We start from the raw sequence: 70,269 nt of genomic DNA, 5'->3' as shown, positions 1-70,269 counted from the left end.
GACCCTACCTGTTGGAGAAGATGAAACAGGAAAGCCTTATAAATATGATTGCCTAGCAAAAGATTTTGAGAATATAGAAACTCTGCCAGGCTGCTCTGGATCCTTTACCAGCAGCCCTGGCTGAGTGGAGAAGTCCGAGCTGAGCGCAGAGGTGCCAGTGGAACAGCCGTGCCCAGGAAGGCTCGGTGGGAAGGGTGATCCAGGAACCACAGGCCTGGCAGCCTGAGCTGCCACCGGGGAAGGCCTTGGAGCAGATCCTCCTGAGTGCCATCCCACGGCACGTGCAGGGAACCAGGGCGTCTGCTGGAGGGTGGGAAAACTCTGCAGAGGGACAGGGACAGCTGGGGGTCCTGGTGGGGTGTTGAGGGCTTCTGTGTGGGAGTTTGGGGGCGTTGGTGTTGGTGGGGTGTGGGAGAAGGAGTTGTCTGGAAGGTGAGAGGTCTAGGCTGGAATTTGAGTCAGTTTGAAGGCAGCATCTGTGGTTTGGCACAGCTTTGGTTATGGAGGGCAGAAAGAATATCTGTGACTCTTCCTGTTCATGGTCCTGATTCTCCTGCAGGGAACAAGAGGGGAGAGCTGTACTTTACTGGCCACTTAGATATCTGTACCAGGGGGAGGATTAGCCCTTTTGCCATCTACTTATTTGTTTGGGCTACTTTTGTAACACTGAGTGGACCTTCATTTCTTGAGAGCTTTTATTCCTTAAGAAAATTAGGATATTTTCACCCCTTCATAGAAAACTGTTTGCAAACCAAAGAATGGCCTTTTTTGCCTCTGTGTAGTCTTATGTTCTGTAAAGTGACTCTCAGTGGATGACATTAAGGCAAATGGGTTGCTGCTTTGAGACAGGAAGCAAAATTCCAACTCTTCACCTTCTCAGGCCATCCCAATGAATTTGGGAAGTTTGCAACTTTTTGGAACTACTTGAGTTGAGCAATGGGAAGTAAAGCTTTCCTGAATTGAGGATTCTTAAACCCCAGGTTCTTCTGTGCCTCCTCACGTCTGAGGTGTTTTTGTGCTGAAGGAAATGACTTCAATGAGAAAATAATTTCAGCATGGAGTGAGAGCTTCTGACAGAGACCAAGTGTTGCCAGCAGTTGCTCCAGGTGCTGCTGCCAACAGCCCCTGCAGGAAGGAGCACAGCCCCCAATGCACGTGGGCTTTGGCTCCCTCTGGCACAGAAGCCCCCCGGGGGCACAGGTCTCTGGGGCAGGAGATGGGCACCAGCGCTGCCAGGGCTCGGGGGGTGGCAGGTCTGCTTGGGCAGGGACTCTGCCACACCTGCTGATGTCAGCGCTGCCCGGGCCCCAGGGGTCAGAGCAGCATCATGCCCTGGCCCACACGTTCCTTGTCTGTGTCACACCCGTGGGTTTAGGATGGCCACCAGCTGGGACGTGTCCCAAGGAGGCCGTGCCAGCTTCTGTGGAAGGTCCTGTGCCCTTCCCAGCGCGGCTGCGTCGGCAGCCCTGGGGCTCCTTCTGCTGCCCTGAGCCCACAGAGCAGGGCAGCGTTTGCTGATGGTCTGAGCTGTTCCTAAAGACCCTGTTGGGCTGTCTTAGACACTTGGGGTGAGGGATTCCTTCCAATCTGGGCCACTTTGGCTGGGCTGGGGGCGGCCCCAGGGCAGGGGGCAGTGTGTGCAGGGGCCCTTTGTGACACGGTGCATCATGGTCACTGTGGCATGGAACGGGTGTCCAAGGACCCTTTGTGACACGTGGTGACACAGGAGCTGGCGGTGACAAGACCACGCCACAGTGCTCGGAGCACGCAACGGGACAGGACAGGACAGAGCGGTGCCGTGAGGAGCCCCCGCACAGCGCACTCGTTCCTGTCTGACCCGGAGCCTTTCCGAGGCGTTATTCCTGCAGCTGAGCTCGAGGCCAGACCACAGGACTTGGTGACCCGTGGCCTTCCCGAGGCTTCTCTTCTGCAGGTGCTCTCGAGGGCAGAGCGTGGGACTTGGTGCCCCAGAGGCATCTCCCATCTCTGCCACCAGTGCCCTCGAGGCCCGACCACAATCCTTGACAGGAGTCTCCTGTCCTTGTGGCAGGAGCCCTCAAGACCACAGTGCAGGACTTGCTGTCCTGTAGCCTTCCCGAGGCTTCTGTCTTGAAGGTGCCTTCCAGGCACGACTGCAGGACTTGCTGACTCGGAGCTTTTCCGAGGCATCTCTCCTGCAAGTAGCCACAAATCCAGTCACTAACATGGAGCAGAGACCCCTGAGAGTGCCCAAGGTGGCCTGGGGGGAAGAGGAGGAAGAAGGCCCTGGAGCTGCCCCAGCACAGCAAACCAAAGAGGTGGTGCCGTTTGAGCTGCCGCAGGAGGGTGAGTGGCAGAGCTGGGCCACAGGGTTGGTGCCTGCAGCCAGCTTGGCGCCATCCCATCCCATCCCATCCCATCCCATCCCATCCCATCCCATCCCATCCCATGCCCATGGACAGGACGGAAGAGGGGCCGGGCAGACACCCCGCAGGGGCCGTGCTCCATCCCCTGGGGCATCCCGGGGCTGTCCCTGCCTGGGGAGCGCAGGGCTGGGCTGTGTTCTCCGGCCTCTCCCGCAGCCCCTCAGCTCTGGCTGCGCTCGCTCTTTGCCAGGTGCAGCCCTGGAGCGCACACAAGAGCAGGACCCCGCCCGTGGCCTCTTCCGCAGAACAGCGCAGGTACCTGCAGCCATCCCCACCTGGGCTGGGCCTGCTGGCACCGCGCTTGGAGCATTCCCTGCAACATCCCTGGCTTCTTGCCCTTCTCCTACAGCTGGTTTGCAAATTGATCAAGAAAATTCGGGCAGAAGAGACCAGCACCACGGGCACTGGGCTCAGAGCATATTCGCACATCTTCAAAACCAAGACCAGTGCTGCCCTGCTGGATATGCTCGTAGAGGAGGGCTTTTCCAATCCAAAGCAAGTAAGCAGCCTGTGGCCAGGGTTTGATCCTCCCAGGAATTCCTTGGCCTCGCAAGCCATGCCTGCTGGTCACTGTAACTCTTTGAGGCCATGGCAGTGTGGTGGGAAGGGCAGCACTTCTCTGGAGAAGCTGGGGACATTCCTCCCTCTGGCAGCTTTCCAAATCTCCCTGTGCCTTCTCCAGGTGCCCGCCCTGGTCAGGTACATCCACCAGTGGCTCCTGGCCAATCAGTTTGCTGAGCACAGGCTGAACAGGACCCTGCTGGATCTCACCGAAGCACAGCCCGCTGACGTAGTCGTGACGCTCCTGCGTGTGGCCCCGTCCTGTGACAGGTATGGGGCCCACCTGCCCAGAGGGCTCAGCGCTCCCCAGCCCTTCAGCCTGTACAGCCTGGCCCTGGTGTCTGACCAACAGAGAGTTCCAGGGCCCTCTGGCTGCTCCCTTTGCCAGCCCCTGCACGTCAGCCCTCGAGCCTGCTGCCATGCTCCCTCGCTGCCCCTCAGCGGCCTGTCCCCACAGGGCTGGGCTGCCTGGGTGCTGCTGGCGAGTGGCAATGGGCAGAGGCAGAGCTGGCAGCCAGCTCAGGTCCCCACTGCTGCCCAGGCCACGGTGCTGTGTCTGAGACCCTCCTGAGACAGAGCTCTAACCCCACAGAGCTGCTTTCACCATGTGGAAGAGCATCATGTGCTCGCCCAGGACTGCGGAGCCGGCGCTGCTGATACTCCTGGATGTGCTGGGGAGCTGGCCCAAGCACAGCACGTGCACCTCGGATGGGGACAAAACGGGTGTCTTTGTCCTGGCTGTGAGTTTCTGTAACTGGCCTTTGCTGGCCCCAAGGCTGCCTCTCCAGCAGCTCTCCATCCTCCTTCCCCCACTGCATCTCCCTGCCTCAGGCGCTGGGCTGAAACCTGGCCCAGGGGCAGCTTCAGGCCCACCAGGCCCCGTGCTCCCCCTGCGTCTCTCCGGGCCTCTCCCTGCCACGCTCGGGCCCTGCCACACGGACACCTCGGCACTGAGCGCTGTCTCGGGGGGCTTTGTCCTTTGCAGGCAACCGTGGTGATGTGGAAGATCCTCCAGGTGCCCTGTGTCCCACATATGGTGACGGTGTATTTCCCCCGCCTCTTTGTGCATCTGCTCTCCCAAGTGTTCTTCAGCACTCTGGATATGCCAGAGGAGGTCGATGCCTTCTGGAAGGGATGCCAGGAGGAATACGGCCTTGCCACCAGCCCCAACAGGTGCTCCATCCCACTCCTCCTGTCCCTGCCACGTCCCTGGGCAGGAGCCAGTGCTGCCAGCGTGACCTGGGCTTTGCTGTGCACGCAGGTTTGCAGTGCGGACCCTGAAGTCCCTGCTCTGCCGAATGCAGCACGAGGATGTGGTGGTGGCAATGGAACGCAATTGTGGCTGGGACACGCTGCTGTGTGCTGACACCCACCACTATGCCGTGGCTCTGCTGGCCAGGTGAGACCCCCTTCTCCCCGCTGCCTCTGACATTTGTGCTCCGTGCCCAGGGAGCTCCACACAGTCCCCGAGGTCGAGGGCCAGAGGGCCTTGTCACCGAGGGATGGCCAAGCAGACTGGAAAAGGCTGGGAGAGGAGGCATTGCCCACCAGGAGCTGCCTCCCAAAGAGCCCAGGGCCCCTTGCAGGATGCTGGGGAAAGACCAGACCTCTGTGAGTCAGTCCTGGCAGAGGTTTGTCCCCCTGGCCCACAGTCTTGGTTCCTTTTTCTCCTGCCAGGGAGATGTGCTGTGTCTCCATCCCCTTGTGCTCCCGGATCGCTCGCTGCCTGCTCCGGCTGCTCAGCACACAGGAGCCACGCTGGGAGCTGCCCGCCCTGGCGTTCCTTGTGGAGGTGAGCCTGATGGCCAGCGCTGCCTGGCTGAGCTGCCTCCCAGCTCTCTGCCCTCTCGGAGCCGCAGCTGCCTGGGACGGTGCCCGCGCCCTGTGCTGCTGCCTGGGCCCAGCCCTGTGCGGCTCCGGGCTCCTGCCGGCCGGCTCCCTGTCACTGCCCTGTGCCTTTCAGGCCCTCGAGTTCCTGGACTTGAGTGAACGTGCTGCTAACAGAGTCCTGCAAATCTTGGCAAGGCAGCTGCAGAGCGAGTGCAGGGAGAGGCGTCGCCTGGCGCTCAGGGCCCTTCTCGAGCTCACTGAGGAGCCCTCAATGGTGAGAAGGGGGCAGCGGCTGAGGCTGAGCTGGGGAATGCAGTCGCTTGGGCTTGGCAGGGCTTTGGGTGCTGGGGCAGCTGCTCCCAGCTCTCCTGCCTCCCAGTTCAGCTGCCCTAGTGCTTCGGGACAGGCCTTTGGCCTCTGGGCCCTGTGGCAGCAGGATGACATTTCACAAACTTGTGTTCCGCACAGACCAAAAAAATGTGGAGCCTGACTGAAAGTCTTGTGGAGTTCCTGTGGGATGCAGATGGAGAGATAGTTTTCATGACAGTCATGCTACTCAGCTTTATCATCTTGGACAATGACATGCTGATGCCCGGCCCCATCACACTGCAGCTGCTTGAGGCGCTCCTGCCACTCTTTGACCATGTAAGGCTCACTGCCCCCAGCCACGGACACTGGGTGCTGCCCGGACACTTTGTGCCCTGTGGATTTGCAGGCCTGCGCCAAGCTGAGCCCCGTGCAGCCGCAATGCTGAGGTCTTTTTTCTTGCTTCCATACAGAACAACTGGCAGGTTCAGCTGATCTCCATACTGCTCTTCCGAACATTGGTGACTCTTCCACAGGAAAGGGAAAAAAAGGCCCTGAAGACACCCCTGCGCCAGAGCCTGCTGCCCCTGTTCTTCCACTGCCATGATGAGAATCGGCTTGTGGCACAGGTCAGGACTCGTGGGCTGCTGCTGTCCCCCTGGCAGGGGGCTCGGCTGCCTCCTGCCCTGGCGCCTGCCGGGCTGCAGCCTCCTCCAGGCCTTGGCACAGGGACGCGGGTCCTGTGCCCTGGGCTCTGGGGCCATCTCCGCGTCTCTGCTGCTCTCCAGGCTTCTCGGGAAACGCTGCTTTGTGTGGCCGAGTTCCTGAAGAGGAGGGATCTTGAAAGACTGCTGAAGAACCAGAAGCTGTGGAAGTTCAGCGAGTGCCTGGTAAGGACGGCCTGCAAGGCCCAGCCCCAGCCCGGAGAAGCCCCCTGAGCGCGGTGCTCAGAGTGCGGGGCGGGCAGCTGTGCCCCTGCCCGCTGCTGCACCCCGAGGCCGCGCGGGCTCTTCTCCAGGCTCCCGTGGGCCCGAGCCGGGGGCCGATGGAGCCCCGGCCCGGCGGGGCTGCGGGGCGGGCCGGCCCCGCGGCTCCCCGGGCAGCAGCCGGCCCTCTGCCCCCTGCCCTCGGGAGCCCGGCGCCGGCGGCTGCTGGCCGCGCCTCAGGGCTGTGCGGCCAGGGGAGGCCGGGGCTGGGCGCAGGCAGCGCCCGGCCCAGGGGCTGAGCCCGCGCCAACCCTTCCCTCCCGCCGCTCTCTGCAGCTGGCAGAGGACAGGAGCAGAGCGGCCGAGCACCTGCGCCGGGCCCTGCCCTACCTGCAGAGCCCACAGGAGCCCCTGCGAGCGGCGGCCATCAGGTTCATGGGTGAGCCACGAGCCCGGGCTCCCTCCCCGGCCCGCCGCAGCTCGGCCCCGGCCCCGCCTGCTGCCCCGGCAGCGCCAGCCGGGCCCGGCGCCGTGGAGCCGCGCCTGGCCTGGGCATTGCTGCTGCCGCCCTCTGGCAGCCGTGCCCTGGGGCGGCAGCGTGCGGCAAGGGCCGGGCTGAGCCCTGCCGGGCCAGCAGCCCGTGTGGCCACAGCGCCGGCAGCGCCGCTGGCAGGGAGCTGTGCCGCTGGCGCCGTGACAGGCTCTGTGTTCACAGGCATGGCCGCGCAGCACCTGAGGGGGAAGAAGGAAGAGCTCCGGCTCATCTGCAACGGTGAGTGAGGGCAGCGGGCTGGCAGCGGGGGCTGGCGGGGGAGCTGCAAGCCCTGCCCCGGCTGCGGAGGGCTCTGCTCCCTGTGCGGACGAGGGGCGGCGTGGGCAGAGCACACAGAGATTTCAGGGCCACCTGGGGGATTCGTGGCCAGCAGCTTCGGGCTGCTCCCGTTGGTCCCTGCTCCCTCCTGGCCATGGCTAGAGCCGGCTGGCATGGCCCTGGCAGGGGGCTCTCCTCGGCTCCCCGCAGATCCGGGATCTGACCATGGCTCTGTTCCTTTCTCTTTCAGCCCTTGAACAGCTGACAGAGGACACCAGCAGTGCCGTGTCAGACGTGGCACTTCAGACATTGTCTGTCCTCCAGGCCCTGCAGAGTGAGCGATATTCCGTCTTCCAGAGGGTGCAAGATGAGCTCCGCAGGGCATGGAGGACTCGGCCTCGTCTGTCGGGGCTCGGCTGGCTGCGCTGCTGGAGCTCTGCAGAGAGCTGATCCCAGAGGCTCTGTCTGCTGGGGCCACCTGAGCCAGCAGGAGTTTTCCATTTCTTTAAGATTGTTCTTTTCTTTTTTTTGTTTTTTCTTTAGTATATGAATATAGAGTGTGTTATAATACACAGACTGCCAGGAGCTTTCTTTTGCTACCCAGGGTCTGCAGGGCACAGGGGAAGAGGGGGCGAAGGGTGCCTGGGCTCAGCAAGCTGCCCAGGCGTGCAGTGTTGCAGGGAAAATGGCCAGAAGCCCCTTGGCCTCTGGTGGTTCTGCTGAAGCCTTTGTGCTGGTGACAGAGCGGCTGGGCAGGGGCCGGAGCTGCGGGGATCGCTGTGAGAGCGGTGCCTGGAGATGGCCACGAGCCCTGTGCCAGGCAGGAAGCGCCATCCGTGTCCTCCTGCCCGTGTGCTGCTGGCTGGTGGGTTTTCCTCTCCACTTGGAGAATCACAGAATGCCAGGACACTTTGTGTTGCAAAGTATCATAAAGATCATCCCGTTCCCACCACCCTGCTATGGACACAGGTGCTGTGCAGGCCCAGCTGTCACTAGAACTGGAAGAACACTTTTCCATGTTTACCTTTTCCTCTCCTGGATTTCAAGCTAACATGAAAAATTCAGATGGTTACAGCTGAATGGGGTAGCTCACAGGACTTGGAATAGGAGTCTCCAGTGGGCCACTGTATGTCCATTCAGCCTTTGTTAGACCATCCAGATGGAGCTCAGCCCTGTGCAGCCCAGGCACAGGCAGCAGGCTGCTCCATTTCAGCATCCCAAAGTCTTTGGGGCACTTCCACTGTGCACCCTGAGGCTCCTGAATCCATTCCTGAATTCCCAGTTAGTGCTGTGCAGGACATGAGAAGGCAGGAATCGCCTCTTTGGCTCATTCTTGGGTTTTCTGCTCCTGCCTAAAGTAATCATTAGGAGTATAAGCCCATGTAAAGGTACAGCTCAACACCAGGGTGTTTTTCTGTAGTGTTTAAAACTAAACCCATGTGTGACTGTTCAGAGACTCTGAAATCCAGGGTGAAAATGACAGTTTTGGTATTTAAGAATCCCAGAAATGTTGACATAGGATTTTTCTGGTCAAGGATTTGAATGCTAATTACTAATTTGAATTAATTTGAATGCTAATTAATGCAGAAATTACAAAAATGTTAAAAGTTGTTTTCATTGGCAACCCCTCTCAAATGCCATCAGCACACTTCCAAGGGACAGGGTTTGACACTGGGGACAGTCCTTGGCACTTAATGGCTTCAGATCTGGGAAAGAAATGTTTTGCCTGGCTTCACCCAGGAGTTCAGGTTTTCCCAGGGCTTTGATCGACTGGGCACTGCAGGTAGCTTTCACTAAATGCAAAAGGATGGAACAGCAGAACTTCTGGAGAAGGCACCCTAGGGATAGGGAGAAAACCTTGAAAATTATTAGCAGGCTCTGGAAAACTTAATTAAAAAATAAAAAAGAGATGTAGCCCTGTGACTTTTCAGGCACAATTCTTTGGGTCTATAGGAAATATTTGCCTTGCATGAGTTGCAATGTTGTGGCAATGACCCTGTAAGGTCTTTTCTTTCTGATGGGCACAGGAAGGCCTCTGGAACTTCAAATATTTGAAGTTTCAAAGGCTGAAAGCAATGAAGTGAGGCCTCTGAGATTCTGCTGCAGCCTGTGATGTTTCAGAATACCTGTCTGGGATGTGTTAATGTGGTTTTGTTTGCTTTAACCTGTGTTTTTTGTTGTTTCACTCTGAAAGTCTGTCTCCTGCAACACCAGTAGGAGTTGTGGAGGGTGAGGTTGTGTCTGTTGGACCTGAACTGCCAAGAGGATCAGACCCTGCATAGAATGACAGAATCATTTTAGTTCTTCTTGGGAAAGGTCTCCAAGACCTTTGAGTCCAACCTGTGCCTGATGCTCACTTTGTCATGAGTCCAGGGTACTGAGTGCCACATAGAAGTTTTCCTTGGACATCTCCTGGGATGGGGACTCCTCACTACCTTGGGCAGCTCATTCCAAGGCCTGAGCACCCTTTCCATGGAGAAATTCCTGCTGCTGTCCACCATGAGCCTCCCCTAGCCCAGCCTGAGGCTGTTCCTCTCCTCCTGTCCCTGTTCCCTGGAGCACAGCCTGATCCCTCTGGCTGTCCCCTCCTGTCAGGAGCTGTGCAGAGCCACAAGGGCCCCCCTGAGCCTCTTTTTCTCCAGGCTGAGCCTCTTCCAGCTCCCTCAGCCTCTCCTCATATGACTTAAATGTGTGGCAGAGGACAGTGTGTTGCTTAGGACAGTGTGTGAGCAGTTAGAGGAATTGGAATCTCAAAGGTTTCTTCTCCCTCCCAGGAGGTCAAGGGCTGGAGAATATTCAGCAGCCCACAAGCAGTGCCTGCATGGGCTGTTTGAATTTCTGCCAGTATCTCAGGGGACACACAGATGACTTAGGAAGAGAATCAAAGCTGAGACTGTTGTGTCTGTGAATTATGAATCGGGTCTCAAATCCTCTGTTAGTCTGAGCAAAATTTAGAAGCCTTTCTCCTACCTCTACCAGATGATGTCAACGTTAAGTCTTCTGCAGGTATGGTGAACTTACTCAGAGAATCATAGAACACCTTGGGTTGAAAGGGATCTGAAGGCCCATCTCCTTCTGATCTCCCCTAACATGAGCAGTGACACCTTCTGCTCTCCCAGGTGGCTCCAAGCCCCATCCAGCCTGCCCTGGAACACTTCCCAGGATGGAGCAGCCACAGCTTCTCTGGGCAACCTGTGCCAGGGCCTCACCACCCTCACAGGGACAAATTTCTTCCCAATATCCCATCTAATCCTGCTCTCTGGCAGTGGGAAGCCATTCCCTGTGTTCTGTTGGGCCATGCCCACGGTGAAGAACTTCTCAGGGACCTTTTGGTTTTGCTAATGGCACACCACAAAAGCTATGGGAAAACAGGAATGTACTGCTGTGAATTTACTTGGTTTTTCTTTTATCAGAAGGGACACTATTAATTTTCATCTGTGATCTGAATGTCCAGGAAACAAGAGATCAGAAATAGCTCCTCAGTGCCTGGAATGCTGTTTAGACTGTTTTCAGCATACAGACATGTGATGATGCGGGATGATTTACATTTTAAAGGAAAATACGTCTTGTAATTACCAAAATTTCACTCATAAAAAGAAATTGTTGTTCCAGTTGTCTGGGAACAGAATTGACTTGATTGCTGGGAGTGAAAGGAGTCTGAAAATAGTCATCTATGAGAGGCACTTTAATTTCCTCATTTCTTAACCAACGCCTGTTTGGTGGGTAGATTAAATCGGATACAACTCCCTCCCTCTGCAGCCCCAAGCTGCCTTGGCATCTGGAAATTGCTGGTGGCAGAGTCCAGGTTTAGTCCTGAAACTGCCAATTCTCCATCTCACCTTTCATCACTTCTCTGTGTGCCATGGCATCACTCTCCACCTGGTGCTTCCTAGCAGAGTCCTTTTCAGCAAGTGCTGGAAGCTGGGCACAAAGAGAACGTGGAGAAAGTCTCAGACCTCCCCAGAAACCCAGAACTCTAGTCCAAAAATGTAAAATTGGTTCCACTGATTAAATATACTGAAATCAGAGATTGGAGGAGCTGGAATAGCAAATATCTGTTGTCCAGATGCTGTAAAGCCAGGGCTCTGCAGAGGAACTCTGATTTCATGAAACAATTTTCAAGTCCCACTCAGCATCACTACCATCCTGCTGGCAGCATTTCTTAAGAGCTGCTCTAAGAGGACAGTCTTTAAACTCTGCGGTTGGCTCAATATTTAAATTTACTCTTGCACTGGCTACAGCACTGTGCCTCAGTGGTTGGGAAGGAATTTTACATATTCACCTTCTAGTGGTGTATTAACTGGTCCCAGCATACAAAATGCAAATGGTTGCCTTTTTAGGGATGAAGTGGAAAGCTAAATGTTATCCAGACCACTGTAGCAAGGTGAAAAACAACAAGGATCTTGGGCCTCTGAATGCCAAGGCCTTTCTGTTTGAGTGGTCTCATTCCACTGGGCAGACTTCCTTCCACAGTTTCTGAAACAGCAGCGCACAAAGAAGTGCAAACATCCATCCCAGAGCTGAGATGGGAGGCAGAACACATAATGCTACTGCCACCCAGGCACTTCTTTGGCAAGGAATGTGGGGAGAAAGAAAATCACTGAGAGGAAAACATTCCCTCATCTGTTACAACACTTATTTCTGACAAAAGGTGCATTGAGTTTGGAGCTCTCTGTCTCTAATTCCAAACCTTTCATAAGGAAGGGACTTGAGATATTGCTTTAAATGAGAAGGATGATTTTAAAAATCAAAACTCATTTCTTTGATTAGCATTCAGGTATCACAATACTTTAGTCAACTCTATGACCCATCTTCAATAGCAAAACAAAACCACTCCTTCTTCCAAATGACATTTGAGCCACAGAAAACATTGCAACACAGAAAAATAATATAAAAATATTAGAACATTGGATCAGCTCAAATGCAGACACTGGTGAATGAAAATTATTACAATTTATCAACATTTTTGTATCCTTTATAACAGTATGTACTTTATTTGACATTGCCTCTGACTGATTGTAGAGAAACCACGGCAGAAGCAGGTCAAAGAGCTCACCTGGAGAATTTCCCTTTACCTAAGGAAACCTAGTCTTGGTTCTGGCAGCAGGAAAGCTGGGCAGGGCACAAAAGGCTGTTCCTGAGAGTCTCCAGCTCACTTTAAACCCTTTGCATTGGGGTGCTCTGGCGTGACCACAGCCACAGCAGAACATTCCTGGCTACAGGTCTGGGTGTCCAATGTCAGACAACTCCCTTTTCTGACCCAGAGATGGGGCAACTGAGAGGTGTTTTAAAGACTTTTGTTCCATTTTCAGTCTCATGTGAAGGGTGAGACAAATAAAGAATGGAAAGGATAGTAAAATACTGGAATGCTCTTCCCAGGGAGGTGGTAGAATCACCATCTCTGGATGTGTTTAAAAAAAGCCTGGACATGGCACTTGGTGCTATAGTCTAGGTGAGGTCTTAGGGCATAGGTTGGACTCGAAGATCTTAGAGGTCTCTTCCAACCTCATTATTCTGTGATTCTGTAATGTTATAATGATGTTATAATTCACGCCATCACAATCAGAAACCAACTATTTCCTACTTACAATACATTATAAGGATTTCTTGGCCTATCAGCTTTTGCCACACCATGCTGTAAATGCCTTAAAGCCAATCATCAAAAATTACCCCTTGTGGGTCCCACTACAATGCATTTTTCACAGTTCTATTTCTCCAAAGTATCCAGCCTTATTTACAAGGCCATCCTTTGAAAGTTGTTTTTAGTCCTATTTCTCTCTCAACAATACCTGTCCTATTCCAGGGCATTTCTAAGTCACCATTTCTCATCTCAAAGTTTGTATATGGATGCAATACTGTGTGAGCCTTCTGTCAGGCCCTGAGAACTCTCTGCAAACCCATTTCCCACAGTCCAAGAGCTAGGAGAGAACATCTTCAGCTGCAGGGAACAAGGAGAATGGATGTAGAGAGAGGCTCTGACTTTTGGCTGAGAAAAGTTTCAATCAGTGTATTTGATCCCATTCCCAATGCTGAAATCCAAGCTGGCTGGCAAAAAGTGCCCACTCCTCTTCCTTTTTGCTTACAAGCAGGAGGAACTTTATGTTTTTTCTTATCAAATTTGAGCCTCCTGCAAGTTCTTCTGTTTGGGGACTTCTTAAAATGACCCTGTGCCACATAATTCAATTGCTGCAATTTGAAGGTTAATGGAGGAATTTCACTCATATGGAAGAATATTTTCATATTTTCACTATTTTCACTATTCTATAAATATATTTTAAAATTTACATATATTTTTAAAGTTATTTATATTTTACAATTTAAAAATTATATTTTAAAATTTATTTTAATTTAATTTATATTTTTATCAAATTTTAATTACAATATTTCATATTTTCCCATGTGTTCCTATAGTTTCCCATATTTTCACTCATTTTCACGTATTTTCACATACTTTCCCACATTTTCCATATTAATATTTTCACTATTTTCACTATTTTATAAATATATTTTGAAATTTATGTATATTTTAAAAATTATTTATATTTGAAAATTTAAAATTTACATTTAACATTTTATTTAAATTTATATTTATATTTGTATCAATTTTAATGAAAATATTTCATATTTTCACATATTTTCCTATCTTTTCACATATTTTCACTCATTTTCACATATTTTCAAATATTTTCCTATATTTTCCCATATATTCACTCATTTTCACATATTTTCCGACATTTTTCATTTTCATATTTTCCCAATTTTCCCTATTTTATAAATATATTATAAAGTTTATGTATATTTTAAAAATATTTATATTTTAAAATGTAAAAATTAAAATTTACATTTTAAATTTTAAAAATGTATTTAAATTTATATTTATGTTTGTATCAATTCTTAATTAAAATATTTCATCTTTTCCCATATTTTCCTATATTTTCACTCATTTTCACTTCAGAATGGACATGGTTACACCCACCTCTGCCTTGTGAACAGGCAGCAACAGGTGAGTTTGCTTGAAGGCAGCAGTTTCCAACATAATTTTCCAAAAATCCCATTAACTTTTGGGCTGAAACTGCATGTCCCAGTGATCTGCCATGTGCCTGGTGTCTAGAAAGCTTCTCATGGGTGCTTTGGTCTGCAGGGTGATGGTGGCAATTCCTCGTGGCTGAATTCCCCTCCGGTGCTTGGGAATCCTCAGGGAATGCCAGCTTGGAAGTGCTTCCAGGTGCTGCCAAGATGTGAAGGTCCTGGGTCCAGTGTTAAGCACAGAGTTGACTCATACCATGGAAAACCAGTGGCTAAAAGAGGACAAAATAACTGGATTCTAGTAGCCTTTGGCTACAAACATATCAAGAATTCAGCGCTTCCCAGAGGGGAATTCAGTCCTGGGAAAAAGGCACCGCAGGCCATCGATTATCAGAGAATTACTGCTAAATGGAGAAAAGCTGACAGCAAATATTTACTCTTGGATCAATTCTGTTTAAAGGGCAATGTTTGGAGCAGAGCTTGGACTCTGTGGGAAGGTCAGGCTGCATTTATATAAAGACAGAGGGATATACACTGGGAATCCTTGCTTGGAAAGGAAAAGGACTGGAGGATTTTGAAGGACGCACAATGAGGATCATAATTTTTCTCCTCACATTGAGTGTTTTCTCATGTTCAGGTAAGTTGGAGCCTTGTCCTCCTTTTTAGGGTGGTTTTGGGGGGAAAAGTATAATCCTCCAATGAACTTCTGATGGAACTGTGCCTCCCTCTCAGGGTTCCCAGTGTATGACTACGACCTGCCTGTAACAGAGGAGGCTCTCAATGCTTCCATTGCCCGGATCAATTCCCAGTCATGGAGCAGAAACCTGTATGGTGTTGTCAGGAGCCGAGTCGTGGGAGTAAGTACACAGACAACAGAGATCCTTTACCTGAAATGTGCTTTCCTGGGATGGAAAACTCCTTTTCACCCAGTCCCGGAAAGCCAGGTTTAGTTGGAGTTGGCTGATGCTGCTTGAAAGACAGTGGGTTTGGGTCATTGTCTGAAGTTACAGCTTCAGGAACCTAGATATCTTTTGTGTGTAAGTTTGTAATTGAAACACTTTAAGAATTCAGATTTTTCACACCTAGAGCAGAAGTCCTTGAGGGTTGTCTTGTAGGATTTTGTTGAAAAGTGATGTTTTTAAATACCTCCAGCAAACTGCTTTGCTTTGGGCATCAAGCAGCCTAGCTCATCTGAAGCTCTTCGCTGGTTAAATGCCCCCACAATTCAGGATTCTTTCTCTGATCTTTATTTATGTCATCTGTCTCTATGCACCAATTCTGGTTTAAATCTGCTAGAGTCTAAGTGCAGGCAAGAAACCCCTATCTGTTTTAATTTGTGGTGCTCAGAATTATTCCGAATACTCCCCAAGTTAAGGAGTTCAAACTTCTTAATTCAAAGTTATGATGTCCATGCCCCTGAACACCCTCAGAACCTTTCTGTTCCTATAGGTGGCCTGTATCAAGTCTCTGCAAGAATGAATGTAAAGATGACATATGGATTTATACAATTTGGATTTAAACCCCCAAGTATTTGAAAGTAGTGGGAATTTGTTGTTTGTTGAGGGTTTTTTTGGGGCATTGCTTTTTTAATTTTCTTTTTAAGTCTCCCATCTTGAGCTAAAGTGTCACTGTAAGACACAAAATAACATGATGCGGACACGCTGCTGTTCTCAAGGAAAAAGGAGAAGTTTATTTTCTGACTCCAACATTTTTAGATTTCCAAAAGTGACAGTGGATTGGAGGGTGAAAGTGCCACCTCTCCAATGACACTGGAGAAACCAACAGTCCATCAAAACTCTCCTCCTCCATAAAAGAATGCAAGCCAATAAGTTATTTACAGAAAGTGTGTGAGAAAGTTCGTTACAAAAATGTAAACATCAGAAGGCTTAGAAAATCTTAAAAAATCAGGGTGGCACTAAAGCATTGATTGGACTATGAGAAAAGGGAAAAGAATAATCAAAAAGGACTGAGGCTGTGTTGTGTTGACCCTGCTTTCACCAGGTGGACACGTGGGACAGCGATACTTACGGGTTAGATCTGCGCTTCAGCATCCGCGAGACCGTGTGCACCAAAGCTTCGGGGAGAGACCCCTCCACCTGTGGCTTCAAAAGTGGCCCTTTCGTGGTAGGTGCCCCTGCTGGCACTGGGAACCCTCCCCTGGATGCAGGGGAAGGGTTGCAGTGCTGCTGGTGCTGAGAAGTGAGGAATGGCTGGCTGCTTTTGACACAACCTGCAGCATGGAGTGGGCGTTGGGTGGGAAGGGTCAGTGGTGGGAAACTCTTCTGCCTGCTCAGTGGGGAGGGCAGGGAGCTGAAAAGAGGATTTTTGTCTGAGAGCAGTGTGTAGTGAAGGTATGTGTGCTTTTGGGGCCAAATCCTAGAAGGAATGGCTTATTCTCTAAGTTAAGAGCTGATGTTTCACTTGCTTTCACCTGGGCACCACATGAAGGGTTACCTTACATGTTGTGCAGATTCCCTCTCTTTGCTCACAGTGCTGATCTCTTTTGGATTTTTCACTCTCAGCCTGAAATAAAAAGGTTCTTGATACAGCTCTTGCTCTCCTCTGAGCCTTGAATCACCAGCTTTGGTGGAAATACATTGTCTTTGAGTCTGTGCACAGACTTGGGACTTCTCTGTGCACAGTTACTGTGGAGCTAAGCAACTCATGTGTGTATAGATGGCACCACACAGAATTGTTGGTTATTGCTTTGCTGTTTTCCTCCAAAAACTCAGAAGTTGGCTGCTGCAGTGTTTTATCCCTGTATCCTAAACTGACACCATCCCCCTCTTCTTCTTGGGGCAATATGGTAGTGTGAGGATGTGTTTTCCAAACCTGAGTGCAGGTTTTGCTGCAGTTTTTTGTCCAGTTGCAGAGACAACATCTTTGAGGGTAGTTTAACTCCCAGAGCTGGGGCTGCTGTTGGCATAGCCCTGCACTGTCCTTCTCTTTGTGCTGAGTTGTGAAAAGGATGTGGAGGTTTTCTCCTGCCCCGAGTAGACTCAGAGGTTTGTACAACAAACACACAGCTGAGGAGCCATAACAAATTGTTGTATAATTGTTCTCGGGCTTCTTTCTCTTGGAATTTGTTTCTGAAATCTTTCTGCAGGTTCCCGCCACCACTGAGGGTTGGTATTGGATGTCTGCTCTGTGAGATTGGCTCTGTTTTGTTCTGTTACAGCCCACTGCTTCCTGCAGGAGCGTTGTGGAGGTCTCCGGGGGGCTGATTGCCAATATCACCGTGCGGTGCCATCGCAGCACATTCAGCTCTGAATCCATGAGCAGCGAGGAGGTGAGGAAGGGGAAAACACATTTTCGCTGCCTGGAGGAGTGAAAACTCTGCTTAGCCTCTTTTAAAGAGAATTCCAGGTGTCTGTGTGAGCTCCTGTTGCTGGAGGAGGTTTGGATCAGGAAAGTGGCTGTAGTTTGAAATCCAGCAGTCAGCGGTGACTCTTCCCTTGCCTGGGAGAATGTGACTCTCTGTGTCAGTCTGGCACATCTATCACCTCCAGCACTTCCTTCCTTGAGTTTGGGCCTGGAGAACAGTGACTGGCACTTCTTGGACACACACAAATCCCTGTGGCTCTGGCTCTGTTGCCAAACCCAGCTCCCAGCTGAGCATGTCATTGCAGCACAGCCCAAGGACATTTGATCTGCTGAGACCTTTGTTCCCTTTTTGAGCTCTTTTTTGGCTTTAAGGGTGTTATTCAATGCTGACCTAACCTGGGAATTCCTACTGACTGTTTCCAAACTGTGCCAGTGTCCACTTTATCCATGAACTGACTCTTGAACTTTGTGTGTCTGCACTTAGAACACAGCTCTACATTGGGTGTTGTGCTTGAGGGAACACAATTTAACAAGCAAGGGTATGGAGAGCTTTTATTTTTGGAAAATTCAGGGAGCTAAATTAAGAAGTTGAACTGTAGAATCACAGAATGGTTTGGGTTGGAAGGAACTTTTATGCCCATCCAGTTCCACCCCCTACCATGGGACACCTTCCACTGTCCCAGGTTGCTCCAAGCCCTGTCCAACCGGGCCTTGGGCACTTGCAGGGATCCAGGGGCAGCCACAGCTGCTCTGGGCACCCTGTGCCAGGGTCTGCCCACCCTCAGAGGGATGGATTTCTCCCCAGTATCCCATCTCACCCTGCTCTCCTTCACCTTAAGGCCAATCTTCCTTGTCCAGTCACTACAAACCCTTGTGAAAAGTCCCTCTCTAGCAGCCTTGTAAACAAATAGGATTCTTTGCTACTTTTCATTGGCTCGAATTGCCAAATTAGCTCTTCATTTATTCTTTTTTTTTTCCTCAAAATCTCCATTCAGAGCTGGCTAGTGAGTGCACCCCAGGAAGCCTGGCTCTGCAGAGCAGAAAGACTGCATGTGGAGCTCTGGAATGTGTAACACAGGCTGGGATGTTCAGTCAGTCCTCTGTGGGTTGACATAACCATTGTTTAACAGGGCACTCAGCACAAACACTTGCTTTTACAAGCAGACATCTTCCCCCAAGTCTTCCTTAACCATCACTTAAAATTCAGCGCTGTTGCCATATTCCTGCTGGGGAATATATTTCCTGCAATGTTAATAAGGAATAAATGCCAAAGGGAATTACTGCACTTGAAAAGTAAAGTGTTTCCCTCTGCAGAGGGCTGCAGCAAGTGCACTGCAGCTCTTGCTGTGGAGCTGTGACTCTGCTCAGGGGATCTCAGCTTGGCTGAGGTGGTGTTGGTGCACCTGTGGTGCTGTTTGGATGGGAGAAGGAATTGTGATTGACTGAAGCTGGCATCACAGAACATCCTGAGTTTGATGGGTGCATGGAGTGCAACCCCTGGATTGCAGGAGCACCAGCAGTAATCTTGTTATCAGCGAAATTAAGAATGAGGTTTGGAATTACTTTAGTGACCACCTCGTGCCTGAGGGGATGGAGAGGTGGGACCTCTTGCCAGGTGTGGGTTTTAAAGAAATGTCTTTAATTTCCAGATGATGCACGTGCCCATAAGGACCCCTGACAGGCGGGGCAGCGCTCCCAGGGAAGGTAAGGCAGCTCTGCCGTGCTGGAATAGCCTGACCTGTGTTCTCCTCTTGGAACATCTCCAGGTCATCTGTCTGATGGAGAAGGCAATGTGAAAGATCAGCTGTTTGCTCCTGCTCATGGCCAGCTGGTTTTTCACTTGCAGAGGGGTGCCTAGCTTAGGGTGCATGGAGGGCACTGTCCTGCCAAGCCAGGCCATGCTGAGGTTTATCCATTTTTTGGATTGCCAGATTTGTGCTCTCATAACCACTACTTAAGTGCAGAATGCAGTGCTGAATATTTTGTATTCTAGAATCACAGAGTGGTTTGGGTTGGAAGGAATCTGAAAGATCATCTTGTTCCACCCCCTGCTGTGGTCAGGGACACCTTCCACTGTCCCAGGCTGCTCCAAGCCCTGTCCAACCTGGCCCTGGACACTTGCAGGGATCCAGGGGCAGCCACTGCTGCTCTGGGCAACAATCCACACCAGTCTGAAAGCATCTCACACTTACAGATGTCTCCATGTTCTTTGTTTCAGAGGATGCCTTTGCTCCTGAAGCCTTCCCTTCAAGGGGAAGAGGCAGCAGCCGTGGAGACTGGAACAAACCCAGCTACTTCAACCCTGACAAGATGGAATAACCTGGCCTGGGTGAGTGTGGCTTAGGGTTAGGGCTGGGAGAGTCAGAGAACACGCAGCTCCAGGAACACTGGGACTGCAAAAGGCCATCCTTACTTTGTTGCTCCTACATCTTTCTGGTTTGCACCACCCATGGTGATGGGGTTCAGGTCAGGGTAGACTTAGGGCTGGCTTTTATACACCCTGGGTCTGCAGGTTTTGTGGCAGGGTGGGAAGTGACTGCTCAGGATGAAGGATTTTTAACTCCTTGGAAGAGATCTGAGCTCCAGAGCTCGTGGCTGTGCCTCACTTTTGAGTTGTCCATGCTGTATCCTCCAACATACACCCGTGTCCTGGGGTACAGGCAGTGTGCAAAGTGTGCAGAAAAATCCTTCTGTAAACTCAGAGTTTGAGTTTAGTGTAGGCTTCTGGCCTTTTTACCCCCATTTTCCTCGTGACAAGTGTGAAAAACGCCAATGACTTGTTTTTTAAATTTAAAAAGTTTAATAGTAATAAATGGTTATAAAAATAATAATATAATTAGAGTAATAAAAATTTGGACAATTTTGATTAGAACAATAGGAGACAATAAAAACAAAGAGTTACAGATGGTCTGGGTACCTTTTTCTGGGCAAAATTAGCCTGAAAAGGACCCAGGTTAACAGAGGATTAACCCTTAAAAGCAACAGCCTGTTGCATATTTATACACCTCATCCATGATGCATAAATTCCATTCAAACACAGGATTCTGTCTGGGCAGTGTCAGCTTCTTCCTCTGAATCCTCTTCAGGGCTGAGCAAGGTGGGAAGAACTCGATAAGGGAGCAATAAATTCTCTTTCTCTGAAAGATTCAGGTGTCCTGTGGCTGCTCTCTGGGTGCAAGTACCTCATTCCTCTCTTAAAAAAAATACCTTACACAGCATAATTTCTATTTTAACATTATGTTATAACCTAAAACTACATTTAACACACTACTTAAGAAAATTAATACAGTGCAACTTTCTAACACAACACATGTAATATTCATTTGAATATTTGCAAAAAGCCAATCATAAAATAGGCATTTTTCACACAAGGACAGTGAGGGGCTGGAGCATATCCAGAGAAGGGATATGGAGGAATGGTCCTGTCTTTGTGCCACATCAAGTGCCCCCAGGGCCACACAGCTCCTCAAACAAAAACAAGGGACCTGGGAGAACCACGGTGGGAGAACCATCCGTGAAGGAGATGTTTGGAAGCCAATTAACGGGAATGCTAATGAAAGGCAGCCGTGATTTATTTGAGCTGGCAGAGCCTATCCTGCAGAAATCACCTTTGCTGACCTGCCTCTGCGGCTCTTCGTGGGAGCAGCTCTAATTGCTGCTGATGCTTTACCTGCCCTCTTAAGGGCCTTAATCTAAAGGGAAGTGGTTTGAAAGAGTTTTAGCAACAAGGAATGAGCTCATTCTTTGGCGTGCTAAGCAGGTTTGAAGTATCTGGGGGAGAGGGGGAAATTACTTAGTGAAGCTCTGTCTTTGTGATGAAAAAGGCTTCTTGGGGTACATATCATTAGCAGGTCCGTGTCCCTGTGCAGTGCCAGAACTGAGTGCTCCCTGCGTGTGGAGCTCAGCTCCAGCCTGCCACGTTGGAAACGGAGACACTTTTAGATGGAATTTAGCGCCATTGGTGACTCACCGAAAGCTAACACATGTTACTCATAAGCATAGCCGTGGTAAACCTCGATGTGCTGGAGGAGACGAGCCTCCTGCTCTCCTGGAAACGAGATATCAAAGGAAAACCCAGGCTCTCTGCTGTGTTTGTAAGAATCGTTTCATTAAATCCATATGCTATTTTGGTTTATCCCTGAGCCACTAGAGCCAATAGGCCTTTTTAATCACTGCCTGTCTTCTTACAGGAATCTCTAACTTTGCCTTTGGGCAGTGCTAGGTATCTTCAATTCTCTGGCTCTGGAGAAGAGCTATCCCCCCTTTCAGCAGCGCTCAGAAATGCTTTGTGTTCTTGGGCCTAACTTCTAACAAATCTCCAAACCAAAAGCAAGATGTAAAACCTTCCTGAAAACAGAGCGTGAAGCAAGCGGGGAGAAATTTATGGTTCTTGAAACGCAGAGCAGTTTGAAATTTAATACTTTCTGCTTGCTTTTAGAAATTGGTTGCAAGTGTCATTTATGGAGCTGTATTTCATGCAAGTGTCAGCTATGGAGCTGGTTTTTTCCAAGGATTTTCCTGGGTTTTGGACGTGTCAGAGGCAGATACATCAGGAGATTTAAAGAGAATATCAACTCTACCCCCAAAGCCCCTTGTTTCTCTTGCTTTTATCAATTTGATTTATTAGTTGCAAAGTCTGGAGAGGAATCTTCCTGGTTTTGCTGGTATCCAGAATTAGAGGGTTTCATTTGAAGCCAAAAATTAAACAGATTTTATGTGTCTGAGGCCAGGAAAAGTTGTTCCCTGCTGTGTTTCCTGGGTTTTGGCATATGTGTGATCCTGGCTGGCATTATTACCAGCCATGCAGGGCTTGGTGGGGGCATGGGAAATGAGTGCTGAGTTTTGAAATGGCAGTAGGCTCGACTGGCTTGGCTTAGCTGAGAAGATTTTTGGGGGAGGCTGGGGAAATAGCAATTTAATAATAGAAGACTTTCATCTCTTACTGAAAGAACCTGGTGCTGACAGGCAAAGCTAGACAAGTCCAGGTAAGGAATGAAATGTGATTTTTTTTTTCTTTTACACTCCAGAATGGGTAACTGACTGCTGCAAAAATTGCTCAGGCAAGTGGCTGACAGTTTTTCATGCTGGATTTTACATTTCTGAGCTAGGCCTTCTTATCTTTTTGGCTTCAGGAATTATTTCAGGAAAATTCCGTGCCTGACTTTGTGCAAGAAGCTAGTCTAAATGAACTCACTGGTGCTTTGTAGCTCTTTTTATTTATTAGAATGTGCTAAATATTCAGGAGGGGGGGGAAAAAAAATCAGTGCCATTGTTACATAAAGAACATTTTCAAGTCTGCAGTCTTCAGACCCACCAGTCTACTGGTGCCTGCAGGAATTAGAAATTGAATGTGAAAAACCCCATCAATGATTAATGAGCTTACTTCAGTGACAAGTCCTAATCAGATTTTCTGGATTTATTTCCTCGTCCATCTCCAAACTGGGGAGATTGTGAAATTCCCGTGGCATGCTCTGAGGCCAGCCTTTCCCATCAATAACTCAGGCACACAAGGAGTGGCAGGAGGGGGAAAAGGCTGCTGTACAAGAGCTGTTCACCTGTTAACAACCTGAGCTGGAATCTGCTGGACGCTGCTCTGAATTGCAAAGAGGAGCCTAAAAATGGCTCAAACTTGCCCACCACCTTAATCCCCAGGGAGCAAAAGGGTCCTGATGCTCTGCTCTTCCAAAATCACCTGCCTAAGGCAGCTTTTTCTTGTGCAGACCCCTGAATTATATCTGGAGTCTCCCCAGCAATGCTTCGCGTCCTTGAACAGGAAAATCAAGGAGCAAGTTCCTGCCTCTGCAAAATACAAATTGATGGTGAATGCTGATTGTGTCTTGCTCGTTAATCACACCAGGAAGGTGGGTTTTTAACAGGAAATCAGCTTCCTTCAGCGTCGAGCCGAGGGGCTGTGATTTCCTCCTCGAGTTTTCTGTATTTTCCTTACAATTGCTCCCTGTCACCTGGCACAGCTCGACGCTGGCAGTCCTGAGGAGCTGATTAGCAGCACTGCACGTGCACAAGTGGCATCCTTAAATATCAGAGTTGTTTTTTGTTTTTTTTAATGGAAGAGCATCAGGCAGCATTGGGCCTCTTCTCATACCTAAGAAATCCAAGACCTGACCTTCAGAGTGAAATGGGTGCTTGTTTATCTGCCTCCTGTAAATACAATAGCAGAGCAGGGTTCACAGCTCTCCTGGGGTGTGGAAAACTGAGCTTTAATCCCCAGTGCCCTCTTTAAGGAGCTGCTTGATTTTATATCCTCATGTCTTTGTTTTTGCCTCTCCCGTCCATCCACCCACTTTCTACGGTCCTCATAAAGCAGCTTATTGCTTTGTGTGGGAGAAAAAAACAAAAGAAAAAAAAGAAAAAAATGAAAAAATGAAAAAAAGGAAGAAAAAAAAAGAAAAAAAAGAAAAAGAAGCAGCAGAGGGAAGGAGAATCCCTGCAGGGTGGGATCTGTTGCAGGGTGTGTGAGCTCCGTGTCAGATGGGCTTTGGGAGCAGTTTGGTGCTTGGGGAAATGTCAGGATGCTGTTCTATCACTGAGCCTGGCCCTGGTGGCCGAGTCCTCGGTGTCACCTGGCAGCTGTGATGTGCTGTGGCAGGGGACAGCGTGCTTTCATCTGTTCAGAGGCAAACAGAGCCAGGCAGGACCTCTCGTGCTGCTGGGGTCAGAGCATGGGGCAGAGGTGTTGGAGCAGAGAGGGAATTGCTGTGACAGCCTCCCGGCGCTGTGAGCAGCAGCAATTTTGGTCTTGCCCTTTGTGCCCCCCTCTTCTCGATGTGTTTTGAAGGGTTAGACCCACAGCTGCATGGAGGAAATTGTTCCTGCTTAGGGAGGGCACGGAGCTTGGATGATCCCTTACACTTCACAAGCCCCTTTGTCTCATTCCAGGAGAAAACCAACAGGACTTCCTTCCCTGGAGGGACAGAAAGGGCTCTCAACCTATTGCTCAGTGCTGGGTTATAGAAATGAGCTCATCAAAGGACCACACAGTCGGGAAGGCCCTCTCAAAGCAGGGCTGTGCAGCTGAGGTTGGAATACCATGGGATAGAGATCCCTCATCCTCTTTGGGCTACACACAGGAACCCTATTAGGGGAAGACTTTCTCCTTAAACTGAGCTGGAATTTCCCGTGTTCCCTCTGGTTCCTGTTTCTCCTGTTGTCCCTTGGTCCCCAGCAATGATTGCAGTGGCTGGTCCTGGCATCCCCCATCCCCAGGATTCAGTGGCTCCTGGACAAGCTGTTCTTAGAGAGTCACTATATTTAATCCCTTCCACACGTGGGGACTCTCCTTTCTCGCCCGAATCTGTCTCTAAAATTTTACTAACAAAATTGTCTCACAGAAAAAATGTCAGGTTGCCATGGTGACCAACTTGCTGAAGACACAGTGTGGGCTCCGGGGTGCTGGGGAAGCTGTCACATGTTCCCTTGGAAAAGCACATCTCCCGTTTCTTCTGAATGTTGTACTCTCCATTCAGATCCATCTCAGGGCAGACCATACATCAGCTTCTAGCCTCGACCATCTCTGCTTTTGACACTTGGCAATATGTGTTGATTTGTGTCCCATGGGTCTCATTTCACTGTTGTTAATTTTTCTAACACTGTTGTTAATTTTTCTAATTTTATTCCTTTTTTTCCTTTTACCCTAATTAACCACTGCCACGACATTTGTGCGCATATGAAATATTTTGCATGTGCAGGTTTCTTTTTGCAGATTCCACAGGGTGGGAAGCAAATTAATAAGCAACTTGTTGAAGCTGAATACACTTTTTCCCAAGGATGGTTCTGAGACAAATTCTCAGACATTTCTCTTTCCTCTCTGTTTTTAAAGTAGATTGGAGAATGAGAAGAGTCAAAATTCAAAGATCCAGCATGGGAAGAAAGAACCTGATGGCTTGACCTTTCCTTTTTGGTGAAAAAACTGTTCTTCCGTGGAGTGAGAGTCTTTCCCCAAACTCCCTTTCTGCTCATGAGATGCTAAATACACCCTCATCCATCAACAGCCCTTCTGATGTGTTAGGTATCCCTGGGAGAACTCCAATTTAACTGTGTCCAGGACATTTCCACCGTCCCATAATGATGCTATTAAAACCTCATTATTCCATTTGTTTGTTCTGTGTTTCTTTCTGCTTGCTTGTAATTTTCTGTGACGCTCCCGGCTAATTATTGATTATTCAAACGAATACACCCACACTCAATTCCCGTCGTCTCTCCGGGCTGCAGCAGCTGCGGACAGAGAAGCCTCTCTCCAAATCCAGAGGCTGGAGTTGAAGCCCGCCAGGAATTTGGCTTTAATGGGCTCTTGGTCGCTAATGTGGAGAGCTGGGGGCTGCTAATGGGGGTGACTGTCAGGTACTAATGGCCTCTGGAAGAAAGCCAGGTTAGAGCACAATTCTGATGTGTTCCTCACCTGGGAAAGGTCTCAGCAGTCCTGATCCCGATCCCGATCCTGATCCTGATCCCGATCCTGATCCCGACCCCGATCCTGATCCCTATCCTGATCCTGATCCCTATCCTAGTCCTGATCCTGATCCCAATGCCGATCCTGATCCCGATCCTGATCCAAATCCCAATCCTGATCCCGATCCGATCCTGACTCTGATCCCAATCCTGACCCTGATCCCAATCCCGATCCTGATCCTGATCCCAAAGCCGATCCTGATCCCGATCCTGATCCCTATCCTGATCCTGATCCCGATCCTGATCCTGACCCTGATCCCGATCCTGATCCAAATCCCAATCCTGACCCCAATCCTGACCCTGATCCTGATCCTGACCCTGATCCCAATCCTGATCCCTATCCTGATCCCGACCCTGATCCCAATCCTGACCCCGATCCTGATCCCGATCCTGATCCCGATCCTGATCCTGATCCCAATCCTGATCCCAATCCTGATCCTGACCCTGATCCCAATCCTGATCCCGACTCTGATCCCGACCCTGATCCCTATCCTGATCCAAATCCTGATCCTGACCCTGATCCTGATCCCAATCCTGATCCCGACTCTGATCTCGACCCTGATCCCTATCCTGATCCCAATCCTGATCCCAACCCTGATCCCGATCCTGATCCTGACCCTGATCCTGATCCTGACCCTGACCCTGATCCTGATCCTGATCCCGATCCCAATCCTGACCCTGATCCTGATCCCGATCCTGATCCCGATCCTGATCCCCTTCCCTCCACCCTCTGCACAGAGCCCACCCTGCAGCTCTTTGGGAAATCGAAGGTTGCTGTGCATCTTGGGGGATTCTTATTGGTTTTTTTTTAAGGCTTTATTAGTCAAAATCAACTTATTTTCCTCTCTAAAGCCACTGTCCCACTCAGTCTGACTCTCACCTATTTTCCCCTCCTGACTGCAGCGAGGTAACCTGTTGTAGGAATTTCACCTCAAAATCTTGAGAAGATGCAGTCAGAGCCCTCGATGACCACGGTGGTAGCAGGGAGCAGAGAGCGCTGACAAAGGTCTGACAGAGAGAGTGATGTTTTCCTCTTCCATGGCTGTTTTGCTTTGCTTGGATGAGCGGGACTGGGAACCTTCAAGGCCAGGCTGGATGGGGCTTGGAGCAGCCTGGGATGGTGGGAGGTGTCCCTGCCCGTGGCAGGAGGGTGGGATGGGATGAGCTTTAAGGTCCCTTCCAACCCAAGCCAGCCTGGCATTCCATGATTCCTTTGCTCTGAACGCCCAGTGCCAGAGTCCTCCGTGATCTGTCTCTCTTCCAAATATTTGCTGAGCATCTTCTTTCCCAACAGGGCTGATTTCACCCGTCCGTGCTGATTTTAGGTAGAACCATGACTCTTCATTGGGCAGGAACAGCCTAGGAGCTTCCTGAAACTCCTGAGCTCAAGAGATTGTGGCTTAGGTCTTTTTATATGTGTCTTTCTGGCCCAGGTGAGCAGAAGACCTTCCTGGCCTGTTTCTCCAGGACCTGGCACTGTTTCCTGGAAGGGATGAGGTCGATTGACAGAGGAAACAGCTTCAGCTGGGCTCATACTCTTCCCTGTTTCACTCTTGCTTTTCCCAGTTCCCCAACAGGCAGTTCTCAGGGCCAGGGGCTGGATTCAACAATCCTTGTGGGCCCCTCCGACTCAGGATATTCTATGACTCTGTATTCTGCTAATATGTGATAATCAAATGTGCACTTCTCTACACACTCACACACACCAAAAAAAAACCCCAAAAAACCAAAAGCCCACCTTTTTTTTTGGTTTTTGGGTTTTTTTTTTCATTTTCTTCCCTCCCCCCCGCCCCAGCCAAGATGATTACTTTAAGCTCCTGGCTGCACTGCATGCAAATGCCTTCACACCTAGGAGGAGCTGATGTGGCATCTGCTGTGCAGATGTTTATCTGGCAGCAGGGAGCAATATTTCCTCTGTCCACATTACTTTCCCGAGCCTTTCCTGGTCCCAAATTGCTGACTCAAGCACTCGGTGCTCCAACATACCAATGACCCTTGCTGGGGATGCTCCCTTCCAGCTCCCCTGGCTGAGAGTTTTGGGCTGTGTAAGCAGACCTTGAGTTTTGTTGTTGGATTTTGCTTGGGGAGTGGAGATTTATGCAGCAGCAGGGACAGGGAGAGAGCTTTCCCCGCACCCTTAGAGGCACTACTTGCCCTGGAAGGAATGTGCAGAGTAGAAATTCTCTCCTCTTGCAGACTTTGAGGCTGTTCAGCAAAAAAGGGAAGGGAGACAGCAAAGCCACGGGGGATGAGACTGAGGTCTCATCATTGCTGCACACAGGGACTTTGTTTGAGCTTTGTTGCCCTACCAGAAGGTGAAATATTGTCACCCTATCGATGCAAAGCAGTTGTAGGATGAGGAAAGAAGTGAGAGTTTGGATCTGTGTAGTGATTTGGGGAATGAACAGGAGCAACTGCAGCTGCTGTCCCCACATGGGACAGGACACCCGGCCCCTGCCCAGACCTCCAGCACTGCACTCTGTCCCCAGGGAAGGGTGGAAAGTGCTGACTTCCTGCTCTCTGAGGAAAGCAGTAAAACCTGCATCCACGGCAGAATCGCTCCTTTCACATTCATTTTCTCTGTTTGGTTTTTTTGTACACCCCGACACTTTTTATGCTGACAGTGTCTGGGCAGGAATTCCCATGGTGTGGGATGGATGAAGGACAACACCAGGCAGTGATGCTGCAGAAAAGCTGGGCTCAGTTCCCTTCTCTCCCTTCAGGCAGCACTTGTGGAATTTGGGCTCCAGGGCGCCACAGCATCTCATTTGCCAGACCCTCTTTTTGGCACCAGATGCTCCACAATGGACATCTCACCCCTGGAAGTGTTCAAGGCCAGGTTGGACAGTGCTTGGAGTAACCTGGTCTAGTGGAAGGGTCTTTAAGGGTCTTTAAGGTCCCTTCCAGGGCAGTCTGTGACTCTGTGGTCACTGCCAGGCACTGGTGTGGTTTGCGCCACCATGGGACTGGCACTGGTGTGTTGGTAGCTGTACATCAAATTCTGCTGACATGGCTAGCTGGGAATGGGTGGAGCTACCAGCAATAAAGTCCTACATGGAACTAGCCAAAAAAAGTCCCCAAAGAGCAGAGCTGATCAGCTGGACGGAGCCCAGCCCATGTCAGAGAGAAGGCTGTGGCTCATCCTGGAGGAATGCGGAGATTTCCGGGCGTACGCTCGGCTGTCAGCAGCCTCAGCTCAGGCTGCTCGTCCAGCCTGACCCCTGGATGATCTCTCTGAAACGAAGAACAGGCATTAACTGCCAGATCCATGTCCTGATTCAGAGTGGGGAGCTGTTGGGAGCAGGACCTGAGTGCTTTCCCACCAGGAGTGTTGGGTTGGAGCAGCTCTGCAAGAGCTAGTTCAGCACGGACACTTGGGAGGGTCCTGAGGAGCCAGAGCTGTGCCGAGGGTGGGGAACATCCTCTGTAGCACAAAGAACCAGTGGCAGATCCCAGGGCTGTCGGTGAGCCTGGCTGGCCACTCCTGCTCCTGCTTCCCGCTGGTGCTGATGCCCACTAGATGTCAGAATTGAACAAATGCAAGGGGAGGCAGCAGTTCCCTTCTCAAATCATTCCCCTTTCCCCTCCCTCTTTCAGATTTCTGGCCAGCTGTGTGACAAAATGACCTTTGTGCAAGGAGGGTCGGTGCGTTTAAGTGGTGAAGAGAGCAGGGGATGCAGAGGAGAAATGACTGAGACAAAAAATCCTGGCCAGGTTGGAGTGCTTGTTTTGCCCATGGCAGCCCAGAGTTTAAATTCTGCTCCAGGCACAAAGATTTTTTTGCTTTTTACTCTGTGGACAGTGGAATTTTCTTTCTCCTGCATGACAGACTTATCCTTTTTGATAAAACAGCATTAAATCAGATTTCCCAGCCTGGGCTGTGCTATGCCTTTGGTAAGAGGAAAGCTAGAGAAATAAATGCTGCTTGTCTCAGAGAGGGTTTTGATTTCAGAGCTGAAGCCTTCTACCTGTTCCCAGCTCCCATCTCAGCTCTTACTCAGGAGCTCAGCTCATTCACTGCAGCTGCTTAACTTTAGCAAGAGCATCCTAATGCCTCTTAAAGATTAGGTGTGCTAATTAATGCTTCCACAACCAGGAAGGAATCTGCTGCTGTCTGACACAGCTGCCACAGTGTTTGCTCCTTTCAAACCTCCTGCTGGCTTTAAAATCCTAATTTTCCCCCTGTTTTTTTTTCCCAGGACAAATTGTTGCCTGTGTCTCATGGCACAGTGGGAATTCTCTGAAGGAAATAGAGTGCCAGCACTTGGCAATCCTCACGTGGTGGAGGCTTCTGAGAGGGTGGTGGTGACGTGTCTGCTTGTGCCCCGTGACAAACAAGGAGTCTGGGCTGGAAAACCAGCATTAGACCTGGAAAGGGGAGCTTAAAACATGGGCCTTAACTCCTCCAAGGAAGTAAAGCTCCCAGAAGTTATCTGGATGTTCGTTGGAGATTAAATCAGGCGGAGATTAAGCTGGGAGAAACATAGCCCAAGAAGGAAACTGGGATTTCGTGTTGGCCTCCAGAGACCAAACTGGTTTAGGGCATTATTTATCTGTGAGACTTGAAGGAGGAGACCACCAGGAAAACCACAAAGCTTGGCAGGGTCCCAGGGATTACAGGCCTTGATTAATGACAGTTTAAAAAGAATCTTATGTGCTTGTGGAATTTTTTTTTCTGAGCAGAGGGAAGGTGATGCTGCTGGCTGAGCCTCCTGATCTGGGATGAATAATGGAAAGGAAAAGGACCCCAGCACCCCAAATGGGAGGCTGTGGATTTAAAGAGTGAAGGAAACCCCATAATCACATCAAGAAGAGGTCCTGTGCAGAAGAATGGGGGCCAGGAATGTTTCAGCCTAGGGCTACATGCCACGTATGGGCTACTGGGATAGGCTTGTTGAAACTTTCAGGTTGGAAAAGACCTTTAAAATCATCGAGCCCAACTGTCACCCTAAAGATGGGGCAGCAAAACCCCAACAACTTTTCCTGTGCGTGTTTCAAAGGTCTTTAATTTCCTTAATTGAACTGCAGGCAGTCTTGTTGAAGGGTGAGAAATCTCCATTAGGCAGGCTTGCCAGGGGCTTTGGGAGCAGATAGATTGGATAAAAAAGACAAACCAGAAAACCCTGGGGTGGTCTTTGATGCAGGGGCTGCTAAGGAATATTTTTATACCTTTCCTGCCTAGTGGAATGGTCTTCCAGGGTATTTTGAAGGGAAGAAGCCCTGACTACAGGTAATGCTAGAACCGATTGCAAAAGCCTTTGAGTTGTTTGGTTTTCTAAGCTGGTGTTTTATTAATTGCCAGCTTTTTATCCTCTCGGAGAGAACAGAAAAAAACCCCCACTTGTCCATGCAATTTTTTCCAGCTTTTTGAGCTCTTTTAAAGCATTCACAGGTCCTGCTGGTGAATTTTCTGGAACAGGCCCCACATCACCTTTCCTAGCAGAGAGAAAGGGACTCAGATACATGAGGTTTATGCAACAAGAAAGACACACACGCCCTTTTAAAGGGTTGGAGCAGCAGATCTGTGTTCAGTGAACCAAAACACAGCTTTCTGTCCTAAAAGCTTACATGCCAAAGTTTGAAAATACACCCACTGAAGTGGAGGTGACTGAGGAAAGACCAAGAGGGAGGGGTTGGGTGCTCTTTGGAGAGAGTCAGAGATTTCAGTTCACTGAGAGAGGCTGGAACCAAAGCCTGGAGCCAAAATAACAGGCCCTGGTGTTCTGCCACGACTGCATGACTGCATCTTTCTTTAAAATGACTGTTCATTGTGGCTGTTTCATCACGAAATGACTCCGTAGTTCCTCTCTGCTGTTGGGCAACAGGCCGTGTCCTGACACTTCTGCATTTCTCCCTGGCTGAAGCAACTCTGCATAAAGCTGCCAGTAATCCAGTTCCCCTAAAAACTCCTGTTTTTAAACAGAACTTGCTGTTTATTGGAAGCATTGCCTGGTGCCACGGTGAGCAGGAGCAGAGATTCTCAGCGTGGTGCTCGTGCCTGCCTTCCACTGACATTTGCAGCATTGGCTCTGCTGAGGAAGAGCAGCTCAGCTGGGAGCAGAGGGCTGGAATTCCACAGGGATGTGCTGGGAGGCTGGAGCCTGCCAGGGTTTGAATGTGAATGCTGCTGGTGCAGGAGGCTGCCCGTGTTTTGCATTCACAGCCACGCTCTGATCCTGCAGGGCTCTTGGCCTGGCAGGGGATTCCAGAACCCAGGAACTTGGTTTGTAGGAGCTGGGTGGGATTCCACCCCTCTGAGCAACCAGAGAAACTGCAAAGCTCAAGTCTGGGGTTTAAAACTCTCGCTTTTTCTTTACTTGATGCCAGGGCTGTTCATTTAGGGGTGAGGCTTCTGTGGGACCTGTTGTGAGTGGTTTTCCTTCCGTCCCCAAGCATTCCCAGACCTGCCACCCTTGGCACAGCCCCAGTGGAAGGAGCTAGGCTGGTTTCACCTCCAAGCTCCCAGAGCCAAGGGCCAGTTTGGCAAAAGTTTCTCCTGCTTGTGCTCCTCCCTTTGCTCCCAGAGAGAAGGAGGAACAGAGGAAGAGATCTGTGTTTACATGGAAGAGATGCTTTTCAGCTCTCAGCTAAGGGGAGGCATTTCTGCCCATATGTGAGATGTTCCAAGAGTGGGAAATTCACTCCTTAGCATCCCATGACATATGGCAGAGCTCAGGAAAGGCTCAGCTGAAGGTCTTGTGAGCACTTTGCCTTGTCCTTCCTCAGATCTCTCCCTCTGGGAGAGCAGAGCGACGTGACTGCCGTGCCAAACCCACACCTCCCCAGCCCCTGAAGTGTTAAAATTTGTGGAAACAGCTTTGTTCCAGAGCTGGTAAATGATGTTCTGAATGGCTGAGCCCAGCCTGGGCCAGAGCTCCATGCCAGGCTCCCTGGCACTAATCCCAATTAATGTCACCACAGGACATGCTGCTGCGTGGGGGCGCAGAGCAGGAATGTTCTGCCCTGATCACAGACCTGTAGGCTCTTGCTAGCATGGAGTGCTGCCCACTTTGAGGTTTCTTCCTCTCTTGAGTCCACTTTTAGAGGAGAATTAAACAAGTCAGCCACCATCTGGCTCCAAGGCACAGATCTGAGCACACAACAATCCCAAAAAGCCTGTCTTGCCCTCGTTCCTCCCCCCTCATCCTGATCAGGGACAGCCAGTTCAAGTGTGCGAGGGGAACACGAGCTGGGAACATGAAAGGCAGGGAGACAAGGCAGCTCTGAAACTAGGTTAGAGATGAAACGAGCCTGAAATTTGGCAGCTGCAGGCAAGGCTGGGTGGCCCAGGGGAAATGGCTGGAAATGATTGATGAGATAAATGATTAATGAAATAGTGAGATTAGCCCAGCGCGGGGCTGCGTTTCTGTTTGGATCAAGCCAAAGACACGAGCCAAGAGGAGCTGGGTGGGTGTGAGGGATGCAGAGGAACAAGTGCAAGGGCAGCATCTCCCAGAAGGCAAGGAGATCACTCAAGTCAGCCTCACGTTGGCTTTATTGCACCTCCTGGGGTCTAAAATATGCCCCCCTGTTTGGAGGGTTGACTCATCATTTGGTTCAGGATTTGCCATCTGCACAGCTCTCTCTCTCCCTGTTCAGGCAGCTCAAATGGAAAGAATTTCATTTGAATCTCATTTTACACATTGGTTTTTCTCTTACCTTCCCTGCCATCCACTGAACACCTGGGCAGAGCAGTTTGGTTGTTTTGTTGGTTTTTTTTTTTGGTGTATCAGGAATTTTGTGTCTCCTGGGCTTCCAGGGGCTGTTTATATGGGGATAGTAGTAACCTTGGGGTGGGAGGTGTGTGTTCAGGTCCCATTCTGCTTTTTCCTGGCAGATATTTCTTTCAGGGCAAGCAGGATGTTCCAACAACAGCTAATCTGTCACACTGATAGCTGTGTCAGTGCAGTCTAAACAAGAGATTGATGTGCGTTTATTCCCCCCTCCCCACCAACTCCTTGGAAGATTTTGGAACCAGGGGAGTGCTTGTGGGAACTGGTTGCATCTGCTGTTAGATTAATAGAGTCAGCCCTTGGAATGACATAACCATGCCCTGGAGGGTTTGGGGTTCTTTGCCAGCTCAGAAGACAAATGCATCATTGTGTGATTCCTCCGTGTGATCCCTGTTGCTCAGACCCAAATGTGCTTACAGCCACACAACCCTGTCCATTAGGAGGTGGCTTGAAGAACCTTGCTCTCTGGACCCATCAGATGAACCTTTTTCTTTCAGAATGCAGGCACAGGTGTTGGCTTTCCATGGCTGGCGTGGCCTAACAAGTGGCTATGCCCTCCAAAATAAATCACGAAGATCAGTGTGGGACAGAGTAAAGGCAAGAAGATTTTCAGAAAGCTGGAAAAGCAGGCCTTAGAAATAGAGAGAGCAGAGAAACAGAGAACTAGCTGCAGATGCAAAGTCTGAAAGCAGAAAAAGTTAAAATGGTACAGCAAGCAAAGAGATTAAACAATAGCTTGAGTTTTAGGCTTTGCTAAGACAGACCTTAAAACTACAGGAAAATATACTCAGCAAGATAGTAGAAGGTTTTAAGCTTAATAAAGGAGTATTGTGTATTGTTAATAGAAAGAAGACAAGCAAGCATTGTGTGAAGCAAGTGTATGTATACTTTCAGTAATTAGCTAGAACAATTGCCTGTAAGCTTTAGCAATTGGCTAGAAAGTTTGAAAAGTGATTTCTAACAAAGAAATCTTTGGCTGCTGCTGGCTGTACGCGAGCTTTGCCATCTTCCCATTGTCTCAACCATGATGCTGCAAGTAAAGCTCAAAGAACATACCCCAGCAGTCCCGTCCTGTTCGTGAGGAAAAGATAATCATGCCAATACAATTAGAGCAAGAGCTGCAGCCAGGAGATGCTGTTTGTCCCAAAATTTACAGCATCTCCTGGTTATTCAGTGCCAGCCGGCTGGGCTGGCTGGAGACTAAGTCTGGATGTGCACGTATCCATGCGTGTGTATTTATAAATATAGAAATTTCTCCAATATCTACAGGATTTTCTTCTCTCCCTGCACTCTGCAGTTCTTCAGCTGTTGTTGATTAGGAGGATGTTGATGTATGGAATATGTGCAGTTCAGAAATGCCATATTTCTTCACCTCTCCCTTTCCCTGAGTGACTGCTTTGAGAATCCTGGAAGCTGAGCTGATATTCTGAGTAACACCAGTCTGGGCTCCGTTCCTGCTTTTCCTGCTGCTAAATAGAGTCAGGGAGCTGCGCAGGGAAAACCAGCTCCATGTCAAGGTCATTCATTTCCCCAAGGACAATAAAATGCCACGAAACTGATTGTCAGAGGACTAAAAAGTTGGATTTTTAAGCAGTTCTGCATTTAGCCCTGTAACTATGCTGGTTACTCGCTAGGCTGGATGCAAGCTCTGGAATGACTTGGAGAAAGGTTAAGGGGGGAAAAATCCAATGTATTTATATGTTTTGGTCATTCTTAGCAACATTAAAACCGTGTTTTGGGGGGTGTGTGCTCTCTCAAGGGAATCATCACCCATCACAATTTGGCTTTGCCCCGTGCTTGGGCTCTGTGATGGCTAAATGCCAGCGTGGCACAGCAGCTGTGCCTCTTTTTGGCTGAACATCAAGAGGCAGGCATCCAAATGTCAATAGTTTTTGGGGTGTTTTTTTCCCTTCCTTTCTGTGCCATCTAAATCTTTTTTGAAATGAAGGGATTGAAACAAGAAAGCAAAAATGGGATCTCTGTGTGGTCGCTGCGTGCTCTCCTTGAGGCTGCAGAGTTGTGAGAGCCCAGGAAAACCAGACCTTGCAGACTTTCCTTGGCTGCAAAGGTGGCTCCTGCTGAAATAACCAAAGATTTTTGCCTCCAGCTGAAGCCTCCAGGGCATGGAACACTACCAAGGGTCATGTTGGCAAAAGCAGCCCCTAACATGGGATTGCTGCTGAGCTAGATGGAAAGCTTTTGAGAATGAAGATGTGTCATCCTCGTGAGACGGAGGAAAAAGAGCTGTACAAGAGCCAGGTGCTCTGGTCTCTTCTGGGATGGGACTGGTTGAGATTTTGTGCTGCAAGGAAATAATTTTCCTTGTTTTCATAGAAACGTAAAATGGCTTGTGTTGAAAAGGACCTTGAAGAGCATCCAGTTCAGGGACACCTTCCACTGTCCCAGGGTGGCTCCAAACCCCATCCAACCTGGCCTGGGACATTGCAGGGATCCAGGGGCAGCCACAGCTGCTCTGGGCAACCTGTGCCAGGGCCTGCCCACCCTCCCAGGGAGGAATTCCTTCCCAATATCAAATCTAAACCTTCTTTGTGTAGGTGTAAAGCCATTCCCTTTGTCCTGGTATTCCAGACCCTTATAAAAAGCGGCTCTCTGTCCTTCTTGCAGGTTCCCTTTAGGCTGCAATTTCATCATCCCAGAGCCTTTTCCCCTCCTGGTGAACCTCCCCAGCTCTCCCAGTCTCTCTCCAGAGCAGAGGGCTCCATCCCTCAGACCATCCCTGTGGACTCTCTCCAGCAGCTCCGTGTCTTTCCTGTGCTGGCAGCCCCAGAGCTCAGCACTCAAGGTGAGGTCTCACTGCTTCCCTGTAAGGTCTTGGGAGCTGAAAAGCCTCAGGAGAAATGCCACAGCCCCATTCCTCGCCCTCAGACTGCTCTGCAAGCATTCCCTGGCTTCTGCAAGGGCACATCTTGCAGGCTCCCTGGGATGCTGGGAATGCAGAGGGTAAAAATCAGCTCTTGCCGTGCTCTTTTCCCACCTGTCCTCCTTCCCTTCTGTTGGATGTGACAGCACACAATTCTCAGGGTGTTGGGAATCCTGACAGTTGCTGAAGTCTGTTTCAGAAGCCAGGCTGTACTTGTGATGATTTGAGGTTCCTTCGAGTCAAGTGGAGGAGAAGAAACAAATAAATGTTTTTTACAAAAGGATGGGCCAAAAGAAGAAAAGGATGCAGAACAAGATGGAAGGCTGAAGGAGATTGACAGGGTGGTTTCATCAGCTGCTTGCTCTCACACTAACCATATACTTTTTTATAAAAAAAACCCCAAAAAACTAAAAATATAAAAAACCAAAAATCTCCACTTTTCCAAGTTCTTCATGCTGTACTTTGTTTGCTCTTGGTGTGAGTGGAAGGCAGTGCTTGATGCTCCTCTGCAAGTGGCAGCCAGTTTGCTGCAGGCACATTCCCAGGTAAAGGCATTGTGCAAATTGTGTCAGAGGAGTGTCTGCAGACTTGAAAAAGCAGCTGTCATTGCTTTCACCTTAATGTGAAATGAGATCCAAGGGGTGGGGAGAGGATAGGACAGCCAAAAACTGAACTCCAAGCCAAATTAGGTCTGCCTCTGAAAGCAGTTTTCTGTTCCAGAGGTCTCTTTCTCTCCACATGAGGTGGGCTGGCCTTGGGCAGCTGCCAGATGCCCTCCTGGACGCTCTCTCCCCACTCCTCCTTGGCAGGACAGAGGGAGAAAATAAAGTGGAAAATCTCCTGGATCAAGACAAAGGCAGGGAGATCATCCATCAGTTACTGTCGTGAGCAAAACAGACTTGCCTTGGGAGAAATTAATTTAATTTATTGCTAAAATTTGTGCAGCCTGGAGAGGAGGAGAGTGAATGGAGGTCTGAGAGCAGAATTCAGCTTCCTCCTGAGGGACAGCTCCAATCTCTGCTCTCTGTGGCAGGGACAGCACCTGAGGGAATGGCTGGAGCTGTATCAGGGCAGGGTCAGGTGGGAGATCAGGAAAAGGTTCTGTCCCCAGAGGGTGCTGGGCACTGCCCAGGCTCCCCAGGGAATGTTCCCCAGGGAACAGTGCTCCCAGGGTGGGATTGTTGGGCTGTTTGTGCAGGGCCAGGGGTTGGACTCCGTGATCCTTGTGGGTCCCTTCCAACCCACATAATGCCATGATTAAAACAGATTTGGACAGTGAAAAACAAAGATTAAACCAACACTTTCTCTCCAACCCTCTTTGCCCAAGCTGGGCTTTGCTTCTTCATTCCCAGTTTTTTTGTCCCTGTCCCCTGAGGGACTGGGAATGGTTGCAGTCAGCCCATAACATCTCTCCTCTGCCATTCCTCCTTCTTCCCACTTTTCCCCAGAAAGCTACAGAGCAGCTACAGCAGTGGAGAACATGGGCCAAGACATCCAAAATCAGGGCTGTAGGCACATGGATTTATCCTTGGGGCCTTCCTTTCTAAGTCCAGTGCAGGAAACAGCACTGACCTTGTCTTGTGAAATATTTGGGGTTCAGTTGCTGCCTGTGCTTCTTGAGGGTGCAATGACATTGCCAAGTTATTTCAAATTCCCACTTCCCTGTTTGTCCTGGCCTTGCAAGCGTGGTGTTTAATAAATCCTTTACAATGCTGAGCATTAAAGGCTGCCTAATAGCTTGTCACTTCAGGTTTGTGTTGTTTCAGCATTTGCATAAGTACATTCATGATTTTGGCACTTCCCTGTGGTATTTGCTGGGTCCCCAGGATGAAGGAGGAATTGAGAATCTGACTCCATGTTCTTGGAAGGCTGATTTATTATTTTATGTACTTATATCAAATTAAAGAATGCTATATTAAAACTATACTAAAGAATAGAGAAAGGATACAGACAGAAGGTTACAAAGAATGAAGAATAAAAACTCGTGGCTGCTTCCAGAGTCCTGACACAGCTGGACAGTGATTGGCCATTAATTAATAACAACTCACATGAAACCAATCAAACATGCACCTGTTGGATAAACAATCTCCAGACCACATTCCAAAGCAGCAAAACACAGGAGAAGCAATCGGATAATTGTTGTTTTCATTTTTCTCTGAGGCTTCTCAGCTTCCCAGGAGAAGAAATCCTGGCGAAGGGATTTTTCAGAAAATATGACAGTGACACTTCACTCCAAGCCACCACAGACGTTCGAGCTCCTTGGCTCTCCCAGCAGGAGGAAGCAGGGCTGGGGGAAGATCACAAGGGTTGGCTTTCCTCTGGGGTGGGCAGGAATGTTCTGGCAAAAATAGGCAGCTTCCAGTTGAGCCAGCCTAGAGCATCTGAAGTCTGTGGTCCTCCCACTTCTCTTTTTCTCTGGCAGACACTCCAGCAGCAGCAGCTGCTTCCTCAGCCCAGGCAGCTGAGCTCTTCTTCCAGAGCAGACAAGCCTGGGCCCAGCTCATCATCTCTGTTAAATGCCCCCACGTCACGTCACGGTGAGCTGAGCTGGATGCCTCATTGAGCAAAAGCCTCAAATACCTGGAAGCTGCCAGGACTTCAGCTGGATATCTGGAGGAAAGAATCTTTCTACCCTTCTCCTGGTTTTGTCTTCCCCTTTGAGCCATCACTTTTTCCTCAGGAAAATGTGTTTTGAGTGCCCAGCCTGCGATGTGTTGGATGTGGACCCAGTTTTTTGTTTAGAAGGAGTTTTTTTTTTTTGGCTACACCAGCCAGAACTGGCTGGGGTTCCTTTTCCAAGAGACTTGTAAATAAGGGGCAGGGTAACCAGGGCTGTGTAGCTGGGCTCCAGAAGAAGCTGAACTCCAAACGATGGGGCAGGAGCAGCTCACAGAGCTCCAGATGCTTCTACCTGCTGAAAAATGATGAAATAGGTGTTGAGCTCCTGGTAATATAGATTTTGTCACCTGTAACTGCCCTGAAATGGGCTCTGTAACCCAGCTTCTGAATCTTAGAGGAGAACTTCTTCCCCAGGCCCCTGACTGACTGGCCATGATCTTTACAATTGTAAATAATGCTCTGTTTCCCCTTGTCCCTGCCATCTCTTCCTACCCTGCACTGCTAGTGATGTGTCAGGCCTCATCTGGATTGTTCTAAAATCCACATTAAACATTTTTATTTGGTCTGCCAGTGTTAATATATAGGTATTTTTCTTCTATAAGGGAGATCCCTTCAACTCTTCCAGCTCCTGGCTTATTTCTAGGAAGCAGCAAAACATCATTGATAGAGCCCATTTGCAATCTTGTTCTCTGATAATTCCCCCACCTTTGTGAAACCTTTCTGAGAGCTCTTTTAAAACTGCTGCTTTTATTTTTGGAGACGCTCTGCTTGAATATTGGACCTCAGAATAGCTGACTGTTGAGCCAATACTCCACAAATTTCAGGTGGAGGATTTGCTTTCTGTCACGTGGGAAATTGACACTTCCACTTGGCAGGAGCTGAGAGGAAGGGGATTTCTTAGGGTTTCTGTAGGAAAATGCTCCCTGATAATGGGTGAAGAGGATGGGAACAGCTGCTGTGAGCTGGCAGTGCCCCTGGAGGCTCCTGGAGTTCAGAGGGCGAGGGCAGAGCGAGGCAAGGGAAGGTGAAGCCAGCAGCCGTGGAGAATGAGAACAAGCTCAGAATACCCTTCAGTCACAGGCTGTAGTGGTGCCAAGTGTAAATGTGAGCACTCCATATCACCGGCATCCAGATAAAAAGCAGAAAGGAGGGAGCAGATGAGATGCTGGAGCTAATGGGGTGTGCAGGAATGCCGTGGTGGATCCCGGGCAGCTCACAGGGCAGGGCTGGGCATTGAAGTGAGCTGGGATTTCAGGAGCTCCTCCTCCCCAAGATTTTCAGCGTGGTCACAAAGCCATTGCTGCATTCGAGGGGCTTGGGGTGTGTGTCCTACCCTGCCTGTGCCTGTTTGCTGCTGCTTGTGCTCCCTGATTTTAAATTATTCAGGCAGAACAGGATAGCAGCTTGTGGAACAAGGAACCTGTCAGAGAGCGGGATCTGTGCGTGGAAGAGGCAGAGGGCTGCTGGAGCTGTGGGGGCTCCTTAAATTAGCTTTGTTCCTAACCTTGATATGAAGATGGGTTGTGGAAAAGTGGAAGTCCAAGCGTGGCCACATCCTTGGCCCAGCCTTTTCCCATCTGGAACAGCCCTGCTGCAGTGCTGGCACTCCTGCACTTCCAGAAAGGGCTCCCATTTCCTTAGCCTGAGAATGACTTCAGCAGACACTGAAATTCACCCCATGGCTCAGAAAGTTGAGACGTGAATGAGCTTAAAGGTGTGTGTTTTAACCTGCCCTGCGCTCATCGGGGTGAAAAGCTGAACATTCTCTGCATGGAAGTGGGAAATTTGTTGATTGCCAGAGTCAGGAGTGGCGAAGAAGAACCTCTCTCCCCCTCATCCTTCTGTAGCTGCCGATGACAGACTGTAAGTGTCACCGTGCGAGTGTTGGCATCTTCCACCAGGGCTGCTGGGGAGCCACATTTTCCAGCATTTAGCTCCTGTGTGACATGTGAGAGGAGAAAGGCTTTGCTGTGCTGGCAGCAGGAGCCGGGCCCTGCGGAGGGAGGGGGTCTCCCCCCTTCAGCAGGAGCGCCTGACCTTGGTGGCACGAGGGGGTGGGATGTGGCTCTGGAAAAGTGCCACCTGGGGAGGGTGGCAGATGGCACAGAGCATCAGGTGCTGCTCTCCAGCCTCGCAGTGACAGCTTTTCCTATTCCTGGCCCTCTCACAGCAAATGTGGGCAGCGATGGGTGATCTGGGGCTGCCCTTCTGCACCCCCAAGAAGGTTCCTGCAGTAGCTGATCCTTCACGGCGTTCACAGTCTGTTTAAAGGGTGTTTGTGTCTCAGATTTTTGGGGGTGGATGGTGATGCTGCTGGAGGTCACGGAATCATTCAGCTTGGAGAAGACCTTTGGAGGCCAACCACAAATGGTGTGACTTCAGCAAAGAGCTGGGACAGAGCAGGGCTGGATGCCAGAATTCCACTGGAGCTATCAAGTAGTCAGGTTGTCTGCCTTCAGCAACCTTCAGAATTATTTTTCGGCCCCAAGGTTAATTTTTATCTTGTAGTATGAATCAGCTGTGTCCTTAAAAAAGCAGGCAAAGCCACAAAACCTGACTTGTTGCTTTTTGCCTTCAGGCAAATCCTGGTGAGGCCAACACAAGTCTGGGGCAAAACATCACTTGGATCTACCAGTCCCTCTACACACTCCAGCTGGGAAGAAGGGGATACTGCCCCTATCCCTTCCTGGCAGGAGCCTTTCTGTGAAGTGTTGAGATCATTTAGAACGTGACCATGCATACATAAGCTTCAGGCAATTCCTGTTATACCCTTTAATGAGCTTGGTTCCCAGAAGTGTTTCTGCCACCCAGTCATGCACCAGTTAAAAGTGACCTCTGCAAACCCCAGACTTGGTTCCCTGTATGGCACAGAAACACAGGATAATTTAGGTTGGAGAAGACCTCCAAGACCATCAAGTCCAACCTTGGCATCATGCAAGAAGTTCTATGACTTTTAAATGTAAATCAGTGATGCCGTGGTGGTGGTAGAGATCGAGTCCCAGACTTGTTTAGGTTGGAAGGAACCCTAAAGATCATCTGGTTCCAACCCCCTGCCATGGGTAGGCAATGTTTGAAGTTAATTCCCATGGGCAGACCCCACACCATTCCCTGCTGGCATTCCTGGCTCCTGTCTGTGAGGAATGAGTCAAGCCAAGCTCCAGGACCTGTCATTACTCGTGCCACTCTGAGGAGTGACTGTCAAATGTCCTGTCACACCTACAGTCCCCATCCCACTTCAGCTTTTGGAAAGCAAACAGCTTTGTGTCACATGTAAACTCTCTATTTTGGGTTACGTGACTCCTGCTGGCTTTCCAGTAACTTGCAAAGAAAAAAAAAACTGGAAAAAAAACTTCCCTGAAGTTTCACACATTAAACTTCCTTGAAGTTTTACACATTAAACTTGACCAGGAGTTCCAAATTCAGGACCAGCTTTGCTGCCTGTCACTGCTCAGCCAAGGGGATAAAAATGCCTTTGGAGGAGGGTTTTGAAAACACTCTTTGCGGCAGTAATTGTGGGAACTTGGATTCTGCAGATGCTGAGCAGCCTGAAATGAGTCTTGAAATCACCTTTGGTATGGTTTGCAGCAGATTTCTGAGAGACACCGTGAAGGAAGGAGCAAAACTCAGCATCCCTGGCACTCTGGGTGTCCCTTTAAATTACTTACCACCAAAATGATATTGTCTCATGGGCACCTCAAGGGCAGGTTGGATGGGTCTTGGAGCAGCCTGGTCTAGTTGAAAGTGTCCCTGCCCATGGCAAGGGTGGAACAAGAGGAGTTTTAGTGTCCTTTACAACCCAGTCCATTCTGGGAGTCTGGATCCCATGACTTGGGATGAGACTGATGTGGCCACCCCCTGTGTGCACCTGGAGAATGATCCCCCATAACCCAGGGAAGCTGGAGGTGCTTTCCCACTTGCCAAATCCCTCTTTAATGCTCTGCCTCGCCACTCAAATTAGAGCTTTATATTAAGCACACCACCTATTAATTAGCAACAATAACCACTGCCTTGTAAGATAATTATTTTGCCTAATAACAAAACGCTTGCCAGGAAGGCTCTGCTTTTCCAGCAGCTCCAGCTTGCCCCTGGCTTTCCTGCTGCTTCCTTTCAAAGCTGACAGCTCTCAGCGTCTTTGGAGAGGCTTTTCCTAGGCAGGGTTGTTGTCACACTGCTCCAGTGATTGCTTTTCTGAGCTACCACAACTCAAACTGCTCCCCAAAGGCTTTGCTCAGGCCTCTTCATGCAGCTTACACCCTGTAGCTGTGGGGTATTTCAAATATGCATAAGCTATTGCTGTATTTCTGGGCTATTTATTTCCTACTCAGCTGTCTGGTTTGTGATGGATTTTGTTTTTGTTTTCTCTCTCTCTCTCTCTTTTTTTTTATTTTTAAATTTATTTGGAGGGTATTTTATTTTATTTGGAGATAAATTCTCATTGGGAAGTGCAAGTGGAGAGCAGAGCTGAATTTCAATTCTGGCTTGATACGTGGGCTCAGATTTTCTAACCTGGCTGGGCTTGAGGCTGTGTCAACAGACTGAAAATCACTAATTGAGACCTCTGTACTTAGAAAAATGTATCCTGGGACATTTTCCAGGATGTTTTAACAGCAATGCACCTTGTAGGGATAACTGCAAGGCATCCTAGATTGAAAATAAGAGGGAAAACCTTTGTTATCTTACCCAAGCAGCAGCTGGGAGCGTTGCTGAGGGTTGGCAGCTCAGCTCTGGCCCTGCCTGTGCTGCCTCCCACCTGCTGGTACCTCTGCTGAGGTTCCCTCCAAAGGCCAGAAGATGCCCAGAAGTGGGCATCTTTATCTTCTTCATTGAACCCATAAGGAAGGGGATTTTTTAAAATCTGTATTTTAATTTGCACCTTTTCCGTGTCTTCCAGCACCAGAGCTCACACCGGGGCGGGGGGGATTGAAATGCGATCTCAGAGCTCTGTGCAAGGGCTGGAGCTGCCTGGGACATCTGTTAGTGCCACGGGCAGGCTCTGGAGCAGACAGGGCTGCTGACAGCAGACAGGAGAAGATCTGTCTGGACAGTGCTAATCACACTCTCTGCCAGGCTGGCTCTGGGAGCCAGGCACAGATGGCTGCACTGCCTCCCTCCAAGCCCTTGTAGCTCGCTGGTATTTTGTGAATCCATCTCGTTCTGGCGCATTTTATGGCTTGTGCTCTCACCAGGCAGGGGCTGCTGGAGTTTTCCTCTGCAGTGACACCACGCTGGCTGCTCACATTGGAGTCCTGCCACGCTGGGGCAACATTTGTTTCTCGGTGTTACCAAAAATTTGGTAAAACCAGTGGCCAGCATCTCCTGCTGTTTAAATGGCTTTTACCTGAAGGGGTTAACAGGAGAAACAGATCACTCTAGACTTGAGTAGCATTTCTGTATCTCCTTTCATCCCAATCAAAAGATCACTGGGAACTTGATTAGGAGGAAATGTAATGCAGATCATTGATGAAAATACCCTCTAACAGCTTTGCATCTGGAAACGATCTGAGAAATACCATTGTTCACCGACAGCTGATTAACAGAAACTCTTCACGTCGTCATTAACATACCTGGCTGAGGCCTCTCTAATTACCAGCTGAGTTAATGCTTTCACCAGGGTGACAAAGGGGACAAGTCAGACCTCATTTCCAGCGGCTCTGGTAACAGAAATGGGGCCCTGAAGGTCACCCCACAGTTTTGGGGATGTGGCTCCCCCCTCAGCTGGGCACTTCGAGCTTCCCTGCTGCTAAGACCCAAAGTGGACTGTGAAGATCTCAATCCCTGCACAACTCCCGTATCTTTGTCCCCCAGATTTATTTTAATTGCTGGGGGAACATCTCACGTCCTTCATTACTTCCCTGATGGAAGCAGAGTGTTTTACTGGGAGAACATCTCATGATCCTCTTCCTCACCTCCAAACCACTGCTCTGCCTTTGCCAAGATAGGCCTGTGTGTGTGCATGTAAAATGAAATTAAGCGGAGAGGCTCTGCTTGCTGATTAAAATCAGTGTCTCTAAATAATTGTAATGTTAAGTGCTGCCTGTGCCCCGCAGAGCTGCCCTGTGATGTTTTCTCTTGGTTCAGCACTTAATGGGATCCTTGGGAGTGAGTGTTCGAGTGGGGCTGACTCACTCTCTGAGCCCTGGGGCTGTGGGGTGGTTGTTGCTTTTACTCCTCGTTTCACAGCCCAGCTGAAGAGCAGAAAATATGCTTCAAACATGGGAAAGCTCAGTGACAAATTTCTTAAGCACCCTGCCAGGACCCCAGCAGCGCAAGCAGGAGATCTCCTTCCTGTGCTCCACATTCATGTTTCACCCCATTACGCCCTTCAGCACTTTTTTTCCTGGCAATGAATGCCCTGCTGAGATGCTTGGAGAACCTCAAGGATTCTCCCAGCGTTGTAATTGTCCTGGAACAAGTAAGGGATAGCTCCTGGAAAAGGAAGGATGTGGGTTATTTCATAGCTTGGCTTTTTCTCCTTTGAAAGCGCTGCTTTTGCAGGCAGTTACACTGTGCTAGCAGAACAAATTTCAGTGAACAGTTGATAAAATTCATAATTAATGAGCTTTGGCTACCACAATGCTGATTCTGTTCAAAATAAGCTCACATTCCATGCTTGCCTTTTTCCCAGATACAAACGAATCTGCCTTTCAGTGGAATCAAATGTCACTTAGACATATGTAGCCCGGGGAGAAAGTGCATTCTTCAGCTGTTTAGTACCTGTCCCAGTCTGTTTGCAGGGATGTGTTGATTTTGGCCTTCTGGGCACAAAACAGGAAGAAGAGAAACTTTCTCCTCTATTCTCTCTAAAATGCTGTCTGTAGGGCAAGATGAATTTTTATGGGATGAATGCTGAAAGCATGAAATGGATGGAGATGCCTGAGTGAGCTGGCTGTATTCTTTGCTTTCCCTGCTTCCCTCTCATTGCCCTCCTCTCCCCTGGAGGGAACATCCAAGGACTTTTTCTGTGGCTGGCCTGGGGACATCTCTTGGCCAGACAGCAGTGCAGGTGATGGGCTTGGAGGATGAGGAAGGAGCCACTGGAGGTGATGGTGATGCTGCAAAGTTCCTGGCAGATATTACAGATATTTGTTTAGCTGTCAATGTGCCCGTGTTGCCTCCTTCTCCCCAAAGCAACGTTTTTATTGTCCCCACAAATGGAGAAAACTGGACTGGGAAAGAGGGAGCTGTAATGAGATGGAGTTCAAGGTCCCTTCCAGCCCAACCTGTTCTGCGATTGTTCAGGCTGGCATCAGTGCATTAATTACCTGCAGAACATTATAAATCAGCCCTGGCTACTCAGGTAACCAGGAGAATTCAAGCTGAGTAAAGGTGGTCTGGGGAAGCTTAATTGGTGAGAAATGGAGGAAAGCTCAGCAGCCAGCTGAAGTAGGTTAAAAATGGAGGTGTGATTAGATGCTCACACCTGACAAGCCAGAGCAGGGGTTGTAGTCATCAAACCAGCCTTAGATTAGCTCTGCCCTGGCAGAGATGCTGTAGTTTATGATTTTTCGTCTAATTGCATGAGATGTGGTGAGAAAGTATCCCCCAGGGATGTGTCCTGTCAGGGAGGCCACAGTGTTTTCCTTCCTCCCAGATCTTGGAGGTTGTGTCTCATAGGAAACTTAATATGTGTCTAAGGATGTTTAATTTTTCTAATAAATTAGAACATTTCTTCTCATTTTTTTTCCCTACTGCAAATGTTTGCCTGCTGTTGGTTTGTTAAGAGAAGCTGGCTGTGAGTTTTGTGTGGTTGCCACTAAATTCAGGGCGGGTGGGTGGGTGCAGGTGCCAGCTGATGCTGTGAATGGTCACTTAATTGCTGTACCTGAGCCCAGGTGGGGTCAGGCCAGGACAGTGAAGGGGTGATTGGCTACAAACCCTTTCAAAAGTCAGAAACACTGCTTTGGATGGTAGCAAAAGTGGAAAAGTAATGGTGATTTTGAGTTTTTGAAAGACTTTTTTTAAACTTTTGGGTCTTGGAACTAGATTATCTTTAAGGTCCCTTGCAACTCAAACCATTCCAGAACATCCTGCTTCGGGATGTCAAACAAACCCAATTACTCTGAAACCCAGGAAACCTGCTTTTATTTTGCCTTTCAAATTTTCCTTTTCACTATTTTTTTTTAATCTTTATAAGCTTTAAACAATCTCTCAGGTGGAGTGGAGCGTGCAGTGTGGGCAGTGTTATGAGCATTTGGTACCTCCTACAGATTTTGGCGTGTGGGCAAAGGGTTTAATATTCCTTTAGTATCCCAGTCCCTTTATAGCAGTTTGCAGGGCATGAAAGAAAATCCAACTCTGCAGCAGAATTCAAAGGGGAAATAACGAATTGTGGCCTGTTTCAAATAATTAAAGCACGCAGCTATTTAGTGATCTATCAAGGGGAATGAGGGAGTAATAAGACACTCTGTCCATTTTGTTTTAGAGCTGGAGTTGGAGTGCTCTGGTATAAAATTATAACCTCTGTATTAATCACAAAAATGTTCACTGTATCTAGGTCAAATCCACACGTGAACCTCCACAAAACTTTTGCTTCATTCAGCTTTTTCATGATTACATTCTGGTGCCTTAGGGGAGGTAAAATACCTTTGATTTTAAAGAGGGGGAGAAAAAGAAAGGGGGGCATTTTTTATCCAGTTTCTCTTTAGCTTCTCCTTCCTGCTTCATTTTTTTAAAGCAGCAAGGTTTTTCTTTTTAAAAAAGGAGGGAAGAAAAGGTTTGTTTTATGTATGTTTTTCACTGAAGGTTGCTCAAATTCAACCAGTTCTATTGTGCCTCTGAAGGAGCCATAAAATTTCATTACAGCTTTTCCACAGAAACCAATTTGAGTGTCCAAGGCTTGGTCTTGTGGTTTAAAGATCTCTTCCTAGAATCAGTGTGTGCCTCTCTCCCATCCCTGCGTGGCTGCCAGGTTCAGTTCATGTCTACTGAAGTATTTCTTTGGGGCCTGAAACCAATTAAAACTGTGATGAATTAGAGTCTCTGCCTTTGGGTTAGCTCTAAATCTCGGCTTTGTGTGCATGAGCATCCCACTCTGCAGGTGACTGTGAGGGTTGGCTGTGCTCTTTCTCACTCTGATTTATACAGAGAATGATGAAGAGGGAGCTCTGGGGCATCCAATAACCTGTTTTTAGCTAAAAATCTGAAGGGTAGTTGTTTTTTTTTTAGGGTTTTGGTGTGGGTTTTGTTTTCCTCTTTTGTGCTAAAGAATCAAAGCGGCCATAAAAATAAGAAACAAATAACTCACTTTAGCTCCTCTTTTCTCCTTTTATTTTAATATCAAATTGCTCTGGAAATGAAACATCTCCTCAGGCTGGAGGCACCAGGAATAGCTCCTGCCTTGCATTTGGCACCATTCCACCATGTGTGGTGTGACTTGCAGTGCAATGTACACATTGTTACCCAAAAATTACCAAAAAATACCCAGGCAGGGTCACATGGGAGGTGGAGCTGGGTTTTACTGATCTTTACACAAATCCTAGAGCTGCATCTCCCCATTTCTGCCAATCAAAAGCACTCAGAGCTCCAGGGCCGAGCTGGCGTCGTTTGGGAGCATAGATCCTATCTCCAAATTATTCCACTGGATGGTTTGGGAGGACAGTGCTGTGTCCAGCTCTGGCCCCTCAGTTTGGGAAGGATGTTGAGATGCTTGAGCACATCCAGAGGAGGCTGGTGAGGGGCTGGGAACACAAACCCTGTGAGGAACATTTGAAGGAACTGGGGCTGTTTAGCCTGGAGAAGAGGAGGCTCAGAGGTGACCTTATCACTCTCTACACCTTCCTGAAGGGAGGTTGCAGACAGGTGGGGTCGGTCTCCTCCACCAGGCAGCACTGACAGAGCCAGAGGACACAGTCTCCAGCTACAGCAGGGAAGGCACAGGTTGGATATGAGGAAAAAATTGTTCACCCAAAGAATAATAAAGTACTGGAATGCCTTTCCCAGGGAGGTGGTAGAATCACCATCTCTGGATGTGTTTAAAAAAAGCCTGGGCATGGCACTTGGTGCTATGGTCTAGGTGAGGTGTTAGGGCACGGGTTGGACTCGATGATCTTAGAGGACTCTTCCAACCTCATTATTCTCTGATTCTGTGACCTTAAAGCTCATTTCTTCCCGTGAGCAGGGACACCTTCCACTGTCCCAGGCTGCTCCAAGCCCATCCAACCTGGCCTTGGGCACTGCCAGGGATCCAGGGGCAGCCACAGCTGCTCTGGGCAGTGCCAGGGCCTGCCCACCCTGCCAGGGAACAATTCCTCATTCCCAATCTCCCATCCATCCCTGCCCTCTGGCAGTGGGAGCCATTCCCTGTGTCCTGTCCCTCCAGGCCTTGTCCCCAGTCCCTCTCCAGCTCTCCTGGAGCCCCTTTAGGGGTCTCTGAGCTCTCCCTGGAGCCTTCTCCTCTCCAGGTGAGCACCCCCAGCTCTCCCAGCCTGGCTCCAGAACAGAGGGCCAATGGTCATGTTTAGAACACTGCCCTAAAATCTCTTTGTTCTTTTAGGGAGTGCAATTTGACTCAGGATAGAAATCCATCCTGCCTTGTGTTCACCTCGATCCCTGCGCCGTCGTGCTGCAGCTGCTGAGCCCCGCCATGAGGCCTGGTCCTTTCCCCCGGTGTTGAAGATTGCAAGGCAAGATGTTTTCCATTCCCATCTGTATGGCTGATTATCTTTTGTCAAGTGAGCAGTTTGCCTTATCTCTCTCTTTGAGTGACCACATTCACACCTCCCTCGGGAGGGGACATTGCTGATAACAGACTATTGAATGTCACTGCATGGCTGATAAGAACTGTAACATCCCACTGGGAGATGTGAGCCCAGAGGGAGGAGCCAAGCATTGCTACCCAGATATAACCTGAGATTCTGGAACTCCAGCACGGCTTTTCTCCATGGGATTCCCCAGAGGAACAGCAGCTGCCTCTTCCTTCACTGGATCTTCAGAGGAAGAATACATCCTTCTCTACAGATCCTCCTTGCTCCAACAGAACCACACCTGATACTTCAGAGGACTGCAGCCACATTTTCAATGGGACTGCCACCAACACCCTGACCCACAGGGTGTCAGGTTGGGTTCTGACTCTGGCAGTGTTGTTCTAGTGGACTGCATTGTTTATTTTATTCTTTTTATTTCTTCCCTATTAAAGAACTGTTATTTCCTGCTCCCATATCTTTGCCTGAGAGCCCCTTAATTTAAAATTGTAGCAATTCGGAGGGGTGGGGAGGGTTTACATTCTCCATTTCAGGGGAGGCTCCTGCCTTCCTTAGCAGACTCCTGTCTTTCCAAACCAAGGCACCCAGTAAGCACCGTCCTGTCCCCAAGGGATGGCTTGTGTCCCTGAGGGGTGGCCTGTGTCCCTGAGGGACTGCTCATGTCCCCAAGGGGTGGCTCATGTCCCCCAGGGCTGGCCTGTGTCTTTGAGGACTGCTCATGTCCCCGAGGGGTCCCTCCTCTCCTCTGGAGCAGTGACACCGTGGCAGGATGGTTCTGACTGCTCCTTTGGCCATTTGGATCGAACTCGAGAGGACTCTGCTGAAATGGCTGCTTGCTCCCCCACATAATTACACGGGAAATGCCCATGGAGAGACTGGCACAGCCTTGCCCTGCTGGATCACACAGGAGGCACTGGATGCTCATCCCTCGGGTATCCCCCGTGTCCCTGCTGGGCTGCTCCACCTGCTCCCAGCGTGGAATTCACTGCTTTTCCCACCTGCCAGGTGCAGGTAGGGCTGCTCACCTTTCCCCCTGGGCAGCAGAACAGCCTTTGATCAGAGCAGACCCTTCTGACAGCCGTAGTCTGAATAAATAACTTTGCTTTGCTGCCTTTCCATTCTGATTTTGCTTTCCCTGGAGATTTGCACTCTCACCATCACCAAGAAAACACATTTATTTTTGAATGTGTAGCTAAGCTGGCAGCAATGTAACACCTTTTCAGCTCTCGCTTGGTGTAACTGCAAGAATAAATAGCTCCTTTCTCTTTCTAGTCTTGGGAATGTTTGAGCTTCCCGTGACTTTCCAGTAAAATTTGATTTAGGGGGAGTTGGAGCCACGTGTTGTTTGCATCTGACCCAGGGAGATTTTTATTGCTCTGGAGTGATAACTACCGAGGGGAAATTGAAACCCCCAGAGTACAAATCCTTGTCACAGACACAAGGAAAGGCAGAGCTTGGGAAAACACTGGGAAACCAAGGACTGGGGAGATGGGAATGGCCACAAGTGGCTTCATGAAGTGCAGCAGGCAAGGCAGGAGCAGCGACCTGCTGCTCTGATGGGCTTTGTCCTGCTGGAGGAGCAGGAACAGAGGTGCTCATAGTGGCTTTTCAGTATTCAGAGGAAAAACTGGAGCTGGGGTGTCCCATCTGGGACGGGGCTGAGCCCTGGTAGCTGAAACTTTACATGACTGTGGTTAATGGGGTGAAAACTGTGCAGCTGGGTTGGGAGAGAGGTGCCAAGAGGTGTTTCCACCTTACAGGAAGATGGTTCCAAGGTTAATATCCAGTAGGTCACTCCTTTCAGAACTTCCAGTCTCAAGCCTCTCCCTGACGTCTCCTAATTCCCTAATTAACTCCCTGAAGGGCAATTAATGGTGCAAGGCTGGAAAGCCAGCACTCCCCTCTGCCAGAGCCATTCCACGTGGACCACCTCTGCTTGCTGAAACGGGAGACAATTTGCCCTCTTGACTGCATTTCCTAGCAGGTTTCTGGGATTTTTTTTTCCCCCTCTTTCTCTGGCCTCCCACATGGAAAATAATCCTTTCAACATGCAGATGGCAGCTCCCTTCACGGAGGGGCAGGCGTGTGCAGAAGGCTGAATTTTTACTTTATTCATAGAGCATGTGTGTGTGTTGCTTGCAGGGTGTTACTCTCAGTATTATGTTAAAAATAGCTGGTGCTAAGCTTCTAATTCTTAACCTTTTTTTTTTTTTTTTCTCTCAAGCTCCTGATTTCAGAGGCATTTGTGATTTATGGTGTAAAACTTTCCCGTGGTTGAGAGAGCTGGTCTAATTTTCCGTGAAATATCTACAGCTTGCTTATAAAACTGGGTTCTGATGGTTAAAAATGTGAAAATGCTTGGGGTCTTTTTTGTAAATCTGCCACAGTAGGCACTGGATTGCCATGTCCTGGTGCCTAAACCCACAGGATTCATAGAGTATCTTGAGTTGGAAAAGATCCACAAAGGATCATTAGACCAGCTTTAGTTAGTCTGGAGAGAGCAGCAGTGCTGTTGGTGCATAACTGAATGTTCTGGTCATGAGTGGGAGGACTAAAATCCTCCAGTGCAGCTAAAAGATGGCATTAGCGGGGTGAAAAAAGTGTATTTTTTATATCTCCTAGCCTTTCTCCAATTATTTGTGTGGCACAAGTGGCCTTTTGCACAGAATGCTGCAGCCCTTGCGGATGGGCTGCATTTCTGGGCTGCTGCTCTGCAGGGAGAAAAGAAAGAAGAATGAGGGGTTTGTTTGAAGCCTTCCTCCTGAGGTTGGTCCCACTTTGTCTGATGATTTTTAGGGGGCTCCTGCCCCTGCTTTCCCTTCTGCTGGAACTATGGAAAACAGAAAGAATCCTGAAGAGCAAATGGCTTGGAGTGAGATCCTCACAGAGGGGTGCTGATTCTACACTGGCCTAAAAGGGTTTGGGTTGCAAGGGGCTTCAAAGCCCATCACATCCAACCCTCAGCAGTGGGCAGGGACACCTTCCACTATCCCAGACTGCTCCAACCTGGCCTTGGACGCTTCCAGGGTTGGGGCAGACCACAGCCTGCACATCCCTGAGGATGAGTGTGAGTGGAAGCCCTGCGGGTGGCACAGGGAGCAGTGCCTGGTGCCTGCAGCAGGACCCCATGGCCCCAGCGTCATGCTTGTCCTGGGCCATGGATGGGGGCACAGAACCCTCTGGAGCTGTGGCTATCATGTCAGTAGTGCACGTGTAAATTCCAGCATCATCTTCCCCATGAAGTTATTAATGAAAATCATCACCCTCATTTGGAAGCTGCCATCACTTTAGTAGATTAACCTTTATCAAGCAACTTTGCTATGCCAGCTGCACAGCAAAGTAATTACTTTTAATAGAATCTGCCCTTGATTTGAAGCCACAGGGGAAGCAATTAAATTTAACAAAGGCAAAAGCCATGACTTATAAATGAAGATGGATGGCTTTTGCTATCTGTTTCATAAATTCCATTGTGTACAAGTAGAAGAAAATACTCAGCTCCTCTCATGTTCTGGGGGGTTTGAAATGTGGCATTAGACTCTTGATCTCTGGGTGGACTGGATGTCACCAGAGCCAGCTCTGGGATATGGCTTAGCATGGTTTACACATGGTTGAGCCACAAATGACTTGCAGGGGGCTTTGAGCCCTTGAGCTCCTCAAAACCTTGACACTCATGTTCAGCACGAAGAGTTTCCTTAATGGCTTCTTGGACTGCCTCATCTCTCTCCTCTGCCTCTCTGCTGGGGGAATGTTTTGCTTGGAAGCAAGATGTGCCTCGAACTGCTTTTTGTGTCTGTGAACTTGTTCAGGTCAGGTTGTACTAGTGACAAGGGGCTGAGCCGTGAATGTCCCCTGTACCTGTGTGATGGCCCTGAGACAGAATCCCAGAGACAGAATCCCAGAATGGCTTGGGTTGGAAGGGACCTTAAAGATCATTTAATTCCATGGCAGGGACACCTTCCACCATCCCAGGCTGCTCCAAGCCCTGTCCAACCTGGCCTTGGACACTGCCAGGGGCAGCCACAGCTGCTCTGGGCAGTGCCAGGGCCTCCCCACCCTCCCAGAGAACTATTCCTAATTCCCAATATCCCATCCATCCCTGCCCTCTGGCAGTGGGAGCCATTCCCTGTGTCCTGTCCTTCCATCCCTTGTCCCAGCTCCCTCTCCAGCTCTCCTGGAGCCCCTTTAGGCCCTGGAAGGGGCTCTGAGGTGTCCCTGGATCCTTCTCTTCTCCAGGTGAGCACCCCCAGCTCTCCCAGCCTGGCTCCAGAGCAGAGGGGCTCTGATCCCATTAAAACACAGCCCCAAAATGCCCTGCTGTGGGGCTGGGCAGCATCGTGTGGCCTCACCCAGACCTCGATGTCACCAGCCAAAAATACAAATATACTTTATTTCTTTGGCTCAAACCTGCCATTCTAGGCCTGGCTGAGGTGCAGAGAGGGCAGATCCTCATTTTCCATCCCTCTGGGCACTCTGCAGCTGCTCTGCTCTGTCCTGCCTGTTCCGTCCCTGTGCTCACTGCCCTGAGGGATGCTGAGCTCCCAGGAATGCTGACTCTCCAGAGTGTTCCTGGAAATGCTCTGCCCGGGTGAAGGGTGGGATGTGCTTAGCAAATGGGAAGTGAAAAGCAGTGGCAGGCTGCAGGCTGGGGTTTCTCACAGCTGTGAGGAGCAATCCTCTGTCCTGGATTGTGTGTCAGAGCAGTTCCTCTCCCCTTGGCAGTTTGTTGTAGCTGGGCTGTTTGGGCTCAGAGCCCTGGCTTGGCTCTCTTCCTCCACTCCAGCTGTTATCTGCTAACCCAGATCTGCTCTGTAATCAAATAGCTCTGCCTGAGACTGAAGTTTCTATTTCTTTTGTAAAGCAGAAGAAGCCTGTGATCTCTGACTGGCATAGAGTAGCATCAAGTGTCCCAGCAGCCATTCTGCTGGTATTTTTTCCTATTTGTTCAGGCTGCTCAAGGTCTCTCCCTCAGTGTTTTCACCCTCTGGGGCGATCCCTGAATTCCAAACACTGCCCTTAAACAGCTGCTGTGCAAAAGTGCACGTGCAGCATCACAGCCTCTGTGTCAGCAGATTTCCCTCTTGTGAGCTGTCAGCACGAAATTCAGGGTATTGGTCTCAAAGGAGGCAAATCCTTCATGGTGTCACATTTGACTTCTCCGGGGTTACTTGGAGGAAAGGAGGTCTAGGGAGAAAAGGAGGTCTAGGGAGGAAGGGGAGGGTCCCTTACAGCCATTGAGTGTCCTGAAAGGTGTGTGGAAGTCTTTGGCCTATTAACTTTTAACATGTTGATTCAGCCTGGAGAAGGAAAGGCTCCAGGGACACCTCAGAGCCCCTAAAGGGGCTCCAGGAGATCTGGAGAGGGACTGGAGACAAGGCATGGAGGGACAGGAAACAGGGAATGGCTCCCACTGCCAGAGGGCAGGGATGGATGGGAGATTGGGAATGAGGAATTGTTCCCTGGCAGGGTGGGCAGGCCCTGGTACTGCCCAGAGCAGCTGTGGCTGCCCCTGGATCCCTGGCAGTGCCCAAGGCCAGGTTGGACACTGGGGCTTGGAACAGCCTGGGACAGTGGAAGGTGTCCCTGCCCATGGCAGGGGTGGCATGGGATGGGCTTTAAGGTCCCTCCTAACCCAAAGCATTCCAGGATTGGGAATGCAGATGGCTGAAGGCTGAGCTCACACAGGATGGATGGACACAAGGTGAACTCTGCAAGGTGAGCTCAGCTTCTTGGCCATGCCTGACCTTGGTTCCCCATGGAACTGGTGTTTTAGGCAGTGCAGCCAGCACAGGGAGAGGTGTGCCAGCTGCTGGGAAGGGAGCAGCTCGTTGAGAGGAAATGCTTCCATGATTTGCTCGGCAGCTCTGATTGCTCTCCTGGGAGCTTTGCTCCATCTCTCCCTTGCTGCTGCTGCAGGCAGATCCAAACCAGGGGCCTCGCTGCCCGTGTGCTCTTCCCTTCCCAGTGGTCCCACCTGGGAGAGGCTGTTCCCTGGCTCTGGGTGCAGGACACAGCGTTAACACCTCCCTGGGAAAGAGATCCCTGTTGGTTGTGGGGAGCAGGGCTGAGCTTCTGTGTCGCTGCTTTTGTCTCTGCCACAAAGGCGCCGGGGGTTTCCTCTGCCAGGGGTTCAGAGCTTTTCCTTTCCATCCAGTGGTTTTATTCCCCTTTGGGGAGGTGGGTTGCAATGGAGGGGATGTTCTTTGGCTGGTGGAGTCAGTTGTTTCAAACACGACAGAAAAAGAGAAGCATCTAAGGCTGCTTCCACTTTCTTTTGTGGGGAAGAGTCTGTACATGTTTCTGTACGTGTTTCTGAGCAGCTCCAGTCTGGCAGGGAGCAGCTGCCTGCGCACGTGAGAGGCCCATTAAGATTCAGTGCTGCTTCAAACCTCCCAATCTATGCTCAAAACAGCTTTCTGAAAAGCAGGAGGAGGAAAAAAAAAAACCCACCAAACCAAACCCACCAACTGCATTAAAAAGCAGCTTCCAAATTAGAATTGTTTGTTTCTCTCAGGAGAAACGGGAGCTGTTTTCCTGCATCCCTACAGAGCATCCTAATCCTGCTGCAAGTCTCTCCTGCTGCCAGGTGGCTTGGTCTGCTGGGAAATTGGTTGGATGTCTGGTAGGGAAGAGGTTGGAGTCACCTTTCAGGCAGGAAAGGCTTAAATGTGATGTGGCTGCAGGAAAGAAATGCTACAGAAATAAAGCTCTTCAGCTGGGGCAGGACACTGATGTGAGAATACTGTATTTTATGTGTGCAGTAGAAATTAACCTGCATTAATTTAAGAGAATAAAGACAATGGCAGTCAGTCCTTTTGGAAGCAGAGGAGCTTTGTGTTGGGTTTGGTTTAATTGGCTGACGGAGTGGCTGCTCTCTGAGGGGTGCCCACGCTGTCTGTGGAAGCGAGTGCTCCCAGCAAACCCTCCCCTCTGCATTTGTGTTTGCCTGGGAATGGGGCAGTCCTGTTGGCACTATTATTCCATGGAAATGGAGAGAACTGTGAGGGAAAAGGCTGCAACACCATCAGGGAGAAAGGGGAAGACAGCCCCGTGTTTGCGCTCCCTTCTGCCAGGAGAACAAAGAGGGAACAAACACCACTTCACGCTGGCATTTGCCCCGTGATCAAAAGCACTTCTGTGCCGTATAACCAGCTCCAGGGATTTATCACCAAGACTTCAGGATTCCCAAGGGGATTTTGTGCACAGACGACAAAATTCCCCGGAGTACATAAAGTTGAAGTGGAGTTTTCAAAAGGATATAAACCTTCTCGTCTGGGGCTCTGCCAGCTTTAACTGCTCGTGCTTTGGCAGACCCATGGGTGCCTGGGGACTGCAGTGCAGAGATCCTGGCAGGGAAAACTGCTTTTGGCCGAGGTGTACTTCACCTGTAAAGCCCCTAACCAAGGCAGGTTCCCTCCTGGGAATGGGTTTGACAGGCAGCTCCCGGAACAGGGAGGAGGAATCGCTGATGGTGCTGCAGCACCAAATGCAGCAGAGCACTGAGGATGCAGCTGTGCGCTGAAAATCTCCCCAGGGGAGAGCAGGTGCACAGGTTTGCCTTTAAAAATCACCTTGCTGCAGCCTGTCTGCACTGCTGTGGCTCTGTCTTGGTGTCACTCTTGATTCTAAGTCACTTAGATTTTTTTTTCCTAAATTATTTTTTTCCCCTAGAAAAGCTTTAAATGAGTCTATATTTAGAGCAAGCTGCTTAAAGACTCTGACAGCAAATAATGATCTTAATGGGGCCCCCTGATACAGATCAGGAGTCTTCTACTCCTGATGCTCTGGAGCTTGAAATTTGGGGGTGTTTGGGTTTTGGGGATTGTTTTAATTTTTCCCCCAAGTGCTGTGACCACCTTTTGGTGCAGTGCAATTGAATTGGAGACACAACTGTGCCTTCTTCAGGATGGGTTTGCTGTAAAAATTGTGGTGCAGTGCTGGGGGAGTTGAACCCTTCACTCTCCCTAAATCTGTTCCAGAGGGGAGCCAGTGGTGGAGATGCCACAGGTCCAAGCACTTCTTAGCTTGGTGACCTGGCTGAGGTGGAAAGTTCTGCAAAATGTTATGGAAGAGCAAAATTCCTCCCCATGGGATGCAGCTGGGAGTCTGCCCCAAAAGGCTCTGCCCTTTGTAGCTTCTCTCCTCCTTCCCCAAGGAGTTATGGCTGGTTTGCATTTCACAGCAAATTTAAGGGTTCTGCTCTGAGCTTGGGGAGGAGGATTTCTGCCAGAAATGGTGGTTTTGGTGTCTCCTGTCAGCTCTCACGGGTCTCCCTGGATGCACTAAGTGTGGTGATGCCCTCCTGCCTCCCATATCTGCTCTGGCTGTCTGTGTGGAAAGCTGCCTCCTTCCCCAAAAGCAGAGTCAGTGTTCTTGGTCCTTAACAGCTCCCAGATGAGCTGGTTCTCCACTGAAGCTTCTCCTGTGGCAGCAAAATGTCTGTTTTCTATATTTAATTTTTTTTTCCTGTGCCAGTGCTCTGACACTTGCTATGGCCCATCATTCCAGCCCCTTATTTCCACGGGTTGCAGAGCTTCAGCTCAGCTCTGGAGCAGCACAGGCTGAATTTTTAGGAGCTTTTCTCAGTGGCCCATTAGCTGTTTGCTGCGTGGAAATAGTTGTCGAGTTAAGCTGACAACAGGAGCTTCTTGCAAACGGGGGAAGACAAAATTGATGCTTTGAGCAGCGTTGCTGGAATGTTTATCTGCTTGAGCACATTATTGCAGCAGCTGCTGCTGCTGCTTTCCCAGCACATGTGGAAGGCTGCAAGGATCCCTCTGTTCTCTGCTGAGTGCTTCCCCTTGCATCTGGAAGAGGGAGAGATGCCATGGTGGGCAGAATTAATGGCATCAATTGTTGAATGCTGCAGTTCTAACACAGCGCAGATTATGGCATTTAAGTAGGTAGGATAAATATTAATTAAAATACGTGGTCTGAAAGACTTGGAAAATCAATTGCATTCCTCTAAGGAGCTTTCTTGTTGAGACTTTATTTTTCAATTCTTTCTAAGCCTTGCTGTCTTGCCGTGCTTGCTGAACTTCTGGGGGTTCTACGCTGCTGTGTCTCTAAGCAAGTGCCCCAAAAAAACCCCCACAGTGCTGGGGATGGGGAGCTGTGACTTTCAAGGAAGAACTTTTAACATGCCTTAAATACAGTGTGGAATAGTGATGTGTAAAGATGCCTCGATGGAGGTGGGAATCTGTTATCTGCACATCTCTTGTGCAGGATTCTCAGGGAATGAATCTGACTTGCTGCCTAAAGGCTGTAATAAAGACTTGCCTCGTCCCTGTGGCTGTTCTGGGTTGCTGGCAGAAGGCATCAGCGTAGCTGTGTGTTTATTTACCTCTCAGGCCCTGAGCAGCCAGGATGCTGATGATGAACTGCCAGGCTGAGGGATCTGTCTGCAGGGATTGTAAAGTACTCCCAGGACAAGCAGGGCAGCAGGGACAGCAGTTCAGGTTCCATCCTCTTTGCTGTCTTTCTGGTACAATACCCACAAAAAGCTGCTGCTGCTCTCTTGGAATTGCTGCTCTTTGTTGCCTTGAGGGAGCTGCCACAACCAAGGATGGAGTTGACTGGGAGCAGGGATGGGAAGAGCCAGTGTTCCCCCACCAAAAAAACACCAAGGAAGCGTGCATGCCTCAAAACCTCCCTCTTGAAACACCTGTTGGGCTTTCCCAAAGCTCTGCCCTTCCCACTGGGACCTTTCCAACCTCTGCCTCTTCCTCAAGGACCTGCTCAAATGTGGGTGGGCTTGTGCTTCCTGAGGTTTTAATGGGATTCCTGCCACTGATGTGGCTCCTGCGCTGTTTCTGAGCGCGCTGGGGATGTTGTGCAATTAGCTGGCAGCTGATTGCATCTCAGGGTGTGTGTCGCTGTGATGAGGTAATTACAGCAGGGCCCTCAAACCCATCAGCTGGATCCTTCCTGACAGGTGCCCGGTCCGAGGCGTGCTGGATGTGCTGCAGGCTCCAGGACAGCTGGAACCTGCCTCCAGAGATGAGATCAGGTGCTGGTTCTGAGCACTGGGCACAGGGAACCCTGCTCAGCTGGACTTTGGTCTAAATAAAAACTGAGCTTGAGTGAGCAGAGTTATTTCCTCCTGCTAGAGTTGCTTGATCTTTCTCTTTGCAAAGCACTCGTGAAAACAACTCTTTAGGGAAATCATAGGATCCTAAAATGTTCTGGGTTGGAAGGAAACCTTAAAGGTCACCTCGTTTCATCCCACCCCTGCCATGGCAGGGACACCTTCCACTATCCCAGGTGGCTCCAAGCCCTGTCCAACCTGGCCTTGGACACTTCCAGGGATCCAGGGGCAGCCACAGCTGCTCTGGGCAGTGCCAGCACCTCTTCATCCTCACAGGAAACACTTTCTTCCCAATATCCAGTCTAAATCTACTCTCCTTCATCTTAAAGGCATTGGGAAGGAGCAGGCTGCTCCTGGGAAGTTTGCTGTGGGTACAGCTCCACGGTGATCATTTTATGGCTCTCTGGGCCTTCTACCTAAAGCCACTCTGTATCCTGAGTGGTTTTGGTTTTCTGTTCCCTCTCATCACCTCCCTATTGCATTTGGATTGCCCCCAGACGTTGGGAGGAAATGATGAATCTGACTCCATGTTCTCAGCAGGCTAATTTATTACTTTATGATACTGTATTATATTAAAGAATACTATACTATATTAAAGGATACAAAAGGGATACTTACTGAATGCTAAGAAGATAATGAAAACTCCTGACTGTCTCCAGAGTCCTGACACAGCTTGGCCCTGATTGGCCAAAGAGCCAAAACAACTCCCAGCAGAATCCAATGGAACAATCACCTGTGGGTAAACAATCTAAGACACATTCCACATGAGCACAACACAGGAGAAGCAAATGAGAGAAGAATTGTTTTCCTTTTCTCTGAGGCTCCTCAGCTTCCCAGGAGAGAAAAATCCTGGGCAAAAGGATTTTATCAGAGAATGTGAATGCCACACCTCCCTGCTGTGGTTTACTTTTCGTTTTGGGGGTTTTTTTTTGCCCATTTTGTTAGTCAGTGGTAGCCTTAATTGCAGCTCATGAGCAGCATGGATTTCTTGTTGTCTCCTGGCTGCCCTGGTGCTGCAGCTCATGAGGCACCTGATGTGGCATTGCTGACACCTCTAATCAGAGCTATTACAGCCTTGACAAGCTCACTGCACTGAATCACTTGCCTCCAGCTTTGGGGTTTCCATGCCACAAGTCAGCTCCCAGTGACTCTGTGTTTCCACTTGAAATCCTGTGTCATCCTCTGGCTGCCCTGCAGCCTCCTGCCCAGGGCTGGTCACAGAATCCCAGCATGTCCTGGGTGGGAAGGGACTTTAAAGTCATCCAATTCCCACCCCCTGGCCTGGGCTGGGACACTTCCCACTATCCCAGGTGGCTCCAAGCCTTTCCAGCCTGGCCTTGGACACTTCTGGGGATCTAGGGGCAGCCACAGCTTCTCTGGGCTCTTTCTCAATGTTACTGAAATAGAATTAAAAAAAAAAAAATGAGAGGAAGAGATAAGAGCACTTTAAACAATCTTATAGCTGAAAGAAATGATCACGTTCATGGACAACTTGCATAAAGCAAATTGAGTAGTCAAGTGCATGTGCAGTAACTTTTTTTTTTCTTGCAAGTGATTAGAGTAATAAACCTCCTCCTGTCATCAGCTCTTTATGTGAAGAGACAGCAGGTAGTGCTTCTGGAGGTGAACAATGCAGCACTGAGCCCCGAAGCTGCATTAACAGGATCATGAGGGAAGAATAAAGAAAAAGAAGACAGAAAAGTCTCTTCTTTAAAATCAAAGTTATTCCCAGGCCAGGAGGATGTTTAGGTTGCAGTTCTGACGTTACCTGGCGTGATCCCCTGGACCACAGGAGGTGCAGAGCTGCTGTCACCAAGCAAAGCCTGCAGTCAGGGATCCCCAGGGGTTTTGGGGCTGAGAGAGGCTCCAAAAATCTGCTGGTTTTGGAGTGTTGGAACCCTGGATGCTGAGAATTTTAAACTTTCTATGCTTAAAGGCACAGACACCCAAGAGAACACTGCATTTGCCTTGAGGCTGCGGAGAAGGTTTCCAAAATGGATTGATAGCACTGAGATTAGAGGTGTGTAGTTAGAAGTGTGTAACATCACAGGGTGGAAAACTTAGAGTTTGGGGTTTTAGAATATGGCAATAAATATGAAGCAAGGTGGAGGTTTTAGAGGGGAGGCTGGTTGTTCTTCTTTATGCTTCTTCTTCCTTCTACTTCATGGATTTGGGTGGCATTTTGTAATTGGGCAGAAAAGTCCCCATTGCAGCTCTTTGGTATTGCAGTTATTGGGTTAAAAGGGAAAATAGTCTAGGTGTCCTTTCTTAATTGGATAGTTTAGTCTTAAAAGACCTTGCAACAAGAGATTGTTGGCCATTTTTTGCCTTCTAGTGAAAAGCTGCTGAACTCGTGGTTGTGAGAGTGTTTTACTGATAAGAAATAATAAACACCTGAGTCTGAACATGAACTATTTCCTCAAGTGCCTTAAATCCAGATCCAGAGAAACCAATATTGGAGGGCAAATGTGTTTTCCTCTGCTTGTGTTAAATCCTGTTCCAGGATGACAGGGACAACTTGGAAGTTTTTGGCTGTGAGACAGGATAACCTTCTCCACTGCATGCACAAGCTTGGTGCCTTCATTAGCCTTAATACCCCTTCTTAAATTTTTTTATTCTCTGACATCCAGGACTTCAGCTTTCTTTTCAAGATGTTGATTCTTCGAGCTTCTGCAGTCATCTTCCCTTAAGCTGCTGCTACTTGTGTTCACTTCTGCACCTTTAAATCAGCTGGCAAGTGTCTTTTCATAAAGCTGGAGCCTCTCTCCAGATCAGCATTATTTAGAGACTAGATACTATCTGCTGATCAGTTGACTGATAGTGTGTGGAGTGGGCTCTTTTTTCAGCTAAAGCCAGCACTTCTCTAAAAATATCCCAACTTGAGCATTAAGCATCAAAGGATTTCTGATCACTGGGATTATTTAAGCATGGCACAGTGTTATCTTGCTGGGATTTCTCTTAAACTTCAGAGGCAGCTTCACAGGGGTGTTTGTAGTTAAAAAGTTGATGCTGCACGTGGCAAGCTCCAAGGCTGAACCCCCCCGTGGCCTTGATGGGTTTCCCTGATCTGCTGCCCTGGATTTAGTGAAAATCTGGGAAGCTTCACATTCGTGTGGTGAATGCACCAGTCCTTCCTGCAGTGAATTTGTTTTTTGGTGGATTTTGCCCCACTTTTGGGACAGTTATGAGTCGTGCTCAAAGAAAGAGGACTGTCCCCTCATTGTCCCAAGGTTAAGCATGAAATGACTGAAAATTTCCTTAGCTAGAAAATGCTTTTAGCTGACAATTTGCATCTTGCTCATTCCTCTATTAGAATGGCTGGGACAGTCTCATTTTGTGGGTCTGACCTGCTTTCCTGGTTCCTGGATGTGACCTTATTTGGCTCTATTTGGATATGTCTGTGTCTAGCAGCCTGATGTCCTTGAGATTTCCTCCATTTAGCCTTCTTCAACAGTTTCCATTACCTGCAAATTTAATCATAGCTTAGTTTCAGTTATCATAAAGCAGGTTAATCCCAAAATATTGGGATAAATAACCCTCAGGTTTCCCTATCCCTGGAAATGTCCAAGGCCAGGCTGGACAGGGCTTGGAGCAACCTGGGATAGTGGAATGAACTTTAAGGTCCCTTCCAACCCAAACCACTCTATAATTCTGTGATTCCCTGGACATTTCCCCTTGAAATGCTCGTTCCCTGTTGATAATGAAACTTTGAGAGCTATTAATAAACCAATTTAAGCTTGTTTTATAGCTTATGTTAATGTTATTATAACAAATCACCTGAAATGGTGGCACCTGACTGACTCTGTTGCTCCCCAGACCTCTGGTGCTCAGAACAACTGAGATCTCTCAATCCAGCTTATAAATAAACCCCATGTTGTCTGCATGAAACCCCACATAATTAATACCAATAAATACTGCCATCCTTTAAATATTTCTTCATTTTATTTCATCCTGACCTCTGCAGTGCATCTAGGATTGATTCTGATGGTCTGTAAAATATTGAGCTGGAGACTGGATGGAAAGGGAGGAAACAGTGGGAGATTTTGTGGGGAGGTAAGAGATCACTGGAGGGGTTTTAGGGGGGTGTGGAGCTGGAGCAGACTTGCCTGGTGACCTTTGTGAGGCAGCAGAGAGCATGGATGTATTTAAAAGCTGATGTGGCATCTGGGGACACAATTTAGTGATGCCATTGGAAGGGCTGGGGCAATGGTTGGACTCTGATTTTAGGGGCCTTTTCCAGCCTAAATAATTCCAAGAGAAGGTGGTTTGCTGACTTTAAAGTCACAGCAAAGACTGAGATAAGATATTGTTGGGACACATTTCCAGCTATTTTTTTCTGTATAAAATGGAGGGGGGGGGAAATAAATTCAAATAAATTGGAGCTGCTGTGGCCAGAAAAGTCACCTTTGTAGTGGAGACCTTTGGGAGCTTCTGATGGACAGAGCAGTGAAATGTTTGGAATCGGGGCTTTGATGGAGGGCTTGAGACACAGCCCTGCCAATTATTGGGGTGTTTCCCTGTGGAATTCATTGAAATGGCTGCTGGGGGTGCAAGATCTGGGAGGGTTTATGGGATGTGCCTGCTGCTGGAGCAGTTTGACTCCCAAGAAGATCCTGCATGTTACTTGAAAGGAATGGCTCCCAAAATAAGTGGAAAATCCCTGACTCTTTCTTTGGAGGTGCAAAGGAGCACAGAGGATATTCCCAGGGATGTCAGCCCCAAGGAGGTAAGGTGGAAGGCAGTGCCTGTGCCTGCCTAAACCCAGGAGAAATAATTAATCTCTGGATTATTCCTGGCATACCAGAAATAGCATCGCTCTTGCAAAGATTCCCTAAGCTCCTGTGAAGTTGTCTGGATGTTGAATTATTGGAGTCTCCCCCCTCCCCTCCTTTCCCAATGAATACAAGCTAGGAATGATAGAGCTGATTTGCATCAAATCCCTCCTTGCTTTTCCTTCTCCCCTTGGTGAAGATTACACAGCTCACATCACTCACTCTGGACTTTCATCCCCGGGCCCTTCAAAAGAGCCTTCCTTGAATCATGGTATTTGTGGTTGTCTAGCACTTACTTTTTATTTTATTTTACTTTTTTTTTTTTTTGAGGGAAAATATTCTTGCTCTGACTTTTGTTAACTTCTGGTAACTTTGTTCCCTTGGCTCTGCTGGGTCTGAAATGTTCCCCTTTGAAGGCATAAGCCGGTATTTCATTAGTTTGGCATTTGCTTTGTCTGTGCATTAAAAGATTAGTGGGATTGCTTGCTCTGAAGCAGAGGCTGCCTTCCAGTTCAGCTGTCGCTCCTGATTTCCCTGCCCAGACAAAAGTCCGTGCACGGGGAGGGGGAAGCAGCTTTAGAGCCATTTTTGGTAAATTCTGACCCCCCCCCCCCAAAAAAAAAAAGAAAAAAAATTCAGATAATACTTTGCTGGGGAAGCTTTGGAAATGTCAGTGTGGATGTCTGGCGCTGCTCCCCTGGTGAGGGTTTAGTTGGGAAGGAGCTTAGTGACAATCCCAAAGCTCAGGAGCAGGAGGACTCACTGGAGATATTCTCCTTGCAGGCCACGCCAGGGCTTCCCCTCCCTTTCCCACACAGGTTATGAGCACTGACTCTTCCTTGCACATTCCAATCATGCAAATGCCTCCCAGAAGGTTTTCAGTGATACCAACTAGGTCAAATTTATGCTCTGTAAGTGAGCAATTCCCATTTCTCTTGTTTATTACCCAGGTTTCTCGCATCGGGGTAGAGGCAATTACAGAATTTTGTCTCATCCCTCGGTGACTTGATTAATGTTGTTCTTGACATCTTGGTTTCTTTGTGCTAAATGAAGAGTCATTTGTTGTCTCTTCCCCCTTCATCCTTCTTCCCCTCCCCTCTTTCTCCTTTCATTTTTGCTTCTCCTGTTTGAAATCTTCCCTTTTCCCTCTCACAGGCTCCCAGAGGAGCCACTAACCCAGCCTGTCCCCCACAACCCCTTTCTGTAGCAGCAGGTTGCCTGAAACTTCCTCCTTTTTTTCTTTTTTTTTTTTTTTTCCTTGCCCAGATCACTTTCCAGGATGCTCCACGTGGGATGGGGTACCCTGTGGTGATTATCATAGAGCCATGGAATGGTTTGGGATGCAAGGGACATTTCAGGATCATAAATCCAACCCCATCCATGAGCAGGGAATCCTTCCTCTAGATCCAGGGACATCTTGACCAATATCAGAGTTCTTTTTGTTGTTTGTTGCTGTTTACAACTCAGATTTTTAAATTTTTTTTTCTCTTTGTAACTTAGTGGTGGAGATTTTTTTGTTTTTAATACCTGAGCTGGCTCCTCACCCAGGTGAACTGCTGCTTTTAAAAGCTCCCCCTGGGGGAAAATCTCTCTCCCTCTAAATGCACACAGGTAGTCGGAGCAGCCTCGATCTTAATGCACCACAGAATTATGACCAGAAACTAGGGCAGGCATGGAAACAGGAGCTGTGGCTCCAGCCAGGGAGTGCAGAGCCCAGCTGGAGGCTGCCTTGCTTGGAATGCTGGGCAGGTGTGAGTGCAGAGATGAGAATCCTGCTGAGTGATGCCTGAAGGGCCTCTCTGGTGCCCGACTGTGAGCAGGGATCAGTGACAGGCAGGGGCTGCACATCCCTTGGTCTGATGGTTTCCAGTTCAAGTGTTCCCTGTTCAGGGAAGGGAGGTGGAAGCATTCCAGTCCAAGGTGAAAGAGCCTAACTTAGCTCCTGTGAATGCATGGATTTGTTTGGGTAGATGAAAATTTTCTTGAGATTGGTTTGGAGGAGATGAAAAACTCTGACAGGATAAGGAGATCCTGGGTCCAGAGCCCTCAGGAAGGGAAGAATATCTCAGGTTCAATCAGTTTTGCTGTTTTTCCATGCCAGGAATACTTGTCAGAAGAGAAAGACCATTTTTTGCTGATGCCTGACCTTTTCTTCTGCTTGCTTTTCTCTCTGGACCTGCATCGCCTGGAGCTGGAAGATTTCTAGAGTTCCGTGTCTTTGGCAGAAAACCAAATGAGGTGGGCCTGGGATGGTTGTGTAGGTCCTGTGGGCTGAAAAACTTCCAGGCAGCCCTAAAACAAATCCTTCTAGGCCTTCTTGAAGGCAAAGAGCTTGCAATTTTGAGTTTGGAATTCTGGTACCACACCAGAATTCAGTGGGCAGAGTGGAATTTTGAGTTTGGAATTGTGGTACCACACCAGAATTCAGTGGGCAGAGTGGTTCTTCTACACCATAGAAAAGCCTGGTACAGCTGCTCCTGTCCCTGCCAAAAACTTGGATTTGGAAATCTGCAAATGCTGCTGTGCCCAGGGAATCTCTGCGGCTCCTTCAGTGGAGGTGCCAGGGAGACTTTTTCATGGAAGACTTCATAAAAACCAAGAGTTTCTCTTCTGCAAATGAATCCAGCCAGAGCAGCAGTAAGAGAATCCAACCCCAGAGTGGAGAAGTTGCTCTTTTCCCCTCAGACTTTGACAGATGGTGCAGATTAGTCTGGAATTAATACAAGGCTTGTCAGCTGCTCTGGGATCTCAGCATCTGGGTGTGAATGTCGGGCACATCCACTGAGTAAGTCTGGACACCCCCTGAACTGGTTTCTGCTGAGCTAAAACCACAAATTTCAAATGTCCCTCTCCAGATATTCCACCTTGGATTGCCCTTCTCAACCAGTGGGAAAAAATCAGTGTCTGCAGTTTCTGCTTTTATGGCCTTGTGTCCATCAGAAGGCTGGATTCAGCACCCTGCTGCATTGCAGATTCCTTGGAGATATCCCTGATCCTTTTCCAGCCTTGCTGCCTCTGGAGAAGACCCAGCCGGTCCAACACAATCCTTTCTGTATCTTTTAAGTCTGTTTTTTTTTTTTGTTTGTTTTTTTTTCCCAGCTGGTGCTTTAGCAGTCAGAGCCTTCCTGGCACAGGGATCTGGGGACATAAATTCCAGATGAGCACCTTTGATTCCCTCAGACCATGATAATGCAGAGATGATTGAGACCTACAGCTTTGGGAAGAGATGTGCTCAGCACTGATCCCAGGGGATGTGCCTTGCACCGGGAAGCAGGAGAAGCAGAGCAGATCCATGTGGAGCCCTAGGTATGTTCCAGGAGTTCTGGGAGTTGGGAAGAGCATCTGTCTTTGAGCCAGGTACCTCTTGAATATCACCTCATTCATGCACACCTTGGTGTCCAGCTCCAGGGGAGGATGGAGAAGCTCCAGGAGCAGCATCATGTGGAATATCTTGGGTTAGAAGGATTGAAACCCAGCTTCTGACCCTGCACAGGACACCCCCAAAATCATAAAAAAGGTGCCCCGAAGAAGGCAGGAATGATGAATCTGACTCCATGTTCTCAGAAGGCTAATTTATTACTTTATTATCTATATTATATTAAAGAATACAGAAAGGATACTTACAGAATGCTAAGAAGATAATAATGAAAACTGCTGACTGTCTCCAGAGTCCTGACACAGCTTGGCCCTGATTGGCCAAAGAGCCAAAACAGCTCACAGCAGAATCCAATGGAACAATCACCTGTGGGTAAACAATCTCCAGACACATTCCACATGAGCACCACACATGAGAAGCAAATGAGATAAGAATTGTTTCCCTTTTCTCTGAGGCTTCTCAGCTTCCCAGGAGAAAAGCCCTGGGTGAAGGGATTTTTCCAGAGAATTTGAATGCCACACCCCAAGAATTCCCACACAGGACTGGGAAGGCTGTGAGCTTCATCCTGAGTCCTGAACGCCAGTCCAGAGCATTTCACAGCTGAAAGAGTTGGAATAAACCAGCTCACTACAAACATGATGCTTGTCTTAGCCATGCTTGACTAAATCCTTCCCTGACTTCCTTCTGCCTCCACTCTTCCCCCAAGTCCATGCAGATGAGGGGTCAGGAGCACCCCATCCCCGTGGAGCTGTAATCAGCCATGAAAACCCCTCTATCAGAGCCCAAATTTCATCTTTAGCTCTCAGCTCACAGAACTTTTACATGCCCTCACCTCGCCCTGTTGCAGGTCTGCTCCCAGAGGAGGTGGAGGACACGGGGCGGAGAAACTGGATGTTGTGTTCTCACCATGAAAGAGAGACTAAAAATAGCTTGGAGGAGTTGTGGAAAATCCTCTGTTGCATCTTTTGATGTCTCTTTATCTCAAGTTAGGGATTTTTTTTTTGTTTGGGTTTTTTTGGGTTTTTTTTTTTTGGTGGCTTTTTTTTTTTTTTTTTTTTTTTTTTTGTGTGTGTGTGTTTTTGGTTTTTGGGGTTTTTTTTAATCTTCATTTTTGGGGTATTTTTTTTGCTTTTTGAGGGTATTTTGTTGTTTTTTGGGGCTTTTTTTTGTTTAGGTTTTTTGGGGAGGTTGCAGGTTTTTGGGGCTTTTTTGTTTTGCGTTTTGTTTTGGTTTTTTGGTGTTTTTTGGGTTTTATGTTTTGGTTTTTTGTTGTTTTTTGGGGGGATTTGTTTGGTTTTTTGGGGGGGTTGGGGTTTTTCTGGGTTTTTTTGGGGGGGTTGTTTTGTTTTTGTTGTTGTTTTTTGGGGGGTTGTTGTTTGGTTTGGTTTTTTGGGTTTTTTTGGGTTTTTTGTTTTGTTTGTTTTTTGTTTGTTTGGTTTTTTTTTTAATTTTTGGGGTGGATTTTTTTGTTGTTTTTTGGGGGGGGTTTGGTTTTTTTTGGGGGAGTGGGGGTTTTTGAGGTTTTTTTTTTTGTTTTTTGAGGGGGTTTGTTTTTTTGTTGTTGGGGGTTTTTTGTTTTGGTTTTGTTGTTTTTTGTTTTGTTTTGTTTCTTGTTTTTTTTTCCCCTTTGTTGAGAATTGTTTCTGCCGAGACCTCGGGAGACGTTGGAGCAGTGACCTCAGGGAAATCAAGCATTCCCAGAGCTTCAGTGGATGCAGGAATGTCCATCTTTTTCACTATGGAAGCACCAGGAGATGGGATATCCCAACACCCTGGGCTCCAGCTCTGCCTGATTACCACACCAGGCCCTTGGATCTGAGCCCTCCAGCTTTTTTTCCCAGGTGACAGGGATCCAGTGCAGTGTTTTGACAGCTGAAACAGCCTGGAAATAACGAGCTGGAAGCAATGTTTTCTCTCCTGTCCTCTTCCCATTTGGAGAAGGAGATGTATCACGGAGCAGGCAAGGCTGGGGCTGTTTGCTCAGGGCTGCTGTTTAATCAGGCAGCTCTTCCCAGGGTCCTTTCCCAGCTTTGTCACAGCCTGACAGCTCTGGATATGGTTTTCCCTCTTGCCTTTGGCCCAGCAGAAGGACAAGCACCCAGGAAATGTGGCTCAGGTTTGACTGGTGCAACCATTTGCATGGCAATATTTATTTTATTTTTGTTTCTTAGAGTTGCTTTATTGCTTCCAGAGGTCTGTTTTGCAGGGTTTTCTGCTCTGCAGCCGTAATTCTGCTGTCTTTATTTCTGTTCTACCAGGCCTGCAGCAGGATTTTCCATTTGAATGGCTGCAGTTTTAAACTCATTTATCATTTTTATGGGAGTTCAGAGATATGTCGTGGAAATCATTGCCAGGGAGAGCAGGGAATTTCAGTTTACATCCATTCACACGTGGGTTTGCCTCGAGTCAACACCAAGAGTTGACAAGAACTGGAATGTAAAACTGTGTT

General features: G+C 48.8%; 1 protein-coding gene across 1 annotated transcript; it reads left to right on the top strand.

Moving 5' to 3' along the window:
• Positions 1–14,453: 14,453 nt before the first annotated feature.
• SPP2 (secreted phosphoprotein 2) lies at positions 14,454–25,160 on the top strand. Its single transcript, XM_030952638.1, has 7 exons — positions 14,454–14,502; positions 14,598–14,722; positions 15,867–15,989; positions 17,044–17,154; positions 18,839–18,893; positions 19,408–19,518; positions 25,030–25,160. Exons 1-6 carry the CDS (start codon positions 14,454–14,456, stop codon positions 19,506–19,508), a joined length of 564 nt encoding a protein of 187 aa, XP_030808498.1. The 3' UTR covers positions 19,509–19,518; positions 25,030–25,160.
• The last annotated feature ends 45,109 nt before the right edge of the window (positions 25,161–70,269 follow it).

Source organism: Camarhynchus parvulus, chromosome 7 (assembly GCF_901933205.1).
Source record: "Camarhynchus parvulus chromosome 7, STF_HiC, whole genome shotgun sequence".
NCBI lineage: Eukaryota > Metazoa > Chordata > Aves > Passeriformes > Thraupidae > Camarhynchus > Camarhynchus parvulus.
The sequence above is the reverse complement of the archived record's forward strand: the minus strand, read 5'-3'. Positions and strand labels throughout refer to the sequence as shown.

Coding starts and splice junctions, on each gene's coding strand:
- SPP2 (XM_030952638.1), top strand. CDS start 14,454: ATGAGGATCATAATTTTTCTCCTCACATTGAGTGTTTTCTCATGTTCA. Junction 14,503..14,597: donor GAGTGTTTTCTCATGTTCAG/GTAAGTTGGAGC, acceptor CCTCCCTCTCAG/GGTTCCCAGTGTATGACTAC. Junction 14,723..15,866: donor TCAGGAGCCGAGTCGTGGGA/GTAAGTACACAG, acceptor TGCTTTCACCAG/GTGGACACGTGGGACAGCGA.